Source organism: Malus sylvestris, chromosome 13 (genome assembly GCF_916048215.2).
Source record: "Malus sylvestris chromosome 13, drMalSylv7.2, whole genome shotgun sequence".
NCBI lineage: Eukaryota > Viridiplantae > Streptophyta > Magnoliopsida > Rosales > Rosaceae > Malus > Malus sylvestris.
The window spans coordinates 21,479,374-21,540,321 of record NC_062272.1 but is presented as its reverse complement, the minus strand read 5'-3'; the positions used below and the strand labels follow the sequence as shown (position 1 = coordinate 21,540,321).

The 60,948-nt window shown below is 36.8% G+C and overlaps 4 protein-coding genes across 4 annotated transcripts; 2 read left to right on the top strand and 2 right to left on the bottom strand.

Moving 5' to 3' along the window:
• The first annotated feature begins 16,098 nt into the window (after positions 1–16,098).
• Positions 16,099–21,591, top strand: LOC126596612 (beta-glucuronosyltransferase GlcAT14A-like). Its single transcript, XM_050263257.1, has 5 exons — positions 16,099–16,239; positions 17,773–18,537; positions 18,657–18,732; positions 18,844–18,959; positions 20,832–21,591. Exons 2-5 carry the CDS (start codon positions 17,844–17,846, stop codon positions 21,344–21,346), a joined length of 1,401 nt encoding a protein of 466 aa, XP_050119214.1. The 5' UTR covers positions 16,099–16,239; positions 17,773–17,843; the 3' UTR covers positions 21,347–21,591.
• Positions 21,592–21,816: 225 nt separating this feature from the next.
• Positions 21,817–27,430, bottom strand: LOC126596614 (protein PAM71-homolog, chloroplastic-like). The gene is made up of 10 exons (XM_050263268.1): positions 27,118–27,430; positions 26,256–26,409; positions 25,977–26,160; positions 25,550–25,597; positions 24,403–24,499; positions 23,108–23,271; positions 22,925–22,990; positions 22,556–22,606; positions 22,368–22,472; positions 21,817–22,271 (listed from the first exon to the last, which is right to left on the bottom strand). The coding sequence occupies exons 1-10, from the start codon at positions 27,221–27,223 to the stop codon at positions 22,206–22,208; spliced, it is 1,041 nt and encodes a 346-aa protein (XP_050119225.1). The 5' UTR covers positions 27,224–27,430; the 3' UTR covers positions 21,817–22,205.
• A 12,711-nt stretch (positions 27,431–40,141) lies between these two features.
• LOC126596609 (probable leucine-rich repeat receptor-like protein kinase At2g33170) lies at positions 40,142–45,568 on the top strand. The gene is made up of 3 exons (XM_050263252.1): positions 40,142–40,764; positions 41,279–44,226; positions 44,884–45,568. The coding sequence occupies exons 2-3, from the start codon at positions 41,289–41,291 to the stop codon at positions 45,285–45,287; spliced, it is 3,342 nt and encodes a 1,113-aa protein (XP_050119209.1). The 5' UTR covers positions 40,142–40,764; positions 41,279–41,288; the 3' UTR covers positions 45,288–45,568.
• Positions 45,569–55,443: 9,875 nt separating this feature from the next.
• On the bottom strand, positions 55,444–58,459 carry LOC126596621 (NADH dehydrogenase [ubiquinone] 1 alpha subcomplex subunit 13-B). Its single transcript, XM_050263274.1, has 3 exons — positions 58,161–58,459; positions 55,865–55,936; positions 55,444–55,749 (listed from the first exon to the last, which is right to left on the bottom strand). The coding sequence occupies exons 1-3, from the start codon at positions 58,373–58,375 to the stop codon at positions 55,605–55,607; spliced, it is 432 nt and encodes a 143-aa protein (XP_050119231.1). The 5' UTR covers positions 58,376–58,459; the 3' UTR covers positions 55,444–55,604.
• Between the last annotated feature and the right edge of the window lie 2,489 nt (positions 58,460–60,948).

Below are 60,948 nucleotides of genomic sequence, written 5' to 3'. Positions count from 1 at the left end.
GTGTTGGAATCCTTCTTTTCGGATTTGGACTCCAGTTTCTTGGTTGTTTATTTCTTCCATCCTTGTTTTTCTTTCTTTTGGCTGGCAGATGGCAGACAGTCATCATATCATCAATAATAAAGAAAAAGAAAAAGGAAAAAAAAAACTTGTCTTCTGCCTTCACATATTTCAAGGGATTTTTAATACAAAACAAAATGGGGCAGGTTTGGAAAAGCTGGAGGGTTTAATGTTGAAATCCAGTTCGAATCTCTGGACCCCTCTTCAGCGGCGATAGCGCCTTGGGTAGCCTCAAGCTCCCAGATCTCGGAACCATCAGCGGCTCCGACTGCACCACGTGGTGACCTGCTTTCTCTCAATTTTACAAGTCTGCTCCTTACCCAAAACTCAGCCAATGCCAACCCCTAAGTCCATCAGCTTTCTTGACAACCCCTTGAAGACCTACCAAAATAGACTTGGTTATATTGTTTCCAGTGACAATAACCTTTGTGTGCCTGGGAAAAACTGAAAGTTCCTCATCTCCACTTTCTTCGCGAAAAGGCGATCGAATTTGAGAACCACAGAGCTTTGCCTCCAGCATTCTTCCCACTCCAACTTTGATCCTTTCTTTATGAATGTGAGTAATTCTTAAGCTCTGACACAAAATCTTTAGGGAAATCTCTTGTAGTGATAGAAGAGGAGGTAAAAGTATGGGACTGAGAAGAATAGCACGAGCTTTAGAATTAGGCCTGACTTTGGTGGTGCAATCGGTGGCTCTGCTAATGTGGGTTCTTGGGGTTTTGGCCGTGCGGCGGTCTCATCGGGTCGATAACGTATTTTAAATCCTACATCCCAAGCTCATCCCTACCAATTTTCTCTGGCACCAAAATGCGTTAGTGGCTTCGAAGATCTGACCTCGTCGGGTCAAGTAAGTCTGTTGAAGCCGGAGAAGACGTTGGGAAGAATAGAGCTCTGTAATGCGCTCAACTGTGCACAGAGCACTGGTGTTGACGTATCTGCTGCAGAGTATCGCCCGGCCTCCAGAGATCCTAATAGAGTGAAGTATCAGGTGTAGGGCCCACGAGCTGCAGGTTCGGGGATTAATAGAATGTAGGCTCCGTTAAGGCACGGCGACAGGGAGCCCTGTATGATCTCGCGAGTAGAGATTTGCAATGATGAGTCCACTTTTCTTTTAAGCTCTGAGAGATTTGCTTCCACATCTTCTCTTTTTATGAACCTCACAGAAACAGGTGAGAATTGGAACTTGATGAATTGGGTTGATTTCAACGGTGATGCGGAAGGAGCGTAGATTTTGATCCCAATTTTCTACAGATTCACGGTGGAGGTGAAAAAAATGAAAGAGAGCCGACATAACTTTTCATATCGTTTCCCACAAACGGCGCCAAATGTTGATGCACAAAACCGGAGGTCTTGGAACAACGTAAATCCGACCGTGAATCTGCAAGAAATGTAAATAACAAAAGATGTATCGTGGTTCACCCTAAGGTTTGGGCTACGTCCACACTGATATGTATTTATCTGAGGGAGAGAGAGCTCTGAGAGTGAGCTTTGAGAGGGGTGAGAAGGCCTAGGAATTGGCCTCATCTAATTGTGAGGGTGATGGGTCCTTTTATAGAATAAGGACTCATCACTTATTACATATTTGCCCATTTCTTTATCACATAATTACATTTAAGTCCCCCGAGTATTTGTACGAGATCTAAATACGAGGCCCTAAATATGGTATAAACAGTAGTCCCCCAAGTCTTCAGTCAAGATAGTCTTTTGGCTGGAGACTTGAAATTCAGTCCATGTGTGGGTCGAAGTAACTAGATGTCATCTTGAACTGGTACTTGATGCGAGGTGGTGCTCAAAGTGAAATGATGCTCAACTATAAGTAACACATGTTGCAAGGCTGTTCGGCTTGTGGCTTATGTTCCCTTGGTTGTCTCGGCTTGTGGCGCTTGAAGATGAGAGGGTCCCTTTTATAGAATAAGGGCTCGCTCCTCAATACATAAATGATGGGCTAGAGTTGATGCTCACGGCGAGTCGGTTGCTCAATAGACGGCGATGCTCTCTAATGGTGGTGAGGGAGTCATTTTTATAGAATAAGGGTTCGCTCCTCAATACATAAGTGATGGGTATGAACGAGCCCTTTCCGGAGCCTTCTCACCCTCACAATTAGAAAAGGCCATTTCCGAAGCCTTCTCACCCCTCTCACATTTCCTCTCATGACAGAGGTTCTCTCCCTCACCTCTCAGATAAATACATATTCAGTGTGGACGTAGCCCAAACCTTGGGGTGAACCACAATACATTTTGTGTTATTTACATTTCATGCAGATTCACGGTCGGATTTACGTTGTACCAAGACCTCCGGTTTTGTGCATCAACATTTGGCGCCGTCTGTGGGAATTGACACAAAAAATCATGTCGGTTCTCTTTCATTTTTTTTCCAACAACCGTGGATCTGTAAATGTTGATGCACAAAACCGAAGGTCTTGGTACAATGTAAATCCGACCGTGAATTTGCATGAAATGTAAATAACACAAGATGTATCGTGGTTCACCCCAAGGTTTGGGCTACATCCACACTGAATATGTATTTATCTGAGAGGTGAGGGAGAGAACCTCTGTCATGAAAGGAGATGTGAGAGGGGTGAGAAGGCTCTGGAAATGGCATTCTCTAATTGTGAGGATGAGGGGTCCTTTTATAGAATAAGGACTCCTCACTTATTATATATTTGCCCCTTCCTTTATCACATAATTACATTTAAGTCCCCTGAGTATTTGTACGAGATCTAAATACGAGGCCCTAAATATGGTATAAACAGTAATCCCCCAAGTCTTCAGTCAAGAGAGTCTTTTGGCTGGAGACTTGAAATTCAGTCCATGTATGGGTCGAAGTAACTAGATGTCGTCTTGAACTGATGTTCGATATGAGGCGGTGCTCAATCTGAAATGATGCTCAACTAGAAGTAACACATGTTGTGAGGCTACTCAGCTCGTGGTTTATGTTGCATTGGTTGGCTCGGCTTGTGGCGTTGAAAGTGAAGGGGTTCTTTTTATAGAATAAGGGCTCGCTCCTCAATACATAAATGATGGGCTGGAGTTGATGCTCGCGGCGAGGCGGTTGCTCAATAGGCGGCGATGCTCTCTAATAGTAGTGAGGAAGTCCCTTTTATAGAATAAGGGCTCACTCCTCAATACATAAGTGATGGGTTCGGAGTGATGCTCGCGGCGATGCGATTGCTCAGCTGGCGGCGTTGCTCTCTAATAAAGGTGAGGGAGTCTCTTTTATAAAATAAGGGCTCGCTCCTCAGTACATTAATAATGGGTGCTCTCTAATGAAAGTGAGGGAGTCCCTTTTATAGAATAAGAGCTCGCTCCTTAATACTTAAATAATGGGCTAAGTCCCCCAAGTATTTTTCATGAGGCCTAGTTGAGGCCCAATATATGGTACATAATGTAGTCCCCCAAGTCTTCGGTCAATAGAGTTTGTTGGCTGGAGACTTTAAATTGAGTCCATGTATGGGCCGAAGTGGCAGTTGTTAGGAGGCGGTATTTGTATGCCCTGCACTGAAGCTTTGTAAGTGAAGCTTTGCAAGTGAAGCTTTGAAGCTAAAGCTCTGTAAATGACGCTTTTGAGGCTAGAGCTCTGTAAATGAAGCTTTTGAAGCTGATTGACATGAGTGTTTATGTTGATTGACATGAGTGATGATTATGGATGTTGTCATGAGTGATGCTCATGAATGTTAACATGAGTGATGCTCATGAATGTTGACATGAATGATGGTCATGAATGTTTATGTATGATTGTCATGAGTGATGCTCATGAATGTTTATGTATGAATGACATGAGTAATGCTCATGTATAATTTGGAGTACTGAGTATACTTTTGATCACCTGGTTGGTGGCATGAAGGAGAGTACGGGTTGTACATTTCATCACCTGGTTGGTGGCATGAATGGCTAGTTGCCAAATGATATTAGAGTACGGGTTGTACATTTCACCACCTGGTTGGTGGCAATAGCGGTAGGCAAGGTATTAAATATCGATGATATCGGAAATATCGGTAGTCCAAAAACACGGAAATATCGATGGAAATATCGGGATATTATCGATATCGATAAAAATAATATGGAAACCACGGAAATTGTAAGAAAAACTTGGAAATTTTTATTGAAACTTTGCAAGATGTTTATTTAGTCAATTATCTATTAGTTTATCACAAAAAATTGGAAGGAAATGCATTGCATGATGGATTTAATTGATTTAAGTTGATTATATAGCGAGCTGGCAAACATTGTGAGTGTAGAATATATGTAGTAATTAAAGAAAGAAGTTTAAACACACCATAATCATTCATATATAATGAATTAGTACAATATTTTACACTTTATACATTGCATGGTAAGATACATGAGTGACTTAGTACCACATAGAGTTCCTATGAGGTTCAAATTTTTCATTATCTTCATCATCTCTTTGTGTAGAGTGAGTGTATTATGAAGAGTAGTCATCAAATGATAAATCCCCAAAATAGTTTTGCATGTAATTGTTAACATGTCACCCATATGGATCCGAGATTGGTTGACGTTGTCCATAAGAAAAATCATTTGAAGATTGAGTCTCGGATTGTTTCCATGAGTCGCTCGATTCCATCCCAACAGGAATGGGATATGAATGGTAAGGAAATGATTGGTTATGAGTATAACCATAGTTACTACTTCCCACTCCAACAGAGTCCGAAGTTATAGATAACGAGTCATGTTCTTAACTTGACAAAATCCATTTGCCTCTTTCTCTATGAATATAGTCTTTCCCTATGGCACCAATTCCTGGTCCTACCCGCCTACTGCCATAGTCCTCATCCTATGTTGCATGCGTGAAGTTTGCCTCACCAGTGAAGGGGCTCATAAATCCGGGAGGTGGTCCAACATAGTTTCTATATTCACCACCACTACCTCCAGCTCTACCATATCCTTCATCATTCCCACCTCTGGTGGTAGGTGAGTCTCCTGATCTTGTACTAGAGCTATCATTAGTATCAGCACGATGTTGTGGTTGTGTAGGATTGGAAGAAGGTGGAATTCCAATGTTTCTTGGTCTTGGGCGCAATAGTTCTTCCAAAGAGTCAGCGCTGCTAGATCCCACATTCTCCTCTAATACTCTTTCTACATTTATCCCTTCATTACGTGCTTTTTCAGCAACTCTAGGAGCTGGGTTGCCTTTATCATCATCTAAATGAAGAGGTCTAATCCATTGATAAAGTTGGTTACCCTTTGTATCATCATCTTCAGCAACAATATCAAACACATCTAGTGGGTCACCACAGTCGACATAATCTATTTTTGCTTCCTTATCTCGAATTTGAAGCTTCATGTTGTAGTAGCAATAAACTAGTTTTTTCAACCTACTATGAGCCAACCTATTTCTTTGCTTTGTGTGTATGAGTGCAAATGTGCTCCAATTTCTTTCACAAGCAGATGAGGAAGCTGTTTATGATAATACTTTGATTGCTAACTTTCTCACTGTTGGTGCATCAGTCCAATACATGATCCACCATTCAGCTACAATGAAAAACAATGTTGATAAGCCTAATAACTCCAACAAATTCTATTATAAACTGATAGTGAAATATGTTTACACTCACTAGGAGACATTTTTGTTCGAGCAACAACTGATGTTGGTTCTCTAAATTTTCTTCTTGCATCTTTAAACCATGTTAGCTGAATTCAATAAATCGTGTTAGTTTAATCCAACAAAGTAATTATTATAATTTAAGTAATTGTGTACCTTATTTCCAAATTGGCCAACTGCTGGTGATGCAGGGTCTAATTTAGAGTATACATTATGTACAGTACGTATAAGGGTACCATCATCTCCAACACCGGGTCTGTATTGGTATCGAGGATTCAAATAATATGTTGTTCAAAGAAACACATACTCTAATAAGAGAAATAATACTTATGCAACTAAAGAAATGAATTGCAAATTATGACATAATTTATACCTGCTGCATGCAAATTGTGATATAATGTTTTATACCATCGGTCTTCAATTATCTTTATGACCCACCTTGCACCATGTTTTCTTTCCAATTCATCCTTCACTACACGCATCAACTCATATATTGCCCCCATAGTAGGATACACTTCTGTGTCAACGATCCATAAAACTTTGTAAAGAGGTTCAAACACTTGGCACACATGTTTTGATTGAGTCCAAAAAGCATGATCAAGCACTATACTTTCCACCATACGACCTGCATTTGAGCGGCTCAAATTGTGGTTGGCCCAATCGTCACTAGTGAATAGTTGCTTCAACCCTGCTTTCTTCTTAAGTAGGCTGTCTAATGCAATATAGTTTGTGGCGAATCGAGTGGTAGCTAGACGAATAATTTCTCCTTTGCAAAATTCGCACATCTTTGCCAACAACCAACCGTGATTGTAAATATAATTTGTGATCGTTCTAGCTTTTTTTTACCACAGTAGCAACATTCTCTCTCTTCCCCATTGCCTCAAACATGAGATTAATACAATGTGCTGCACATGATGTCCAAAACACACTATGATGCTTCATTAACTTTTTTCCAACTTTGACAAATGCAGAACCATTGTCGGTCACGACTTGGACAACATTATGCTCTCCCACCTCCATGATTACATCTCTTAATAATTTGTAAATATACTTGTAGTTCTTTATATGGTCTGAAGCATCAACAGACTTCAAAAAAATTGTCTTTCCCTTGGAGTATACCATGAAGTTTATGATAGACAATCTGGTCGGGCCAGTCCATCCGTCACACATGATTGTGCAACCATTAGTTTCCCACTTTGACCTCAACTTGTTAACATACTCGCAAATGTCTTTATACTCCATATCCAAATATTCGTTTCTTACCTCATAGGGAGTGGGAGGTTGTACTCCAACACCGGCCTGTTGACATCCCATTACCATATTTTTGAAATGATGTGATGATGTCTTCTCAGCAGGGACATTTTCATATATAAAGAACTTGCTAATTAGACGCCTCATTCCCTCCTTCACATTACCTCCAGTGAAATAACTCCAAACACTTTTTTGACGTGCTTTGGATGACTTATATAAGCTTGAGGCTATTGGTGGTGTTGGTTGTGATTCTCTAACATTGCCTCCCCGTCTCATTTGTGCACCACCACTTGTCCCAGAACCTTGTGCTCTATTAGGAATTTTATGAAGGTGTTCTCTTTCCCATGCTGACTATTTAGAGGCACGTAATGCTTGTTTCAAACTGCGTCGTTCTTCAGGTCCCATGTCATCATCACATTCGTCCTCATCGTCATCATCATCACTGTCAACCGCTTGGCCAATGACTTCTCCTCGTAGCCCAGCTCAAATATTTTCCATTCCATGTGTTATCTTTTCCTTCTGCTGTTTTTTATTTTTTAATAATGTGGTGATGAATGCCTTCACTTCTGGGGGACATTATCGCATCGTTGGACATTTTTTGCTGGATCTAATCCACTAAGATGGTATTTAAGTTGTGTCACTCCGCCACTCTTCATTACCCGACCACAATATTTGCAAATTGTGCCATGTTTGTTTCCGTCTATTGGGTCTCCATGTTCCCAAGTTGGATCACGTTTAGTAACTCCATTGGACATCTTAAATGTACCTATATTTATTTTTCATGAAAATTAGACAATTTTTTTTTGGCCAAAAAATATAGTAGTGATGATGGTTATATAAGAGAACCTAAGTAATAAAGTTATTATACAAAAGAATTAAATACGAAGTAAAGAAAATGCTTGTAAAAATTTAAGTAATTATAAAAATAATATGGAATAATAAAACCTAATATTAATGAATAATAATCCAATTTGATAAAAAAATAATCCTAATATTAAACATAGTAACGATTCTAATGAATAATAATCCAATTTGATAATAATTCAATTTAATAATAATCCAATTTAATAATAATCCAATTTGATAATAAAAAAACCTAATATTAATGAATAATAATCCAATTTGATAATAAAACCTAATATTAATAAAATAATAAATAACATTAAACATATTAAAATTATCCTAGGGAATAATTATACAACATTACTTAATTACTTAAAAAAACTAACATGTAATTGTTAACATTACTTAATTACTTAAAAAAATTAACATGCAAGTATTAATTACTTTAAAAAATTAACATACGAGTCCACACAAATTTTTTTGTTGTTGTATAAATTACAATAATATAAGTATAAGTTTGTAAACTTACCTTAAATATGGAACCCTTTGTGTTGAAGCTCTGGAATGGATTTGGAATGGCTCTGAAAGGGGTAAGGGAAGAAGAAGAAACGAAAAGGTGTAATAGAGGTTTTAATTTTCGAAGGGTCAAAAAATGTATGATGATCTGATACTCCACCTCTGAGAATGTGAAAGAATATCCCAGTGGCATACGGTTTTGAATGAAACCACCATCCATGGTTTGAAATTGTACAAGTTATAATTGTAAAAGTTGTCTGGGTTTTGAATTATTTAGATTATTTTCAATGAAATCACCACTATTTTTGTCCATGGTCTGAAATTATCAAAAGTAATTGTAAAAGTTGTCAGCAAGTTCCTGACTCCTGATAGGAACCACACATACACACACACATAGAGACACGCCACCATACACGCACACAACACACGCACACAAACATCACCACGCAGACACACAGAGACCTTAGTGTCTCTCTCTCTCTCTCGATCCTTCTCTCTTCTCTCCCTTCTCCATTCTCCCACATACACACACACAGATCTCTCGATCCCTCTTCTCCCTTCTCCCACACATATGCACAGAGACCTCAGTCTCTCGATCCTTCTCCCACATGGCCTTCTGCTCCTCCCTCGCCTTCCTCCTTGTCCGCGTCTTCCGCCTCGTCGGCGCCGTCTCTCTCTCGAAACTCTCATCTCTCTCCTTTCTCTCTGCATTGAGATCCACATACACACATACACACCATCGCATCTGCTTTAGGAAGACACCCACCTCGTCTTTCTCCCTCTCCTTCTCGTCTCTGTAACTCAGCGAACGCAGGAACCTTCCGGCGAGTTTCTTGAATTCCTCCGGTTAAGTAAGCTTCGGGTTTACCTCTTTCTGTTCTAAATCGAAGCTTAGATGTGAAATTGAAGTTCTATCTCATGTTTTTGCAAGGTTTTTGGGATGAAATTGGCTTAGGAATAGGCACACCCATCTTCGGCGAGACCGTGGGTGTCGACGAACTTTTCGAACACCTCCGACCGTTTCACGGAAAACAGAAGTTATAAAAGCATTCCTCTCGGCTTCTTTTTCATTTTGATACCTAGATCAGAGTCTAGGGTGCTCTTTTACAGTCGGCCGGAGCTGTAGAAGCTCTGACGTTCTTCTCTGATTTGTACAGATCCAAAATTTCATGATATTAGCGGTAATATCGCGATATTATCGATAATATCGCGATATTTTGACGAAAACTAATTGGATAACAACTAAAATATCAGTAACACGAAAAATGGATAATATCGGCAAAATATCATCGATATTATCGGCATTTAAGACCTTGGCGGCAGGTTGTCGAATAATTTTGGAGTACTGGGCGTACTTTTGATGACCTGGTTGGTGGTAATAGAGGTGGGTTGCCGAATAATTGTGGAGTACTGGGTGTACTTTTGATGACCTGGTTGGTGCTTTTTTAGGCTTATGGACCTTCGCTCTCCACACAACATTCCAGCCCATTTATTTTGGGCTTTGCAGTTTTTTTTTTTTAACTACCCTCTGATAGGGTTTATACATATTACCCTCTGATGAGGTTTATACAGATGTCTCCGAAAGATAAGAAAAATAAATTACATCATTAAAAAATACTACTACATAAGGTGGGTATGGCAGATGGCTGTAGAAGCTTTTGCTTTTACTTTTTCTTTTCCTTTCTACTTTTCCTTTTCTTCTTTTCTGCATGGTCCACGAGTCCCCCGCAATTATCTCTGGTCCTCCGCCTTTTTCTTTTTCTTACTTTTGCTTTTTTTCTTTTTCCACTGCGCCTCTGATTTCTTGAGTATGGGGGCCTGGCTTGAGCACGTTCTCACCACATTCGAGACGTAGCAGATAATCCCTCAGAATATATGCACAATGTCATATGCGACTGTCCAGAAAAGCACGAATGACGAAAGCCTACCCAGAAAGCATTTGAGTCTAATCTGGCTCCAACTATCAAAGTATGAATAAACTGTAAACCCCGTCTTGGCAATGAGTCCAACTGAAGTGACGGTCATGATAAAAAAAAGTAAAAAATAAATCCGGTGAGGCCAGTGAACCCTGAAATTCCAGCAGTGACACCGCCGATGATAGAAAAGACATTGGGGTGATTATAAGTGAACTTAACGCCTGAGCTACCACCCCCAAGATGGCTGCAGTACTCATGGAAGTTGTTGATAGGTCGCACCAGGCATGCATCCCACCTATCACTCTCGGGCATCGTCTATGCCACTCAGCACCTTCTAGAACATGATCTTCGGGTTCGACGACGGAGTCTCCACAGACATCAACTCTGCCGTGGATTTCACCGGTCCAGGCTCCGACGCCAGAAATCACGACTGTGAAGATAACAAACCCCACCGCCACTGTCAGCTCATTCTTCGTCAACGCTTCCATGGCTCTACTATCTCTGCTATCTCTGCTCTGTCGGGTTCTCATTCCGAGACGGCTGTAGCTGTTGAGTCCAACGTCTTTCGTATGGGATGATTCAGCGAAGGAGAAGAGGCTCGGGGGTAAGCTATTCCTGCAGAGCCTGAACGACCGAGTCAGTGAGCTCGAGTCATGGTTCGATCGATCGACGAAGGGAATTCGAAGAAGGTTGGGGTTCCGTCGATTTTCGGGTCGGATCCTTAGGTGGGATTCAGGTTTCGGCTGTTGTGAGCTAGTTGCTGGGGTAATATTGGTGCTGCCGCAAGAATCGTGCTGCACGACTGGAACGAGGGTAGCAACAGCAGCCTCAACAGGCCGCTAATCATCAACTTAGCTTACCTCTAACTGTAACCACCTTATGCAGAAAGTCATCAACTGAATCGAAACTTGGGAGCTTGTATAAAGATTCGGAACCTGCATCTGGGCCAAAACCCACCACTCTTTTTCGCCTGACCTTTCTCTCTCTCTCTCTTTTGTCACGCATTTAGTGAGGTTTCCCGTGACATAGAGGAAAGAGGGGAGTCATTTGATTTGCTGGGATGAGGTATCTTGTTAAAAGCGTTGAGATGTTTGTGCTCTAGGTTTTGGTTTCTACAGATCCACGGTGGTTGGAAAAAAAATGAAAGAGAACCGACATGATTTTTTGTGTCGATTCCCACAGATGGCGCCAAATGTTGATGCACAAAACCGGAGGTCTTGGTACAACGTAAATCCGACCGTGAATCTGCATGAAATGTAAATAACACAAGATGTATCGTGGTTCACCCCAAGGTTTGGGCTACGTCTACACTGAATATGTATTTATCTGAGAGGTGAGGGAGAGAACCTCTGTCGTGATAGGAGATGTGAGAGGGGTAAGAAGGCTCCGGAAATGGCCTTCTCTAATTGTGAGGGTGAGCGGTCCTTTTATAGAATAAGGATTCCTTACTTATTACATATTTGTCCCTTCCTTTATCACATAATTACATTTAAGTCCCCCGAGTATTTGTACGAGATATAAATACGAGGCCCTAAATATGGTATAAACAGTAGTCCTCCAAGTCTTCAGTCAAGAGAGTCTTTTAGCTGAAGACTTGAAATTCAGTCTATGTGTGGGCCGAAGTAACTAGATGTCATCTTGAACTGTTGTTCGATATGAGGCGGTGCTCAATCTGAAATGATGCTCAACTAGAAGTAACACATGCTACGAGGCTGCTCGGCTCGTGGCTTATGTTGCATTGGTTGGCTCGGCTTGTGTCGTTGAAGGTGAGGGGGTCCCTTTTATAGAATAAGGGCTCCCTCCTCAATACATAAATGATGGGTTGGAGTTGATGCTCGCGGCAAGGCGGTTGCTCAATAGGCGGCGATGCTCTCTAATGGTGGTGAGGGAGTCTCTTTTATAGAAGAAAGGCTCGCTCCTCAATACATAAGTGATGGGTTATGAGTGATGCTCGTGGCAAGGCGGTTGCTCAGCTAGCAGCGTTGCTCTCTAATGAAGGTGGGGGAATCCCTTTTATAGAATAAGGGCTTGCTCCTTAATACATAAGTGATGGACTATGAGTGATGCTCGCGGCGAGGCGGTTGCTAAGCTGGCGGCATTGCTCTCTAATGAAAGTGAGGGAGTCCCTTTTATAAAATAAGGGCTCGCTCCTCAGTACATGAATAATGGGTGCTCTCTAATGAAAGTGAGGGAGTCCCTTTTATAGAATAAGGGCTCGCTCCTTAATACATAAATAATGGGCTAAGTCCCCTATGTATTTTTCATGAGGCCTAGTTGAGGCCCAATATATGGTACATAATGTAAGCACAAAACCGGAAGTCTTGGTACAACGTAAATCCGACAGTGAATCTGCATGAAATGTAAATAATACAAGATGTATCGTGGTTCACCCCAAGGTTTAGGCTACGTCCACACTGAATATGTATTTATCTGAGAGGTGAGGGAGAGAACCTCTGTCATGAGAGGAGATGTGAGAGGGATGAGAAGGCTCCGGAAATGGCATTCTCTAATTGTGAGGGTGATGGGTCCTTTTATAGAATAATGACTCCTCACTTATTACATATTTGCCCATTCCTTTATCACATAATTACATTTAAGTCCCCTGAGTATTTGTACGAGATCTAAATACGAGGCCCTAAATATGGTATAAACAGGTTTAGTAATTACAAGTAACTAGAAAATATAGAAGAGGACGAGAGTGAGATCGAAAATGAGAGTATTCATATGGCTTTTGATAATTTAGTTATTAATTTAGTTGAATTTCTTTTTTTATCATATTGTAGATAAACTTATAGAAGATATTGATAATTTAGATGAAGAACAATACTTAGAAAAATATAAGACATATGATTTAGGACTATATAGAATTTCATATGAAGAGATGAAAAAATTAATTTTAAAAATATGAGTAGAACATATTTTATGATCAAAAGAATATAATAATTTATTAGAATTGAAAGTAGAATCTAAACCAGCAGAAGAAAGTAGTACATCAGGAGTAAAATATCCAGTATACACAAGTAGAATTGATCAACAATTTTTAAAACGAACGAATGAACAATATAATGAACAAGCAGGAGTAGATTACATAGAAGAAAGTATGATGAAACCATATTGAAAAAATAGGATTCCATGTTTAAGAGGATTAAGACAAATTAATTTAGTAGGTAATATATTAAACTTAGATAATGTACATCCACAAGATTGGGAAAGAACAATTGAGAGATGGGAAAAAGGTTGCGTACATGCAGTATTAATGTTAGATTTTAGTCATTTACAAAATATATTAGATTATTTTGAGCATACTTTAGATGGTTTAGTTTTTTATTATTTCCAGTCATGGAAAGTTCAAAATCCAGAACAACATTAGGTTGCTAAAACACATTTTAATATTGATGGTTTTGTTACTTTGATTAAACAAATTTTTTTAGATCATGATAGGTTAGATGGCAAAAGCGAGCAAGAACAAATAAGAGCAATTAGAAATTTAGAACAATTACAAATTTGTGATTTACACTATATAGCTGAGTATACTACATATTTCTTTAAATATTTAGGAAGAACAGGTAGAATTAGTGATAGGAGAAAAGATTTGAAATGAATGGCAAAAGCATCAAAGAAAAATGATATTGTAATAGGACCTAGAATTCAACATGTATATGATATACTTAGACAAGAGTGTAGTCAAATAAAAGCTAATAGACAAATTAGGAAGTAATTTTATATGAGCTGTAAAAATATAGATTTACCACAACAATATGGTTGTCATAAGAAAAATAAGCATAAAAAAATATACAAAAAGAAATATAAGTCATATAAACTATACAGACAACATAAGAATTTTAGCATAAGACCTTCAAAAACATATGGGAAGAGAAAATATATTCCAAAATAATTTAGGAAAAGAAGTGGCAGACCTTGGATTAGAAAATATAAAGCACCAAAAGATAAGAGTAGTTGTAAATGTTATTTGTGTGGAGAAGTTGGACATATTAGACCTAAACGTCCAAAATTAGAAAAACAATCGAGAGATAAAGTACATTTGATAAAGTTGTTTAAGTTAGAAGAAGATGAGGATATATAGTTAATATATAATCTAGATGATTTAAGTGATAATGAGAGTATTTATAGTATAGAAAGTATAAATATGATAGATTCAGATTCAGAAGATTCAAGTAGTTCAAATAGTGATTTAGAAGAATATATGTGTGCATTAATAGAAGAACAACATGAAAAAGAGTATAAATATACAAATTTAGGTTGGCCAGAAAAATGTTATAAGTGTAGCAAGTTAGTTGCAAATAAATATTATAATACATATTCAATATTGTGTGAAAAGTGTTATAGTAATAGGTTATTAGAAATTAATTCAGCAGAATTATAAGAAAGTACTGAAATATTGTTTATAGTATAAAAAAGCAAAAAAATAATTCTTTAATTACCATAAATTGTGAAATAAAAATAGCAAATGAACACAAAATACAAACAACATCTATGATAGATACATGAAGTACAAAGAGTGACATAAAAGAAGAGTTAGTGTCAGAAAAATATAGACAAAAATTAGCAAAACCAATGAGAATAAAACAGTTTGATGAGATACCAGTTTCTTTAACACATTGTATTAATAATGAGTCTATCAAAGTAGAAAAACAACAATTTAATTTACCATTAACATTTGTTTCACCAGTAGGATCATACTTATTCATTTTAGGTTTAATTTTTTTGAAAAGTTTGCAAGGTTTTTTATTGATGAATCCTAAGATAACATTTTTCAAAAGAGGCATTACAATAACTGATCAAAGTAATATTGTAGAAGCATACAAAAGCATAAGTATAGAAGAGTCTAATGGCCAAGATAGTCATTATTTAGAAAACTCAAAAGAAAATGATGAGCATAATAATATAGAAGAGTTTGATGAAGAAATATTTGAATATGAATATCCGATTTTAGAAGAAGGAACCCGTATAGAAATATTACAGTTAGATAGACCAAAGAGTTTAGAAGAATTATTACAATCAGCAGAACAAACTAGAATCATAGGAGAAGACCCATAGTTATAATGGAGTAAAAATAAAAGATTAGCAAAATTAGATATAATTAATCCAGATTTAACCATTAAGACAGTTGATATGCCTTGTAGTTTATTAGATAAACAAGAGTTTAAGCAGTAAATAAAAGAGTTGTTAAATTTAAAAGTAATTAGACCCTCCAAGTCTAGACATAAATCATCAGCATTCGTTGTGAGAAAACATTCAGAGCTAAAGATAGGTAAGGCTAGAATAGTTTACAATTATAAGAGATTAAACGATAATACATATGAAGATAGTTATAAGTTGCCGAATAAGGATGAACTTATAAATAAAATTCAAGAGAGTAAATATTTTAGTAAATTTGATTGTAAATTAGAATTTTGGCAAATACGATTAGCAGAAGAATTAATTGAGTGGACAACTTTTACTTGTCCAGAAGGACATTTTGAGTGGCTTGTTATGCCATTTGAACTTAAAAATGCTCCATCGATCTTTCAAAGAAAGATGGATCAAATTTAAAAAAAAATATGATAATTTTTGTAGTGTTTATATAGATGATAGTTTAGTACATAGGAAAAAGAGAAATGAACATGAAAAGCACTTAGAGATAGCTTTACAAGAATTTATTAATAATGGAATTGTGATTAGCAAAAATAAAAGGGAATGATTATTGGCACTCCAAAATTCTCATTCTGCACTTCAAACTTTTTATATTTATAAAGAAAAATACACTTGTGAGAAGTGTATAATGAGATTTTTGGAGTGCCAATAACACTTCCCAAATAAAATAGCATTAGAAAAACAAGATATAGAATTTTTAGGAATATATAAAACCGTGCGTCATTGATAAATGCATGCGAACTCTGCTGGATGTTAGAAGTTGGAACACCTTTATTCTTTTCTGTTTGAAGGCTTTGAAGAGCAATCTTGCTATTTTTGAAATTATTTATCCTTATGGTTAAATGAAAGTTTTCTAGGATGTTTTGTATCGTTTTCCAAAAAAAAAATAAAGGAGACAAAGAAGGGGACGAGAAGGTAAAATCAGAAGGAAAAAGAAAGGGTAAATTACATAGTAGCCCCTCAGGTTTGAGCTTTATTGCAATCTCATACAACATCTTTAAAACATTTCACTTTCATACCTCAAGTACTATTTTATTTCAATTTCATACAACCGTTAGATTTTCCATCCGTGGATCTGTTAAATGCTGACGTGGCTGCCACATATATGACATGTGACTACCAAATGTCTGCCACGTGGCAAATAAAATAATTTTTTAATTTTTTTTTAAAAAACCTGAAATTGGAAGAAAAAAAAAAGGTCTGAACCCAGAAGAAGAAGAAAGAGAAAGAGAAGAAGAAGAAGAAAGAGGAGGGAGGAGAAAGAAGAAGAAGAAGAAAAAAAAAAGAAAAAAGAAAGGGGTCCGAACCCAGAAGAAGGAGGAAGAAGAAGAAAGAGGAGGAGGAGGAGGAGGAGGAAGAAGAAGAAGAAGAAGAAAAAAAAAAAAAAAAAAGGGACCGAACCCAGAAAAAGGAGGAAGAAGAAGAAAGAGGAGGAGGAGGGAGAAGAAGAAGAAGAAGAAGAAGAAAAAAAAAAAAGGTCTGAACCTAGAAGAAGAAGAAAAAGAAAGAGAAGAAGAAGAAGAAAGAGAAAAAAAAAAGAAAAGGACCGAACCCAGAAGAAGAAGGAGGAAGAAGAAGAAGAGAAGAAGAAAGAGGAGGAGGAGGGAGAAGAAGAAGAAGAAAAAAAAAAAAAAAGGTCCGAACCCAGAAGAAGAAGAAAGAGAAAGAGAAGAAGAAGAAGAAGAAGAAGAAGAAGAAAGAGAAAGAGAAAAAAAAAAAAAAAAAGGGACCGAACCCAGAAGAAGGAGGAAGAAGAAGAAGAGAAGAAGAAAGAGGAGGAGGAGGGAGAAGAAGAAGAAGAAGAAGAAGAAAAAAAAAAAAAGGTCCGAACCCAGAAGAAGAAGAAAAAGAAAGAGAAAAAAAAGAAGAAAGAGAAAAAAAAAAAAAAAAGGACCGAACCCAGAAGAAGAAGGAGGAAGAAGAAGAAGAGAAGAAGAAAGAGGAGGAGGAGGGAGAAGAAGAAGAAGAAGAAGAAAAAAAAAAAAAAAAAGTCTGAACCCAGAAGAAGAAGAAAGAGAAAGAGAAGAAGAAGAAGAAGAAAGAGAAAGAGAAGACGAAGAAAGAGAAAAAAAAAAAAAAAAGAAAGGGACCGAACCCAAAAGAAGGAGGAAGAAGAAGAAGAGAAGAAGAAAGAGGAGGAGGAGGGAGAAGAAGAAGAAGAAGAAGAAGAAAAAAAAAAAAAGGTCCGAACCCAGAAGAAGAAGAAAGAGAGAGAAGAAGAAGAAGAAAGAGAAAAAAAAAAGTGGCAGATATGTTTTTTCTAAAAAAAAAATTAAAAAATTATTTTATTTGCCACGTGGCAGACATTTGGCAGCCACGTGTCATATATGTGGCAGCCACGTCAGCATTTAACAGATCCATGGATGGAAAATCTAACGGTTGTATGAAATTGAAATAAAATAGTACTTGAGGTATGAAAGTGAAATGTTTTAAAGATGTTTTAAAGATGTTGTAATTTACCCAAAAAGAAAAGCAGAGTTGGTGGGCGGTGAGAATCAAATCAAGTGAACTTGAGAACCACGTGACACCAAAGGATCGTCCTCAATGTCATCGGATCGTCCTCCATCCACCACACTCTCAGAGTACCTAGCAATGCAAAACTCTACCCCATCGCCACCACCACAAACACCGTCTCCATTTCTCTCCTCCACACCCACCACCGCCTCCTCCACTGCCATTCCCATCCTCTCAATCAAAGACCCCAAAACCCTCCTCTCAATCATCATCGTCTTTTCCATTTTCGCCCTCCTCCTCTTCCTCTCCTCCTCCTCCTCCTCCTCGTCATTCTCCTCCTCCGCTGCCTCCCGCCATTATCGACCCGACCCATTTCTCTTTCCCAACCAGCAAGCCCACCGCATCATCTACCACGACAACAACTCCTCAGATCCCACGCCTCCCTCCATCGCCTACCTCTTATCCGGGTCAAAAGGGGACTTGGGTCGGATCCTGAGACTTCTCCACGCCGCCTACCACCCCAGAAACCAGTATCTCCTCCACCTCGACCGCTCTGCCTCCGATTCCGAGAGGGAAAAGTTGGCTCTCAGAGTCCAATCACTGCCCATTTTCAGAGCTGCCCAGAATGTCCATGTCATTGGTAATGCCGATTTTGTGTACCCAACTGGCTCATCTGCTATCTCCTTTACGCTCCATGGCGCCTCGATACTGCTGCGTCTTTCGCCCAATTGGGATTGGTTTATCAGCCTCAGTGTTCGTGATTACCCACTAATCACACAAGATGGTTCGGATGCTTTCAATTCGTGGCATTAATTGGATTTCAATTCACAGTTCTGGTGTTTTGTTCGTAAATTTTGATTTTTTTTGTATGGTTTTCTATATTGGTTTTTCTGGCTTCTGCAGATCTTCTTCACATTATGTCATTCCTGCCGAAAGATCTAAACTTTGTGAACCATTCAAGTTATATCGGCTGGAGAGAGTACGAACATTTTCCTTGGTTTATTGATTTCGAGTTTTATGTTATCGTTACTCGAGTTTTGTGGTGGATGCTGTGAATGAGTGTGAGGTTTGTATTTATTTGGTGCTACAGGTCTAGGAGATTGAGACCGATAATTGTTGACCCGGGGCTTTATCTTTCGGAGAAAACTGACATGTTTTATGCTACACAGAAAAGGGTGTTGCCTAATGCTTACCGGTTGTTCACAGGTACATTTCTTTTATTCTTTTTGTTGACTAATTTTTGCCTAATTTCAGTCCTGTATTTCACTTATTAGAGTGGAAAGTGTAATGTGGAAAGAACGATTGCCTGTAAGTTAGTGTGAGCTACAATTGCATACAATGTGTTGTTTAGGAACTGAATGAATATCAATAATCTATCTAGGTTAGCCTTGCAAAAGTTAACTGAGATTTATCCATCTACTGTACTCCCATCAGTTAGTGTTATAATTTTAAAGTGGTGGGAGCTTGTATAATTGTATGATTAGGCTATATCAGCAGTCCCACTACTGGATTCTCAGGTATCCTAATGGTAGTTAAACATGGCCGGTCATGTCAGTTAATGTTGGTTGACTTAAGTAATTAATAGTTTTAGCACAATGTCGTTTTTTGGAGGATGGGGCTCTTCAAGCATTTATTGGATTAAGGCAAACATTCCCTTGAGCCTAAATGGTTTGTCGGTTCCACTTGCATTACTTGAGATAGGAACAAATCCTAAAGGAAACATCCTTCCAGTTTGCTTACCCACTGTCATTTGTGTAAAGAATGTTGAGGGGATATGTTGTAGACCTATGTTTTGGTGGTTTAGGATAAAACTAATGTTGGCAATGAAAGAACCAATTCTTGAACAGCAATCTAGTGGTTTTTCCTTTGGTGGTGGAGAGCCTTGAGATGAACGGAGAGGACCTAGTTTAAGCCCTGCAATTGCCACTCCTACAAAGTGAGTTTGAGTTCCCAACTTAAGTAAACAACTTGGTGCTTTATCTTTGAGTTCAGAACAAAAATTTGATTACTGGTTACCAACAAACATAGAGTTGGTTTCCAATCCATAGCGTCAACTGCCAAAATATATAAGGAAGAACTTGATTTCCCCCTTGTTATCAACAAACATAGAGCTAGCGATTCTCTTTTTCATCCTCATTAAATGCTATACACTATTCCTCTCCAATTAGACACCAGGTCTCTCTCTTTCACATACACATATGAACACAAACATCTCTACATTTATTTTCGCATTAAAAAAAAATCATGAGTAACTGTATCTTTCACACCCCTATTAGCTTAGTTGGTTAGAGCAGCCCTTCCGGGTTTGGACACGTCCTCACTCGTTCTTTTTTCAAGATCTTTGAGCCTCTTCCTCACTAAAGTTTCGCATCTTGTCCTGCCGCTCATAGGCTAACCTTGTACCCTCCTTACCATTATCCTTTTTGTAGTGACGAATCTTGTATGTGTTCCTAAGAAAAGGAAGTCGTCCATTTTTCGGGGTCTCGAAGGGGCGTGGAAACACATAAGAACTCTTGAATGGAAATGGAAAAGAGATGTAACTCTAGTTTCTTTGGAAATGGCAAGATCTTTGGTGCAAGAAAGAGTTGACCCGTATCATTCTAGTATGCAACTTAGGAGCTACTTAAAAAATCTTGATGGTGTAAATATGCAAGATCCTTAAAGTTAACTGTTGAGTTGTCACAAAGAGACGGTGTATAGAAGTTAATATCATGTTTATACCTGGGTTGAACTTGTGGATAGATTCAAGAGTAATTGCCTATACGGCAATGACTACTCTTTTCCATTTATTAACTTGTAACTTCTAAAGGCTTTTGGAGGACCGAGACCATGGAAAAAGTGATACGTGCCAGTTATTGCTCCCGCGATGCCCGTAAGCTATCCTGAAAACACTATTACTTTGGAGATATAAACTGTTATGATAATTCACTCGTAACTGTTTTCTTACCGCTGTTATGTAAAAGCTACCCTTCTCTCTTTCTGTATGCGCTAGGGATCGTTTGGAAACCAAGTAGGAGCACTTTATTCTAGTACAAATGAAAAAATTTGTCAAACTAACTGCTATGATTTTTTCTGCAGGTTCTTCTTTTACGATTCTAAGTCGTAATTTCATTGAATTTTGTGTTGTTGGTATTGAAAACCTGCCAAGGACTTTGTTGATGTACTTCTCAAACACACCTTCTGCTCTTTCGAATTACTTCCCCACCATTCTTTGCAACTCCCAGCAGTTCAATAAGACTATCATAAACCACAACTTGGTATATGCTAATTCCGACACACCCCCTAGAGAGAAGCCCCAGCCAATCAGTTCCACTGGTTATGATGCTATGATTCAGCATGGAGCTGCCTTTGCCACTGGACTTCAGTTAGACGATCCAATCCTTGACCGAGTGGACAGAGAAGTTTTAAAACGCAGACGAGGAAAAGTTGTTCCTGGAGGCTGGTGTTTAGGTGGGTTTGCAAATGACACATGTTCAGTGTGGGGGGATGCTGATATTTTGAGGCCTAGTCCACGAGCAAGAATACTTGAGAGACTTTTAGTCAGATTGCTCTCAAATGGCACATTCCGGTCTCATCAATGCATAGACGAGTGACATGGATCCTCAATCCCACGAGAGACGGAGAAACAGATAATGTAAGCTACCCAGCCCTTCAACATTTGAAAATTTTGGAAGAGTACTGCTACGGGCTGAATATTTTTAGCGACACTATGCTCGTTTAAACTGTGTTGTAAAATGAATTACAAGTCATTGTGCTGAGAGTTGACCAAGTTGTCCTGTTGTACAAGTGATGTATTGCCTCCACCCTCTACAAGGAAAGTAGTTTGTGTTTCTTTTTACCTCTCTTGATTACATTCTTTGTTGGAAGTCAATTGCTTCTGAAAAAGAACTTGGAAGTGCTTCTTGAAGAAGCATATGTTAGTCACTTTCTCGAGAAACCACTAAAAAGTGTTTTTAGTACCCTTAACTTGCTGTCACTAAACATAAGCACACTTAACTCACCGTAAAACACTACTACGAAACAGTAACAGCATCTGTAACATAGCTAGCACTGGGACAACAGCTGCGATTAAAAAGTGATTAAGACCGTTAATTTTGTCGTTCAATTTCTAACAATGGCGTTCACTGGAATTGGAGGACCGTTATGTTATGTAGTACAAAGCATCCAGAGAAGCCACTGAGCAGATGAAAGAACATCTGCCACTGCCCCGTCCCTTGCCAAACTTCTAAACATTTCATTACAAACCTTTCAGATACGAATAAAGTTCCCTACAAGGCTACCAGCAATGCATGTACTCCACTAGCACATCCTCAGCTCTTCTATATCTCTCCGATTACTACTCCTCGGCCGCCACACGTGCAGCGATGTTTTCTCAATGCACTGATATCTCTCTCTCTCTCTCTCTCTCTCTCTCTCTCTCTCTCTCTCTCTCTCCTGAGCTAGCAAGAACTTTCAGAAAACTCCGAAAAATGTGGCTACCGCAAAAACTAGAAACAACCCACCTCCCACATATCCAACCTGATTGAAAATACGGTTAGTTTGCAGTATTGTGACACGGCATCAAACCGCAAGCTTTCAAATTTATTAATATCACGGGAAAGTTGTGGTTCTTACCAGTTTTTCGGAAATGTAATTGGCGAGAAATGCACCTCCTAGAACAGCGATAGATGTCGCAAGTACGTGTCCAGCAGTGGCTCCACTTGCCACACCCCATGGAGACTATTCAAGAGGAAACTATCATCAAGATCCAGTTGAACATGGAAGAAAGATTTATGCTTTTATGAAACTAAACAAGGTTGAACCTGTGCAGCACCAAGAGCGATTGTGGCAAGCATTGAGCGATCTCCCCATTCCTAGAAGCAAAACCAATATAGTCAGTTTTGAAATCTGTTGTTATGAAACAGCTGGAAATAACTACAGTTTCCTTTTAGTATAAAAATTGGGACTGCCACAACTGTTCGTTCAGTAGACATAAGTTTCCTTTTAGTACAAGGGAACTTCTGCCATTTTATTGCATATGAAGGCACTGCCATTCGCATTGATATGCGGTTAAAAGTTAAAGATCACAACAATGTTGGAGAACAAAGATTTCCATGATGTCTGACATGTCTGGGAAACTTGATAGCTAAGCAGACATTTGATGTTGCTGCAGATAAGGGAAATATGCTTACGGCAACAAATACGAGGGTGAATGATTTCCAGACAATTTCAAATGGATTAGTGAGCCGCTTTGACACCTGAGAAAGTACAAAACAATAAGAATGAATAAGAACAGAACAGTCTAAAATGGACTTGGAAAAATATACGACCGCACAAAGCCTGATACATGTAAACTTGTGAATAACTAGACCTACCTTCTCTTTCACAAGCTCCTCGGCTTCGGTGTATTCATCAAGCTCAGGGCTGCTTTTATCACCACTTTTAACATCACTGGATGGCAGGTCCCACGCATCTTTTATTGATTTGAGACCAAAGAATAGCAGAAGAGTTACGGCAGCATATTCTCCAATTGGCAAGGCTGTTGGAATGACCACGAAATAATAAAACGATGAGGAGACTGAATGTAAAATAGAGTTTAGATTTGTATAATATTAAAACATCAAGCACAAGTATAGTTTAACTTGTTGACACACACTGGAAATACCCAACTACGGAAGGAGTTCAGAATGGAAATGTATGACTAATCATCCATCTCTTACCATCCAAGCGCATACAAATTCATAATAATTCATTCATCAAAAGAGGAGAGAGCTTTATCTAAAAATTCAAGTTCTGTACATAAAATCTATAGGCACCTTTGATGATTTAACACTGGCTTTAATGCAGCAGCGGCATCTATGGGTAATTTGGAATTTGGTTTCTCTGACGTGGCGGGTTTCAGGTAGAATTATGGGCGAGAACTAGGATTTATTGATATCAAAGTCGATGAAGATGATGTCCATTTAGTCTATTTACAAAATTACACCCTTTTTTTCCTTGAAATTTTAGCACTCTGACATCATTTTCTGTTCAAACTTCATTTATATTGAGTTTGTGATTTTACCCAAGAGAAAGCCATAAATAAGTATATGTGTAGAGTATTACATTTCCTATGAGCACCTGAACACATGTAATCCTCCTGTTTACTTATACCAAGTACCAACAAATACCAGAAAGAACCCCAATACCACTAGGAGAGTCCCCAAAAGGTCGGCGTGGTTGAACTCGAGATCATTTCTGAGTAGATCAAAATTGAGTCACGAGAATAATGTGTCTTTGTTTAAGATCTTTTTAGGCTATCTGGTAGACATTATCAACTAAGACAAGCAAGTAGAGAACAAGATACATTGCACGCAATGCAACATAGACAACAAACCAGCTAGCATTGTATTTGAAAACAATGATAAAGTTGGTAAATGCCATTAACGATGTTGATTAGGGACCTTAGGATGGGGGAGGGAAGTCATTTAGACTATACCTTTATCTTTATAAAAATGTTGATTGGGAAGCTGATTAGCAGTGAATATCTAACTGATCTGCTGATAGCAGTACATTAACATCCTTTCACTGGATACGTATCAAAGATAAATGTCCTACATAACTAACATTAGGAAACTTACTTGTCAAGAAAATATGTTCTGGATGAAAAATGCCAAGAATTACAACTTACTTGTCTGGAATTGAGCAGGGACCGAGTTAAATATTCGCCCAATAATGACAGACAGGACTGTCATAAGTGTAAGAGCACCGGTTGAACCCAACAGAACCTGTTCAATTTAAGCAAGAAACCGAGTATTCTTCAATTAAAACTGAAGAGCAAACTAGCATTTGCAATCTAACCAACACCATTTAACTAAGTTGTTCCCACAATGATACTTCGATTGTTTTGTATTAAGGGCAGTGAAGATCATAAACAGAGATCCAATTCAACAATGGAACTCGAAACTCATGTTCAAGATATCAACAGGTGATAACAGATCACAAAATGAACAAAAGGATATTGTGATAAGTTTTCAAGAATTTTTCATCTCCTAACAAAGTAACAATCTAGAGTGAATAGGGAGGGTAACATAATGCTTGAACCAATTTAGATATCAACTTAAGAGGTTGTTGGAATTAAGTGCGCCTTTCCCATAATACAAGAAGAAAGCACCGACCAGTAGCACTCCACAATTTCTTGATGTAGACGTCAAAGCATTTTTTCAGAATTCATTATTAAAGGCCCGGAAGACGAAGAGCAAAGCTCTATGCTACAAACAAGCCAACTCCTCCTCCATTTGCTCCGCTTTTCAACTCATTTCAAAAACTCTTCTTTCTTCTATGTACTTGTCTATGTATCGGAGTTAATATACTTGAATTACTTCAGAATATTCCAAGATTTATTTTATCCTAACTGTGTTTAAGCTCGATAGATGGTGCAAAATACCATTAGCTCGACTAGAGCAAACTAATGAGCGAAACATTGTTTCTGGTTTCATTCCAAAATAAAGGCAGCAACAGGTTGAAAACAACTTAGATGTACATAGATGACTTCGAAGCACAATGTCCTTCTCCGTAACATATTAGGGGAAGAAAAGCAGAAAATAAAAAATCTTCTGTTGCGAGGAGAACCACCGCATTTTGTTTCCATAGTAGAAATCAAGGGTTTGTTCATATATTAGAATATATTCATATGTCACTAGGCATACAAACTCATTCAACAAATACTACATGTACGTATGCGCATCTGTAAAGATTGGCAGAATAACCGAAGAAAGAGTGCAATCAATCTCAATGGATACGTAGTGAAACTTCAGATGAGTTAGAAAGAATCATACCAGTGCCTTGTCATATTGCATGGCCAGGAGTGCAGCAATAAAGAATGTCTGGTCAATGGACAGAAAGTATAACTTTAGGTCCACTTTCAATTCTTGTCGCACACACAATGAGAAAAAATTACAGAGAGTTCGTGTATTGGAAACTAGAATTATGACATAGGTTTTAGGTTCAATAGTTTGACTTGTTTGACCTGTCATGATGGTATATCCAATCTCAGCCAACACAATAATCAAAATAGACTTCCTTAAAATAACAAAATAGAAACTATTGAACCTAAAGAGGATAAGGGATTTAATATAACAAAATGGAAACTATTGAACCTAAAGAGGATAAGGGATTTGATATATCAAAATAGGTTCTAGTTAAATTTAAAGAGACTTCCTCAAAATAACTAAAATAGAGAAGCCGAGGCGAAAAATTAGTTACCTTGTCACCAATTTCAGAAACAAATATTAGAGAAAATGCAGCTGTAAAGCCTGATTTTGCGATTGCCGCTAAAAGTGTTGAAGGTCCTCCTTTCACAAATGCAATGAGAGCAAAAACTAAGGCACACCCAAGCAGCACAAGACCCACGGAGAGAGGATAAGGGATTTGAACTGGAGGCTTCTCACTGCCAAATCATGAAATATAAAGTATGGCTCAGGTGACGTTAGCAGTTTAACATCCAATGATTCGAAGGAATCTACTCCATGGACTATAACTCACATTTCAGATGAACCGTTATTGGGTGCATCACTGGGAAAGATTTTCTTGTTCTTGTTTTCCTCACTGTCTTCATAGCCTCCAGATCCGATACTAACATTAGATGCTTGGACTTGTACTTTTCTGCTGGCGGACCTCGATATCTGTCTACACCTTACTATAAATAAGTCAGCCAGTGTATTACTCAGAACAAGCTATAAGCACACAAAAGATTGAACTTCATGGATCGCATAAGAAAGGTAAACAGTGTAGCCTCCAGAGTTGTTGCAAAAATCACCACCTCAGAAACCAGACAGAGTGAAGCAAAAGAACAATGTAGTACTTCAACCATTTCGAACCAGTCACATAATTTGTTACTAGGTATGCTGTATGCACCCCGATCCACTTTAGTAATGAAAAAGCAGCAACTTGCAAATAACCTATGGGAGAGTTACATATTTCATTTCATCTTAACAGAAGCAATTCATGTCCTACCACCACTAACTGAAGAAACTGGCACCCTGAACCGACTTCCACGCACGCTCTAATTCTACACAAAACTGTGAGAATTACTATGATTTTCTCAACCCGGATTGCAAACCTTTCACAAGGGTCAATCTACAAGTACAAGGTCAACCCAGATAGGCAATGAATCTTGTAATTGACTTTAAATTATCAGAAGCATGATAACCCAACATCCAACCAACAAAACTAGCAATTAACCAAATTGTATACAAAAACAAATATAATCCCAAAGCCAATTAAGCAATATGCAACAAGTTCATCTTTGAATTACAGTTAGAGAGTAAAGGTTAAAACTTGAAAATTGAAGTAGTGATTTCAAGGGAGCAAAAAATAAAAAATAAAAAAAACGATAAGAACTTACATGAGGGTTTTGTGGAAAGGGCGGAACAGCTTGGAAGAGTTGTCAGCTTCTTGCTTGGATGGAATGCCAATGGCGTATGAAGAATCCCCAATCCCAATCCCTGCATTCTTTCTTTCTTTCTTTCTTTCCTTCTGGGAGTGTTTTTTCTACAGTTTTTCCATCTTCTTTTTTCTGTGCAAGGCTGCAAGTGCTCAGATCAAACCAAAAGAACGAGCAATATTTTCTGAGTTGGGTTTTGGGATTTGGCAAAGTACAAGGTAGGATTGATTGAGCTGAGAAAGCAAGTTCTCGACCAATTTCAGTTATGAGAGTGGGGCTTTTATAGCCCGCCACGTGTGTCTTATAGAGGGATAAAATGGAAGCTTTCTAACGTGAACTCCACACGACCATAGATTGGCTATAGTTGGTACTCGTAGCCCCCAGCCGCAGTCAGGAGAGATTTTTCAATGTAACCGTCACATATATGTCATTATATAAATGGTATGATATGTGTATTAAAATGTTAATAACTTAAAAAATAAAATATCTCATCACTTACATACAAACACTTGATGTATCACTTGTGTTTCCGTCACAACTAAAAATTTCTCCAACCCTAGGTCATAGTAGACCGAGCAAAATTTACTTGGAGTTAAAATTATGAGTAATGTTATACTTATAATTTATTTGTACAATTATATATATTAAATTTTTAATAGAAATAAGGTCCATCAAATTATTTGGATCTCATCTTTTTAGAGAGAATAATTGTCACATCCCGGCCCGAGCCCCCACGACATCCCAGACTCGACTCCGCCGTAGCACGATATTATTCGCTTTGAGCCCCAACCACGGCCTCATGGTTTTGTTTCTGGGAACTCACACGAGAATTTCTCAGCGGGTCACCATTATTGGGAATGCTCTCTCCCGAACTCGCTTAACTTCGGAATTCCTACGGAACCCGAAGCCAGTGAGCTCTCAAAATGCCTCGTGCTAGGTAGAGATGGGAATATACATATAAGGCTTACAAGATCCACTCCCCTGGGCGATGTGGGATGTCATAATAATGTTACAAATAGGTGGTACGAGTAGCATTTTTGTAAAATTATTTACTCTTAGGTTCTAGGGTTTTTGAGTCCAAAACCTACTTCTAACTCTCTCGATAGGTGAGTATAGGTCTGACAAATAGGTCGTGTTTGTCATGTTCATGTCGTTTTCGTATTATACACGTTATTTTAACAGGTCTTGTTGTGTCAAACCCGTTAAGACAACAGATTCTAAATAACGACTCGATTCGTTAATGGGTCGTGTCGAGTTCAGGGTCATACAAGAAATTGTCATGCCTAAAGTTTATATCTGACAACTATGTCTTATTGGATTTTTAACGGATAATCCGATAACCACTAACACGTTAACAGGTACTTAACGGGTTACTCGATAACAATTCGACTCATTAACAGGTTGAACAAACTCATTATTTTTATGTCATTTCGTGTCAGGTTAACGAGTCGTATAAGAAATTGTCACGCCTCGGTGGTTAGAAAATTACAATTTTTTTATTATCAAGTTTAATTAGCGAAACAAACCTTACATTTATTTCCATTTTTCACTCATCAAGTCATGCTTGACGGGGCTTCCTAAATGTTTGGAAATCAAATCAAATTTTTCTGCTCGTAACTGGATTTTGGCTCCTCATGTGCAGTTTGAGGTCAGTGAACAATATCAATTAACGAAACATTCATATTGACAATCTTATCCCCACCCTGCCCCCCCCCTCATCTTTTTTTTTTTTTTTTTTTTTTGCTAAAAGCACTTGTAGCATTATAATTTACCAAACAATTGCCTGCTTTTTTCACAGTTATTTATTCTCATAGCATAATAAAAGTAATTTTGAAAAGAAAAAAAAACATTGAAATCCCAAACTAGCCCTTAAGCAATTTTGAAAATAAAAATGTAGGAATCAAATAAAAAAGCATTTTGGTTTATGTAAATAAAATTCGTATATCTTTTAAGGTAAAGGCAATATCAAATTAAAAAAAACCAAGAGATTACGATGGCGATGAAGTACCAAAAAAAATTAAATAAAAAATGACTCTCTCACTTGGCTTAATAAGAAAACTTGTTTTAATTATTTTGTTTTAAATGGCTTGGTTCAAAACGACGTTTTGGCCAAGTCTTTCACAAAAATAGAATAGGATTTTTCTCCTTCGTTAATTATTTGCAGAATTTGCACTAGCCAGTCCACCGATGCACTCTTCTCCTCCACCATATACCCAAACTTGAGTGGTCCTCAAAGGTTTTCACAGCTCACTTATTCGGGTTTCTGGGTGGATGCATCCACCACTAGTTAGGAGAGCTAGTAGGATCCATGTAATGGGACTCACTTAGGAAGATGGTTAGGGTTAGCTGTGTTTCTTTTGATAAATTGACCAAAGCTAGGAGAATTTTGGGATTAGTGTGTGTGGTTATGCTATAGACTAGGAAAAAAAACACGATAGTGTTAGATTTTTGTCAAATTTTGATTCATTAAATGAGTGTTTGGTGAATTTCTTTTTTCTTTACTATTGTTTTTCGTAGTTTTGATATTTTGAGAGAAGCTTGTAATAATGCATTTTGTTTTTTCTTAGATAAAGTTTAGCTCTATGGATAGTGGTGGATAGTTAGAAGGTGATTTTCAGGTCTCATATTGTTATGGAAAATCTCTTTTGGTTTGCGATTCATGAAATTGGTTTCTGCTGTCAATTTTTGGAAGGTTTGTCGAATACCGGTGAAGTGTGATTTTCCCTTCACAATTTTATGTAATTTCATGTGTCTACTTATATGCTTTGTGTTGTTAAGAGGGAAGTGATTCTTACTACTCTTTTCTTGTCATGCACTCCTCCGTTTCGTTAGCCTTGGAATTAAGTAAATCAAAGCAAAGTCAATGGATAGAAACAAGCCGTGGTGCAAGGGCATTTGTTTGTTGGTGTGTGATTCATCTATTTTAAAAGAGGTTGAACCTCAATAGTGAGAAATTTTTCAAAATATTCAGTATTCAAGTAGGTACTTTATGTGTCAAAAAATAATTAGAGGTACATAAAAAAATATATATATTGTTTCATCTACTTGTATTAGGACATGTGAAGTACCGCTTCATGCTGGCATCTCTGATCACCAAACCTGTTTGCATTTATGTTTGTTGGGTTTCTTTTTTGTTGTAATTTTGGGCCATGTCTTGGGTCATTTGGTTTGTTTTTGTTGGGCTGGTTTAGACGTGTTAGTTTGGGCTTTACCAAAAAAAAGACTTGTTAGTTTGGGATATAGACTTTAGATGTAACGCCAATTCTCTTGTACGTTCCAACCTTCACGGACCAACGTTGCGGATCATGACACAAATTTGGTATAAAGTATTATTTATTAAACTTTAAACTCAAATGCTAACCATACATTAGTGGGTATGTATAGTTTTAAAAATCCAAACGACGAAGCATCTATCTTCAAAACGCATAGAATACGATGAGTAGTGTTTGCATTGTTTTTCACACTTTTAAATTAATCATTAATAATTTTTAATATGCTTTTGGTATTTTGTAGGAAAATAAAATTATATGTGGACGTATCCTGGATTTCCAGGTGCCCAAATCTGATGTAGAAAGGGAGGGCGTGAAGGAAAATTTTGCAAAGGAAATTTTCCTCCAGAATTTTGGCTGTGGTTGAGCAGGAAGACACAGCTTTTCATAAACCCACATAAATCCTATAGACATCTAATGCGACCAAATTTTAGTAATAGAAACCTTAACAACCACTGTTAGTCTTAAACTACATCCTAATCCATGAAGCAGTCAACTCTTAAAGTGGAAGAATTAAAAGATGAAAATAGAAGCCTTTAATAACTTACGAAGTTAGTAAGGATTACAAGCGTAAATCCTTGGAGAATAAAATTCTGGAGTTCACCAGTTTGATACAAATTTCAAAGGATAATTTGATTGATTGATTGAAAGATGAAAGATGCTTACAAATGAGAAGCCAAATGGCTTAAATAAACATTATAACCCCTTGAGACATCTCAAAAGACTTAATTAATACAAAAACTAAGACAAATAATAAAGCACTTGAAACCCCTAAAGACAAACAATAAACAGCTCAATTTATTAGTAGATTGCTATTTTGACGGATTTCTACAAAAGATTGCTTAAGCCACTTTTGTGTGAGATTGAACATCTTTTCTACAAACGCATCAGAAATGAAAGTAGCATTTATCCAAAAAACCTGAAAAGTTCAAAACATCTACTTTCGAGATATAGTCATAGCAAATAATCTATTAACATGTAAATTATCAATTTTCTAGTTACTTTTTTTTATTACTTGCTGTTTCGTTCTTTTAATCTTATTGCACGTGAAATAATCGAATTTTTGTATTATATCAGCCCTTCAAGTAGCCCAACTTTCTCGTAAAGTTCGTTCGAACAGGTACCTGAAGCTGTCAGATATACGGAGGAAAAAACAAGAGAGAAAGATCGGCGCTGAAGCCTGTGGATAAATGGTAGGCTAATGGTGAGTAAAGCTTGGCAAATTTCGGAACTAGAGTGTTTGGTCATGCTTAATTAATAATTATAGACTAGAAAACATGTTAGTTTTCGGTCTGCTTGATTATGTGTATATGTGACTGAATTTAGGAGCAGAGGAATTGGAAACATGAACCAAATCAAACGGCAAAATGGTCACCCAAGACTAGGTCTGGCACTTTGGACATAACCTGTTAACTCGATCCGACCCGACCCAACCAGTTAATATTTGTATTTGGGTAGATGTTTAACGGGTCGGGTTGTTAACGGGTGAACCCGTTAACAACCTGTTAAATAACGGATCACTTTGGGTCAATCCATTAGACCTGTTACGACCCGTTAGCACCCATTAGTTGAAGATATTTTAGTAATTTTAGTAAAGTCTTAATAACAAAAAATAAAATTTATGCAAAAAAATAATAATAATAATTGTTAACGGGTGTTAACGGGTGAAACGGATGACCCGTTAACTTAATAGATCGGGTTCGGGTGATCTGTTAGCTTAACGGGTTGGATTCGGATGATCCGTTAACTTAACGGATCGGGTTGAACCCGACCCAAATCTAATAAACCTAACCCGTTTACAGTCTACCCAAGACTTAATCACATTTCACAAACTACTGCTCATGCTGAAGATTTATGGATCATTTTGCTAAATGGTATTGTTCTTGTGTCGACGAGGCTGACTTTCGTAGAATGTTCAGAAAAACCTGCAAATTTTCTGAATTAACAATTTACTGCCTAGACTTTGCTTAATGTGCGACTAATACTTGAATCTAAAATTTTAAATGCATCTACGAAGTTGATGCAATTGAATAAACAGCCTAGCTAGGTGCATATGTATGCAATTTGTGCTGCTGCTGCTGAGTACTGATTACTATACAAAAGCTAGTTCCCACCATGAAAAGTCATTTTAGTGTCTCAAATTTGAGACTTGTAGCCATGTTCTCTGGTTAACATTGTATTAGAGGGAATCTTATTGGACTTTTAGAAGGAAATTGTAAATTGTGATTGTTGCAAGGCATATTCAATTGTAGGCTTTGCAATAGGTGGTTATATTTATTTTCAACTTTGTGAGGTGACTAGTGTTTCTCTCCATATTAACCTAGATGAATGAAAAGTTGGGCCCCCCTCCTCCTTCGGAGCTACAAGAACTTACCTACGGCTACACTTGGAATGTCAAGGTGCCAGTATTCCTAACTAACTACGTACTATTACGTGAAAAAATTAAAATACATGACAATGTGTGATTGATTTAAAATAATATTACCGTAACATTCCTTCTTCAGTGTTAGATAGTCAGAAACATAAGAAGCAACCTGTGGGGAAATTGTCATGTCAAATTTGCGTTGTATTGTGTTTCCCTAGCTTCCTTGTGGTTCTAGCAATCCTATGGACACCACAAAAAATGTTTTGACGACTACTTTGGCATGCTAACTTGCACAAATTTAATTTTTTTAATCAATACGAAGCAAAGACATTGGCTAAAACATAGTAGTGCGCTCTCTCTCTCTCTCTCTCTCTCTCTCTCTCTCTCTCTCTCAATAATCCCCTCCACATAATTTTATATAAAAAAAATTTAAAAAAATAAAAGAACAATGTTTGGCTACTTTTGAATGAATATAGATTTCTACTCAAAATACTTGATGGTTGATTCATAGAATTTTGTGCTTATTAAATAATTGAAATCGGTCATATTTTAGATAACTTTGTAAGATTACTTCTGCAAAAAAATATCAATTAAAACAAAGAAAGTATAGTCAATCAGTTATAACAAATATATAAACGGTTTGTAATAATACTTTGCTGACTTCACCATGATTGGATATATTATCGATTTAGTTTTCTACGCATAAAATCGTGCATTCTATCTGATCAGAGATTCGGAGGGTCCAGCCCCACCGCCCAATTAATCTCAAATTACAGTCCCTGACAATGACTGTTTAATTTGTTCATATGCAAATTTGTCTAAGCATACATTACACGCAACACGCAGGGACAAGTTGCTTGAACATTTCTAAAGTATTACTCCCTCCAATATTTATTAAAGCCAATATTTGTTCCCTTTTTAACTAAAAAAGACCAGTAGTATTCACTAGTTAATGATAACGGAAGTGCATAACTTGGCTGGCTTTAGAACAGTTTCTTATTAGGAAGAAATCTAAAACGACCTCTGTACGTATCAGTATGATCTTGAAGGTAAAAATGCAATGCAAAGACAATAACACAAGTACACATACTTTCAAATAACACTTAAAAAAATGTGTTCGTTTGAAAGTTCTCTCAAATATATTGCATCTAGTCATTTTTATTTTCTTTTGTCTAGTTTTTGCAGTACATTTCTAACTAATTTAACCTAAGTTCCATGAAAAACTTTTTGTAGTCCCTCATCCAACTATAAATGAATCAGACCGCTGAATCCAAACCAACAACCCCAACGAAAAAGAAATGATACCCCATCAGTAGCTGCTTTGCTCAAAATCTCATTTAGGAACTGAAGACAATCTGTATTAGGAATATCTGTATGAGTAGGTAGCCCATTTTGTTATGGCGATTAGGACTTAACCTAGGTCAATCTTGATACGCGTCTCGAAACTAATGCTCGCATGTAAAGCTTTAACCTAGGTCAAGAATTTACGCCAACCCTTACGGTATGTTTTCGAAGGTTAATTTCAAACTGCAATAATGCATTTGACTACTCTTTTTTTCTGAAGTGACGATGAAACAAACTACTTCTCCACAACTTGCATCGGACTCCTCACGTTTTTCTAATCAGCAAACCCCAATTGATAGAGATGCTTCCACATTTTTTCCAGATTTATCACAGTTTTCACGGAGAAAAAAAGATTTGAAAATGATGGCATCCTCTCTAAAGATATCTAGAGCTACCAGATCTTGATGATGACATGCGAAGAGATTCTTTCTGTGACATAAATTATACGTAGGATTTGTACGAAAACACCACTCTCCATAAATTTTAGGTACGATTACAATCTCACATTTTAATTAACTAAGGTAGAGTTTTTAATTTTTTCTTAAATTTATTATTATTAAAGAAGGAAAGGAGAATTCGAAACTATTACACTCAATAATAAAATAAAAAAGATTATCACAAAGAATTTTTAATTAACAAATGCTCCGTTAATGAGATTTGAACTCAAGATGGAATACCATTAAACCAAATCTTAATCATAAACAAATATATTAGAACTTAGAACTGTGAGCCCTTAAACTAGCTACTAGCTAGCATTCCAAAAGCGCCCTTAAGCTAGCAAGTTAAAATAAGCAAGCACTACATGATTTAACTAGTGACTGTTGCCAGAAACATCATACATGACATAATCTTAGCTGCTGTAAATTATTTTCTTAATCATGCCCTATATAATACAACTTTTCGCCCATCAATTCTTTTCCCCAACCTTGATAAAAAAGATAAAAAGATAAAATAAAAATCTCCACGAGGGTGACGAAAGGCAATGCAGTACAGTAAATGCACGCATCAGGCAATGCCATTTGGCCGACACAAATTCAAAGAAATTACAAAAATGATTAAAGGGTTTTAGACGGTGGAGTCAAGCCTCCTAACTTTAGGGTCAATGCTAATTAAACAACTAATTAAAATATAAAAAAAAAGAAGGTTTTCTTTTCTTGCTAATCAAATTTAGAGATGGCACTGACACCAACGAAAGCACTGCTTCCAATCAAATAAAAACCCCGATCCAGTTACCTTATGTTCAAATTAAATGGTTCTTTTTTCGTAATCATGTTGATCGCAGCATGTTCAGTGGTGGGCAAGTTTTTTAATTGGGGAATTGAAAAATATTTGCAATATAAAAGGTACAAAAGGAAGATATCATTGATATATATAGGAGTCATCACTGACATATTAAATTGCAATGTAGCTAAAGGCATGTGGCCATTTGAAAAGAAAAACTCATAAAAAAGGAGCAAGACTAAATAAAAAAAGTTTCTGGGACCTGAACGTTTGGGCAAATTATTAATTTCTTACATCTATATTTCATTTTAAAATTATTTCTTGCATGGATCATAAAATACGTGCAGTACCATGAAAAATCGAGGTTCATGTGTTCATTTCAACATGCTAGGGTTCTCCTCAATAGATCGTACTCATATTTAAAGTGACTTGGTTTATACGAATTTATTTGTGTTTTATTTCTAGAAACTGAATGTTTACAAAAGAAATAATCATTAGAATTGAAGCTATAATGTTAGTTAGCCCCACGTTGAAAATTTGTGTACGTAGGTATTTGAAGTGAGGACTAACATGTGGATATATTTTGAACATATGTATTACGTTGATTGTCATTGAACGAAAAAGAACATTAATACGAGCATCCTAGAGTATACAAATCCTTATTAACTAATGTTGGCGTCATAAATTTTCCGCGTTTGCAGTTAATTTTGAGTCAGTTTTAGGGGGCCTTTGAGGGGCCTTGAATAGGCCTTCATGCTATCTTAAACGAGTTTGTGATTTTTAGACGTGCCATTGTTAGCCGTACCAACAAACTGATTAATTGATTGGTTTGTTTCAGATTGCTTGCTTGTGCCACAAGTGATTCAACTTCATTATCAAATGGATTGTGCCATACAAGAGTTAAATCTATGTTAGGTTCATTTTTATGTCTTGGTGAACTTTATATTTCTTTGTTTTGCTACCCAGGGAGAACCAAAAACTGATCGAACTGTGCTCGAATTGGTTCACAATTCTCGTAAAGACAGTAAACAAGACAAATTGACTTGAAAGATAAAGTATTTAAAGCGATGAAACATAAAGGCAGGTTAAATGTATTAAACAACAGAGCAATAACTTGCAGGAAAAGTAAATAACTTGAGGACAAGCAATAAATACAAGCAATCGGGCAATTTAAACATATTCAGACAAGATTGCTCACATCCCAGTGCTGGCTCCGCCGTAGCACGATATTGTCCGCTTTGGGCCCCGGCCATGCCCTCACGATTTTGTTTGTGGGAACTCAAATGAGAACTTCCCAGTGGTTCACCCATCCTAGGATTACTCTCGCCCGAACTCGCTTAATTTCGGAGTTCCAATGGAATCTGAAGCCAGTGAGTTCCCAAATGGTCTCATGCTATTGGAGGTGAGCATGTACATATAAGGCACATCACTCTCTCTCCGTTGATCGATGTGGGATATTACAAGTATGGTTTAAACAAGTGCATGTAAATAAAACAATACTTGAGAAAAAGAATGAAGTAATACAAAATCCAGAATGTTACTTGGTGAAGTGACATTTTGAACATAGACCTTTGAAAATATTTGGAAAAAAAAAAAACCTAAAATAACAAGGGAACTTTTATAGACTCAGTCATTGGGATGAAATATGGAAGAAAAAAAACCACATATTTACCCTAGAGAGTATTATTCAAATAAGCAAATTATAGCCCAATGCTTTTCCATGGAAATTACGAGAATTGCCATTATTAGCGTCATAGTTATAAATTATGTTTTTTTTTTTAACCAAATGATATTATCTACATTAAGAAGAGGGGGTAAACTTAGCCTTAAGTTAGCAATAATGTCGTTCAAATTCGTCTTTGGCAATAATCTAACCTAATACATCTCACTTATAAGTAAAAAGAAATACCACTAGATCGTAGTACTAAGTGACTACACTTGTTTGTTTTTGAATTGAAACAAGCAAGGCACAACATAAATCACTTGAATTCCTTTAACTCTATGTGAGGTAAACTTTTTTTTTAAAAACACTTTTGTTGGTTTTGAAAGCATTTCCAAACAAACTTGAAATCAAGTAATGAATTCTAAAAATGGCAACTAAAGAGGAAATTTGTCAAACTCTTCAAAATAAATGGTAAGTGAAATAATCAACTTAAATAGCATTAATTACATGAAATGATTAATGAGTTGCAACGTGGGAGGGTAGAATGGGCATGACAAAAAATTGAAAACGGTGCCCTAGCTCAAATTTGGAAATTTGCTGACGTGAATAGATTGTCAAAGGTTTAATTTGAAAATATTTTTTTTAACAAAAGATATTAACTGCACTAAGGAGTGGAAGAGTGAGATAAGCTTCACAATAGGCTAACAGTAATGTGATTCAAATTTGTCTTTGATGAGAATCGAACCTAAGACCTAATAGTTGTATTCCTCTTCACTTGTAAGCGATATGTGTTAGATTCGATTCTTGACAAAGACGAATTTGAATCCCATTATTACTAACCGAGTGTGAGGCTTATCCCACTCTCTCATCCTCTTAATGTAGATAATATGGTTTGTTAAAAAAAAAATTAAACTTGTTAGGATTACAAATTTACGAAGATAATATTTTTAATACAAATACACATATGTGTGTGTGTGTATATATATATATACACTGAGAAAATTAGAGATATGAGCGAGGACATCAATGAACCAATTATAAACGATGATTTAATCTAAAGACCTCACACGTATAATTGAAAAATAACATCATTAAACTGTAATGCTATTGTAATAAAATGTTTTTAAATAAGTCAATTTTGTCCTAATGAAATAGATGGGGTTTCGTAGTTGAGTGGAGATGAGCCAACCCACAACAATTGTCTAAGTCAGAGAGATAATATGGGCAGCGCATAGCAAGAACCTTACCCCTTTGCCTTGTGCGGGACCTCGAATTCACCTTTCAACATGTCTATGATTAGTCGTCAGACTCATATATAACCCGCAACTATGGACTCTGGCAGCTCATGATATGGACGTAAAGCTATTGCCTACCTCCTACCCTAGTGGTTGGGCAACCTATTTCTAGTTTCATTTTCTATGGTCCATATCTCCTCTACCGTTTTGTCGAGATAACAGTCCGTATCCCTGAGATTTGTGGACTATCACTATGACGTACTCGTAATTTGCTATTGCATATTTTGGATTATGGTGCTGATTAAGCATAAAAAAGAAGAGAAAATGATTTTCGAATATTCATGTTCTGCTTATGTATACATCGCTTGATTTGTTTTATTGTTTGATTATATTTGTTTTAGGAGTAATTAGGTTTTCATCCTTATTTTTACTACTCTATTGATTAAAACCTTATTACTTTTCAATTTTTTATCAAGGTCCTTTGTATTAATAATATCATTAATTATTTCAATAATAAAATATTTTTTATTTCTAAATATATTCATTTAATATTAAAAATGTTACAATTAGTATATTTATATTTATGGCTAAATTTTTTATCATATATTTTTATTTTTAGTTTGTACCCATTTTTAATTTGCAACCCTTTTTTAATTTGTACCAATTTTCCTTTCAATTTTAATTTGTACCCATATATTAATTTCTTTTTGTGCCCATATTTTTTAAAGTTTTATTTGTATTGTACCCATATTTTTTTATTTATTTGTACCAATTTTTATTTTTGCTAAATGTACCCATTTTGAAGAATGTACCCATTTTGAAGAATGTACCCATGTTTTGATACAATAATTTTTTGGTTATTTTTTTATGAATGTACCCATGTTTACACACACACACACACAATAGTATATTTATATTTTAATATTTTTAATCCCACAAATTATGGTTTTTTATTTAAAATCTCACACTATAAACAACTATAAATTTTAATTTTTAATTTAAAAAATATAGTAACGTACATAGAAATAAATTATCAATTAATTTTAGGGACTTGGATCAAAAATTGAAAAACAACAAGGTTTCAGTCAAAGATTGTTCATAACTAGGGACCGCATCTAAAGTCTCCCTTTGTTTTATTCAAATTGTATGTCTGAAATAAACGGTAACATGCATATGGTGAAAATGAGTATGCGAACACCAATTTCTTAAGTGAAAGTAACACGACTCAACTCGTTTATCCCTTTGTCGTATCTTCTATGTACATAAGGAACAAGATTCATAGTTTCCTATCACGAATTATGATGCTAAGTTTTCATTTCATACCCGTAGAATGTCACACTGTATTCAATGTAAAATGAACGACTCAAATTTAAAGACTCCTAATCTTTATCTTCCCGATTAATCTCACGATACACTTACAACCACATAATATTGTAACTAAACTCTTCTTTTGAAGTAACTGTGACCAATATTTGTAGAGAATTGTTATTATCACTTCAAAAATCTCTTTTGATACACTAAACTTTCTATAATTAGAAAGAAAAATACAGAGAAGTATATAATAAGATTTTTGAAGTATTAATAACAATTCCCTATTTTTATCTTTATATACTCTTTAGTGTCTTCGAATGCATCTTCTATGTTCCATAAGTTTCAAGTGAGAATCATAAACTTAAAAGAGTTAATTAACAAAGATTCTTCGATAAATCGTATCTTAATACAGAATTACAGATAAATACGAATCATACGATACAAAAAGAATATTATTTGTTATAGAGTTTTATTACTTACCTACCAACTCAATCGATAAAATTCCAAAGCTTTTTCATAAAAAAAAAAAATAATAATAATAATAATTCAAACTTTTTGGGTTGCCCAAAAAGTTCACAGTTCCCCTCCACCCTTTCCAAGCACTAAAAAAGAGGAAAACCGAGTCCCCACAGTCATCCATCTTCTTCTTCGTCTCTATCTAGAGAGAGAGAGAGAGAGAGAGTTAAGAGAGACTCAGCAGCTCAGCACAGATAGCACACACAGCGAAAGAGATAGAACATATGTGAAAAATGATGAAAGCATGCTTTGTCGGCCATTAAAGCTTCAACCCAAGAGCTCTGGTCCCTTCTCCTCTCACACCCATCATTCCATTCACGACAGTCAGTACCCCCATAAGCTCCAACTTAACTCCAGCACTTGCCTTTCCCCCCCTTTCTCTCTTCTGGAATAAAATATTCCAAGAAAGATCTTTCTTTGAATCTACTGAGTTTCTTGCTGCAAAAAGGCGCAATAAAGGTGTGGGCTTTGAGATATTTCTGCGCAAATCTTGGCCTCTAGACCGGAGATCCCCACCATTTGTCGGAAAAGGCGAACTGGGTTTGTCTCACCTTTTTCTTCTGGTTCATAATTCCCATGGTTTTCAGTTTGTCACTTGAGGAAGTTACTGCCCCCCCACTGCTGCTGGACTTGCTGCTTACATTGCCACTTCTTTTTTCTATGAGCGTTCTTAGACATTGAGAGGTATGTTCTCAGCTTTAATATGGTTAATTTTGGTTAATTTACTTTTCAGTTTTGGTGCCTTTTTTATGACTGATTTGTTAATCTTTACTCTTGTCTGGTTAATTTTGATCATTCAGTTTGAGTTAGTAATTTGCTAAATTAATTTTTTTATGTTATTGGGTTGCTTCAAATGACTCTGTTATTCCTGCCCCTTTAGCATTTAGGTGTCTGCTTCACTTTTAGTCTCTTTCTGTCATGTATTTTTATTATTGAGTTATCGAAATATCGAAGTTTGTTTTTTCAAATGGATGGTTTGATTCCCTAATGACTTGGTATGCTTAGATTTTGTGCTGTGAAACACTCAAACTGGTCTGTTTAAACCAGGTTCCGAATTATCAAATTCTTTTATTATTAGAAATCTGGTTGTATTTTACTTGGTTTTGAGGATTAGTTTATTTGTATTACTTTACATCTGATGAGCTTGGATGAGCAGGTGTTTAATTATCTGATTATGTTGTGATTGTGCTCATTTCAGTGTTACTAAAATGTCGAAAGCATTTGAGGTGAGGAGGGCTTTGGAACTGCAGTTTGCGAGAATTTTACTTGCCTTAGCTCTGCTTGCTTCTATTTCAGAGGGGTTGAATAATGAAGGGCTCTGCCTTTTAGAGCTGAAGAAAAGTATGCAGGATGGATTTGATTTTTTGGGAAATTGGAAGTCCTCTGATCAAACACCTTGCGGATGGATGGGTGTAAATTGCTCTTCCGGTTATGATCCAGTGGTCAAGGGTCTTGATTTGAGTTCTCTGAATCTTTCAGGAGTCCTCAGTCCTAGCATTGGTGGTTTGGTCCACCTAACTTCTCTTGATCTTTCAGACAATGGTTTCGTGGGAGGTATTCCTAAGGAGATAGGAAACTGTTGGAGTTTGGAAAGAATTTATCTGAACAATAACAAGTTCACTGGCCAAATACCTTTGGAAGTGGGTAAGCTGTTAAATTTAACAGTTTTGAATCTCTGTAATAACAGAATCAGTGGTCCGATTCCAGATGAGATTGGGAACTTGTCTTCACTGGCCGAGTTCGTGGTATACACCAACAATATTACTGGTTCAATACCTCATTCCTTTGGGAATCTCAAGAATCTGGTAACGTTTAGAGCTGGGCAGAATGATATTTCTGGTAGCCTACCGGCCGAAATAGGTAGATGTGAGAGCTTGCAATTGCTTGGTCTGGCCCAAAATTCTATAGGAGGGGAATTGCCTAAGGAGTTTGGGATGCTTCAGAGCTTGACAGATGTGGTTCTGTGGGGTAACCAGGTATCAGGATTTATACCCAAGGAGCTTGGAAATTGCTCTAGCCTTGAGACTATTGCTCTGTATCAGAACAATCTTGTGGGGCCTTTACCGCCAGAAATTGGGAACCTCAAGTCATTGAGGAAATTGTACATTTACAGGAATGGCTTGAATGGAACCATTCCAAGGGAATTTGGAAATCTTTCTTTGGCATCTGAGATTGATTTCTCGGAGAACTATTTGACAGGTGAGATCCCATCGGAGATAAGCAAGATAAAAGGTCTAACCTTACTGTACCTGTTCCAGAACCAGCTTACGGGTGTGATTCCAAATGAACTGAGTGGCTTGGGGAACCTGACAAAGCTTGACCTTTCCATTAATAATCTCAAAGGTCCTATCCCCGATGGGTTTCAATATTTGACTCAAATGTACCAGTTACAACTGTTCGACAATTCTCTAAGCGGTAGCATACCACGGGGGCTTGGACTTCACAGCCGACTGTGGGTAGTTGATTTATCCGATAACTTACTGACAGGAAGAATACCTCCATATATTTGTCGATATTCCAATCTAATTTTGTTGAACCTGGAGTCTAATGATCTGATCGGAAATATTCCGGCTGGTGTCTTGAACTGCAAGTCATTGGTGCAACTTCGTCTTGTTGGAAACATGCTTACTGGGAGCTTTCCTTCGCAACTATGCAGTTTGCCAAACCTTTCTGCAATTGAGTTGGATCAGAACAAATTCACTGGTCCAATTCCTCCAGAGATTAGGAACTGCCAAAAGTTGCAAAGGCTTCATATTTCAGACAACTACTTTACGTCTGAGTTGCCAAAGGAAATAGGATATCTGTCTCAACTGGTGACTTTCAACACATCATCCAATTTGCTCACCGGGCGGATTCCACCAGAAATCGTTAACTGCAAGATGCTTCAACGACTTGATCTCAGTCGAAATAGGTTCATGGGTACTTTGCCAAATGAGCTGGGAACACTTCTGCAACTAGAGCTTCTCAGGCTCTCAGAAAATAATTTCACGGGAAACATACCAGCAGAATTAGGAAACCTCTCCCATTTGACTGAGTTGCAGATGGGTGCCAACTTGTTTTCTGGTGAAATACCACCAGAATTGGGTTCTATTTCAAGCTTGCAGATTGCAATGAATCTGAGCTTTAATAATTTTAGTGGGAGAATACCGCCAGCTCTTGGACATCTTAATATGCTTGAATTCCTCTTGCTCAATAACAACCATTTAACTGGTGAAATTCCCAGCACATTTGAGAGTCTGTCAAGCTTACTAGGGTGCAACTTCTCAAACAATGACCTTACTGGACCTTTACCTTCCATCCCATTGTTTCAGAACATGGAGATTAGCAGCTTCATCGGTAACAAAGGACTCTGTGGCAGACCGCTTGGTGGTTGCAATGTTAATTCATCTCCTCAATCTGTTCCATCTCTGGCAAGTGGGGGTACTCAACGCAGTAAAATTATTACAGTAATTGCTGCTGCTGTGGGTGGCGTTTCTCTTATTCTAATTGCTGTTATCTTATATTTCATGAGACATCCAGGCCAGAGAGTTCCTTCCTTGCAAGATAAGGATGCTCTATCTCCTGATACAGATATGTACTTACCTCCAAAGGAGGGATTTACGTTCCAAGATCTAGTTGAGGCGACAAATAACTTTCATGAAAGCTATGTTATTGGAAGGGGAGCTTGTGGAATTGTGTATAAGGCAGTAATGCGAACTGGACAGACTATTGCTGTTAAGAAATTGTCATCTAACCGAGAGAGCAATAACATTGAAAACAGTTTTCAGGCCGAGATTAAGACCTTAGGAAATATAAGGCATCGGAATATTGTGAAGCTATATGGATTCTGCTATCACCAGGGTTCCAATCTACTTCTTTACGAGTACATGGCAAAGGGTAGCTTGGGTGAATTGCTTCATGGTGACTCTTGTAGCTTGGACTGGCCAATGCGTTTTATGATTGCTTTGGGAGCTGCTGAAGGTCTTGCTTATTTACATCATGACTGCAAACCAAAGATTGTCCACCGTGATATAAAGTCCAACAATATTTTGCTAGATGAGAACTTTGAAGCCCATGTTGGTGATTTTGGTTTGGCCAAAGTGATTGATATGCCTTATTCAAAATCAATGTCAGCAGTTGCAGGGTCGTATGGATATATTGCTCCTGGTAAGCTTTCCTTTTGGTAATCTTTATTTACTTGAATGGTTATGGAATCGCCTTGTTCTCTGAGAGTACTGCCGAAGAAAAAATATTCTTTAAGGATGAAAAAACTAATTTCTAGTATTTCTAATTTTCCTTTTAAATGATTCTATACATGTTCTACAGTAAAAATTAAATCTTTTAACCGAAAAATGTAAAAAGGAAATCTTTTCCTCCATATTGATAAATAATGTAACAATCACAACTTGGTTTTGAAGAGATATGTAACAAGAGGGAAAAGAAAAATTCAAGCATTAAATCTTAAATTCTTCACGTTTTGGAAACCACCTTCTTAACCCCTCATTTTGCCATCGGAAACCTTGAATCAGAATGTCGCTGATGTAGTTAATTTTGGGAAAGATGACTGAATAATGTATATTTTGAAAGGGAACCAACACCCGAGCACAAAATTTGTGTATTCGTAAATAAATGCATGTATGTTAACCTATCTAGGAAGTGCTTGCCCTGATGGCTGGCTGATTTTTTGTTTAATGTGAACGTGTTGAATTTTTGTTTGTTTACTTACCTCTTTCTCGCTCTGAAGCTGCTCAGTCCGTTCTCGCTTCTCATTTCTGTACTCGATTGTTTATTGAATGGTTGATAATGTACTCTTCTTCATGGCAGAGTACGCATACACCATGAAGGTTACAGAAAAATGCGACATCTATAGCTATGGGGTTGTTCTGTTGGAGTTGCTAACTGGAAGAACTCCTGTCCAATCACTAGATCAAGGAGGCGACTTGGTCACCTGGGTGAGACACTATGTTCAAGACCATTCATTGACATCTGGGATACTCGATAGTCGGCTAAATCTTCAAGATGGACTTCTTGTTGATCACATGCTTAATGTCTTAAAAATTGCTTTGATATGCACAAGTATGTCCCCTTTTGACCGTCCATCGATCCGAGAAGTTGTCTTGATGCTTATTGAGTCGAATGAGCAAGATGGGGACTTTCCTCCGTCTCCAACTTTCAATCTTCATTTGAAAGATGCAACGGATCCTCCTTTGAAAGATGATAGTCGGTGAAAGTATACGACACAGCCGTAGATTGTAGTAACTCCGATGATTTTTTCGGGCTCTGATTCATCCTCGTATTATTTGCAACAAGGAAATGGTAATATCTTGTACATCTTCTTTTTCACTAGAAAGATGATTACCGGAATTTACTTGTTTTTGAAACTCTTATGAGGGTAGGCTGAAGTTCCAACTTCCGCAGTCTATACATTATAGTGAAAATCAGTGTACAGTTAGCAGTATGATCATATGTGCTTCTGAATCATAATCCATTGGATTGAATAATTGTGTCACTCATGGATTATTTTGTTTTCTACTTTCCAGTAGTTTTGGTGAATAATTAAATGTGAAATAAGAATGCCAAGTTTGTTTCTTGGTCTCAATCCAATGAAAAGGATTTTTTGATAACCCCCAAAATAAACAAAAAAAGTTTTTTTTTTAATTTTATTTTTAATATTGAAGGTATTTTAACATCATCTATAGGTGATGCTTCAATAAAAAAAAAAGTAAAATTTGAACCTGTGAAATTACATTATTGCCCATCATTTTTTTTTTTGTGATAGAAGATTAATTTGTCTTTTCACTCTCTTTTGATTGATAAAGAGGGTTTCATTAATTAGTAGATATTATTATTATTATTCAGTGTACACCAACTTTGAAGTCGCTCGAAGGTGCTTTGTATGGAAGAAAAATTAATGGCCAATATACAAAGAAAGAAAATAAGTTTTTTTTTTTTCTTTCTTTCGATTTTAACAAGTTACGTATAGGGAAATGATGGTTCTTAGACTTACGGCGGACTGTAAGTCCAGCGTTGTCTTCCAAATTGTTGGTGATTCGAACCCTTAATTTTTGGGCGGGATAGACGCATTAACTATAATTATTACATGTGAACAATTAACCTCAGCGGAAGAAGATAGATTCTAGCACCATTGTTGTATGTAACCACTGAAAGTACTTCATTTTTCTTGCAAAATAATAACAACTATGATTTATTGATTCAACATTATTTATGGTGAACAATTGGCTTATGAGCCATGCCACAGAAAGCAGTAATAACAAGGCCTAATTTTAATAACCGTCCAAAAACATTTGCTACAATTGATTATTTTTTAAACTAAATATTGATTATTTCTTAAACTGAACATTGATTATTTTTTCAATCCTCATTATAAACAAACTAATAAAAAAATGGTCCAAAACTTCGAATTTTAATCAAAAGCTATTTAATGATAAGGACAAAAATAAAAAAGAAGGGAAAAAACTCTAATCTAACGTGTGTGCAAGGCCACACCAACCTGTGTTGAGTTTCATAAATACTCCGTTTAAGAAATAGTATAGTACTCATGTTCAGTTTTAAAAATAGTCAGTGTTCATTAAGAAATAGTGTTAGTACCAGTATTCAATTTAAGAAATAATGTTAGTACCAGTATTCAATTTAAGAAATAGTGTTAGTACCAATGTTTACTTTAAGAAATAGTGTTAGTACCCGTGTTCAGTTTAAGAAATAATCAATGTTCAGGTTAAGGAATAGTTTTAAGGGTTCTTTAGAAAAAGGCCCTTAAAACTCTTATTTTCCAAACAAAAACCCACATAATATTAAATATCTAAATAAAACCCAAATTTCAAATAGAGTACCATGTAGACAAATATGTAACCAATTATTATCACATATTTACAACGTATGCCACAAAACCCTAATTATGTCAATAAATATTATTACTCACCCTAATTATGATTAGTAATTAACCCCATATGGAAAATTTCACCTTTCTTGTATGGTAAATATTAGGAATATATATATATTAATTTAGCCATGTTCATAAACAATTATGGGCACATTTTTCATATGAAAAAAAAAATCCTTTGTACAATCAGTTATTTTGCATCAAATAATAATATTGTTCAATAAAAAACAATAAAGAACCAATTAATATTCTTTTATGTTGTAGGTAAATTATTTTACCTAGATTATTACATACATTAGGCATTTTTTGTTTGTTATCATATATTCTTGTTAAAAATAATTATCTATATTTATATGTAAAATATAAGTAAGTTAATTTTGAATCAAATAGCATTTATTTTGAAGGTAAATTAAAATAGTAGTTCCATTACTTTGGTAAAGTTAAATAGTGCCTAAATTATTTCGTAAAAATTAAACCAAGACAAATTATCTCTACTAAAATAAAACAGTAGATATTCGACAAAAAATAAAAAAAAAATAAAACAGCAGATACATTATTTTCTTATAAGATTAAACAATAGGTAAATTATATTGTAGGTACATTATGTTTGTAATATAAAAAAAAGAAATTGAAATTTATAAACAAAAAGTAGTAGATATATTATTTTTTAATCAAATTTCCTTTATTTGTAGGTGAATTATTTTCATGCATTATTATATATATTGGGCACATTTTACTACTAATTTATATGTGTGCAATAATTTACCTATATTATTATATAAAATATACATAAATTTATTTTGAAATCAAATAACATTTTTTATTTTATAAGTAAATTATTTTGCATGTATCATTACATATACATGGCAAATTGATTACTAATACACATGTCCAAATAATTTACCTATATTTTTTAAATATAGCTAAATTATTTTATAGTGCTCTTTCATATTTTCATTTGGTAAGAAAATGACAAGATTAAATTAAAATTGTCTAATTTTATGCAAATTTGAAAAACAATTACGAAATCTTAAGGAAAGTATAACATTATTAGTTCTTTTTTGCCTTAACATACAATTTGTTATGACATATTATTATTTTAAACATTAATGCATTTTTTCCATTAATCTCTCCTTTCAAATTTGCATAGAATTAAATGTTTACATTAAAACTGTAATTAGGGGTATTTTAGGCATCTGTAAAATGTAAAATGTGTAAAGGCAAACAAAATTAATGAATTTGCTTATGTGGAGCCTAATTATTGGGTTTTATTCAGATAAAAAGACTATGTCGGGTTTTATGTAAAGAAACTTGAGTTTCAGGGGCTAAAGTCATATTTTCAGTAGTTTTAATACTAGCGTTCAATTTAAGAAATAGTGATAATACCCGTGTTCAGTTTCAAAAATAGTCAAAGTTCAGTTTAAGAAATAATATTAGTACCATTGTTCAGTTTATGAAATATAAGAGGTCGCACTTGGTGCGATGGCAAGTGCCTTCGCCTATGAGCGGTAGGTCTTGGGTTCGAGACTTGGGAGCAGCCTCTCCATAAATGGGGGTAAGGCTAGCCGACATTCACCTCTCCCAGACCCTGCGTAAAGCGGGAGCCTTGTGCACTGGGTACGACCCGTTCAGTTTATGAAATATTGTTGGTACCAGAGTTCAGTTTAAGAAATAGTTATAGTGCTCGTGTTCAGTTTTTATAAATAATCAGTGTTCAATTTAAGAAATAGTGTAGCATCTGTGTTCAGTTTCAGAAATAATTAGTTTACGAAATAGTCAATTTAAGTAATAGCCAGTGAAACTACAAATCTTCAACTACTTATCCCCTATTCGGCTATCAATCCCAACACTTGATCTTATTTCCTGCACTTAATTTTATAAATACTTATCCTAATCGATTCTTATACTAGTGTAGTGAGTTTCCTAAGCAGAAAACCCAAGAGTTTCTTATAAACAATCAAAATGCCAATTTTTGAATCTCATAATCGCATTCTTGGGCTAAGGAATCCATCTATCAGAAAAACACGAGTCGTCCTCTGTCAAAAAGACAACAATCTGGTGATTATGCAATACATTGCCCAAGTGACACTACTCCTAACTTGGAAGATCTAACGCCTACTGAGGTAGTGGATGCTCCATATGATGAGCTGCCTAGTCGAATTTCATCTCATCCAACTGAAGAACTAGCTGAATCATAGCCTCCTCAAGTTGCTCAACCTCAGCTTCTTTAAGAGCTATGAACTTAATCCCCACTTCAAGCACTGTCATCTTGTCCAAATACTTTCATGACAAACTTGATTTTGATTTTACCACTGTTGATCCTAAAAACTACCAAGCCTACGTGACGCGTAAGCCGAGTAACTAATGAGCTAACTACGTCATTCGGTTGTATGCGGGCGTGCCAGCTCGTCGGCTGAGGAGTAAAATATGTTGATGTTGCGTCAGATGCTTTGCTGACTTCTCGATCTTGTGATTGCGGCCGAGGAAGGAACACGTCTCGGCCTTCGGGTTCTAGAGCTTGAAGACAAGGTTGCTAGTTCTACGAAGTTCACAAATCGTTGGTGTCCGATTCGGTCACGGTGATTATATTCGTAAGAGTATAAGCATGCCGAATCGACACCAGACTATATGGACACAAATATTCAAAGCAAATGTATGTCTTACTCGTAAATGTGGTTCGACCGTCAGAATGTCAAACTCTAAACCTAACTTGTGAGTATCCAATCATAAAACCACTCGGCGTTCAATGCGCTAAGTCTAGTGATTCGTAACACCTCACTTTGTCGAGAAGGCTCGTGAGATGACCTCTGCCAATAAGGATTCGAAAACCCTTCTTGACCGAGACTTGGATAGATAACCATTTGGCCTTGATACAGTGCTGTTTATCCAAACTAAATGTGCTTTGTGGTCGGCTGATTCTACATCGGCAGTGCTGTTTATCTAAACTGAAGATGTTCGCCGGTTGCCTTCACAGTGTTGTTTATCCAAATTGAAGATGTGTTGGTGAAAAAGAAACTAAAAATCTCAAGGTTGTTGAAAGGTTTTTCGTAGAGCGAGGGTTTGCGCATGGCGGTTTGTGTGTTGAATGGAGGGGGTTGAATGTGTGTTCATCCTCTGTATTTATAGTAGCGAACTTACTTCCGGCCGAGTTAGAACCTTACCCGGACTAGGACTCCTCATCCTGATCTAACTAAAACTCGGCCAATCCTACTTTAATTAGGACTTTGAACACATCTCCACAACGAACCAAGTTCTTTCCGTGCTCCTTAGTGCCTTTAGCTTTAACACTCTTGGGGGTTTAAGGATTCATCCTTCATCTTTATCCAAATCAATCCTTCTCACAAAGGGACTCGATCGACAAACAACTTAGACAACCCCCAGTACCCAGCCGGCCCATGATCCCCCTTACTACCACTGGATCAAGTGTCTCGGCCCATTTTTTACCTTCGGCCCAAAGCATTGCTTTGGACCCAAACAACCACACTTAAAACAGTAGAATTAAATAAATTAAAGGCTAAATAGCCAAAATGGTCCCTGAGATTTGCATAACTCATCACTTTGGTCCCTAACATTTCAAATCGATAAAAGTGGTCCCTGAGATTGTCTACCATTCATCATTTTGGTCATTCCGTTAAAAACTCCGTTAAGTGTCCCGGAGATTTTGGCCGGAAGTTTGGGCAATTTTCAAAGCTTCGTAACTCAATCGTTTTTGAACCAAATTTGACCCATGATATATCAAACTGAAGATAGGAAAGTGTAGAATAAGATTATATCTATTTGGAAGCCCAATGGCTGCCGGAGATGGCCGGAAAATAGCCTCAAAGTTGAATGGTCCGAGGGAAAACTGGAAAACTCGCCAGAAATTAGGTAAACTTTAAACGTTCATAACTTCTTCAATACTCAATGAAATCAAGTGATTCTAAAACTAAAATCATACTCTCAACGAGACAAAGAGAATGGTACATTTTTTTATGGCTAAATCGCTGTTATTTGGTAGGAAAACGACTCGAAAGTGGCTCTTTTGATCTCAAGTTAGCCACTTTCGAGCCCTTTTTCGGCCAAACCACGGCTATTTAGTCATCTAAAAAGGTACCATTCTCTTCGTCTCGTTGAGAAGTATGATTTTAGATAGGTACCATTCTCTTCGTCTCGTTGAGAAGTATGATTTTAGTTTTTGAATCACTTGATTTCGCTGAGTATTGAAGAAGTTATGAACGTTTAAATTTTACCCAGTTTCCGACAAGTTTTCCAGTTTTCCCTCGGACCAGTCAACTTTGAGACTATTTTCCGGCTATCTCCGGCAGCCATTGGGCTTCCAAATAGGTATAATATTATTCTACACTTTACTATCTTCATTTTGATATATTATGAGTCGAATTCTGTTAAAAAACGATTGAGTTACGAAACTTTAAAAATTGCCTAAACTTCCGACCAAGAGTTCCGGGACACTTTAACGGAGTTTTTAACAGAATGACCAAAATGATGGATGGTGGACAATCTCAGAGATCACTTTAATCGATTTGAAATGTTAGGCACCAAAGTGATGTGTTATGCAAATCTCAAGGATTTTGGCTATTTAGCCTAAATTAAACAATAAAAATCCAGAAACTTGAACATCATCAAAGCTACAGAGGATGAACAGCTTCATGTCATAGTGAGGCTACGTTGGTTCAACCACATCAGGAGCAGCTACAGTAAGAACAGCCATAATTTTGTATAAACAAAATTGAAAAGCCACATAAGTTAGAGCATTACAGGGCTAAGTTCTGCAAGAACTAACACAAATATATTAATAATTCCGAATAGCTTCCACTAAGAGTCAAGATTAAAAAAAATTAAATTGAAGGATTGAGACCTAACACCAGATATTCCTACAAATCAAGTGATAAAGTTGAGAAAAAAATGTTAAATAAAATAACAAAAAATGAAAGAAAAAGGAGAATAGGATACAAATTCTTAAATTTCTTAATTCGATTCACATACGCAACTAAAAATTCGATCTTAAATCTTAATAAAAACAAAGAATTAAATCACCAAAATTAAGACTTGCACATAAAAGCAATATATTATTGTGAATCTCAATAGCTAGTGAATGAAGCAAACAAAGCAAAGAATCCAAAGTCCATCGAGAAAATAAGTTTTGATTATTCATATCAGGTACTAGCGCATTGACAAAGTACCCATACCAGGAGCAGGGCCAGCTCTGAGAATTTGGGGCCCTAGGCGAGCCTTCGAAGTGGAGCCTTAGAGTTCTCTAACTCCCAACCCTTTATACATTGACGTGTAAAAAAAAAATCACTAAATACATGAAAAGTCTATTTCTACATCAAATATAATTAAAAATTAATATAAAAAAAAAAAGATATACAAACATTACTCAAATATTATTTGTCTCGAGTTTTAGATGCAAATGCACTTATTAAGTTTACATAATTTAATTTTTCAACCAATTCAAACTGAAAGAGAAGTCCTTACCCAGTACGTCAAATTCCAATCATTTTTCTATTGTTACAATATTACTTATTACATTCAATAAATGAATGAATGGTTGGATTACAGAGACAACATCTTACAACTAGGAAAAATACTAGAGTGAAGAGGATAGTAATTTTCGTATACGAATCGTGGACGAGGCGGATTTGAATAAGTTATTATATATATATGTATATTATATAAACTAATTAATTTAAAGATTAAATATGTCATTTTCAAAAAGGTGAGAGTTTTAATCTTTTAGGTACATAATAAAGATATAACTGATGTGATATTAAAATAGGGTAATAAAACCTCATAAAAATAAACATAAGGGTGATATTTAAGAGAGAAGCAAAAAAGTAAAAATAAGATGGTGTGGACTATTTAAAAGGGAGAAGACGTGCAACTATATATATAAAAAAAAGATAGTTGGACCATCTTAAGTAAAATCGTGCAATTAAAATGATGTTAGGAATAGGGTTGTCTTCTTCCTCGCGCAAGGCCGACCCTGCAACAAAAGATTTCCAGATTCCGGCATTTACATATAAGTCCGCATAGCTCCCGTCTATCTTTGTCCAGACCTTCCCAGTTCCGCCTAAAAATTGGGGGCCCTTCCAAAGTGGGGGCCTCAGCGGGTGCCTACTCCGGCTACGCTCAGGGCCAGCTCTGACCAGGAGCTCCGTTGATGGTCAAAACCAGCTGGAACTCCTGGTTATCAATAGAAGACTAGTCGGGATCGTCCTGAACTTCTCAAACTCTTCCTCGTCCTTGACTTCCTTGTGGATCACGAATGTGGCGTCCTCATCGTTGACGAGAAAATAGCAGAGAGAAAAGGAAAAATAAATGGACTAAACAAACAGGGGGAGGTGTTGCCGTCAAGGTAAATTCGGAAACTCATTGCTTGGGCTAGTTTTATTGGGCTGGTTTGATGTTGAGTTTGTCCTAACCTTTTAATAAAATTATTAAATGATTTTTTGTTAAGTTTCATGGTTTTAAATCCTTTTTCCTTAGCTTTCATTTTTTATTAGAAACCAGCCTCTTTGACTGACCAAAAACACCTCGCAGTTCCATAGCAGCTTATGTGTTTTTTCATCGAACCCCCATAGAGAACGTCAGAATGTTGCTGCTATGAATCCCATGCAAAGTCGCAGGAGCAGCGAGTGCTCTTCCAATGCCGATTCCGAAATCCCAATTGTACTCTTGATCCTTCCAAAGGTATGCACGCCAAGATAGCCATCTTTGGACAGACAATGTATGATCAATGGCTTATCGCTGTCGATGAAGCCATTGATGATGTGAATCTCGTAATGGCGGTTAGTGACTTTTTCTGCTAGAGTAGGGGATGATGTAGCAGCAAATGTACTTATTGTCAAGCTTGCCAGAACAAAGGTGACAAAAGAGAGACTGGTCTAGGACATGGTGTAAATTATAAGCCTTACCGCCATAAGTTTATTATCTTCTATATGTGTACGGAAGGCTTAGTGAATTTTTTCTTTTTGGTGAATAAAGCAATGGAAGTTTTCCTTTTCTTTTCTTTATCTTGGGTAAATAGTAGTGAAAAATAATGATAGTTGATAGCGCATAAATGCAGAGTTTCTTCGTATCCAGTGGAACTATTGCTTTCGCCTTTTCGGCATTGAGTCCAGATGTTTGAGTTTTAATGATAAATACAAAATAAAGAATAAAGTGAATAGTATCATGATTGATTTTTTAGTGTAAAAATATGATTTTTTAGTGTAAAAATATGATTTTTCGTTAAAGTGAACAGTACCGGAAGCTTTTCGTTAAAGTGAACAGCCCGGCGATCTAAAAAATCCAACATGGTATCAGAGCCCACGATTTCGAGCTCGTGCAAGCCAACGAGCTTATCACCTATGAGGAAACAAGTCTAAACTCTTAATATAGAGACGACTGCTGAGTTCCATTGAAAACAAGTGGGCCCAACATGAGCCGACATTTGAGTTTCAATTACCAATGTGTGGATCTCCACGTGAATCACTAAATGGGGTTACACGTGAGGGAGAGTGTTAAATGTCCCACATCGGTGGGTTTAAATAGGATTACCCTACTCTAATTAATACCAAGATCTTTTTTGGTAAAACCCTAAACCTGACGGATTTAGTAGGTGGTAAAGTTGGGACAGCATCGGTGTCGTTAAAGTGGGAAGGGTCCGGCGATCTAAAAATCCAACAAGGGTGTGGTTTCACAAGGGCTGGAAAGAATTCGCGAAGTTGTTCTCCCTGAACTGCGGATCATTCTTACCCTTCATCTCTGAAGGCGGATATTGGCATTTCCAAGTACTCATTTTCAAGAATGGGAATACCTCGGAGATTAATTAGTGTCCGTTTAGTTCAATCAGCGACGAAGAACAAAATGTGTGTGAAAGGTTTGCACGGGAATTTTTGTTATGTCAGTATTACTGTGCTAATATGCATTTAGAACCTCTGTGATTGTTTTACCTGTTGGAATTTATCATCACGAAAGGCTCTCTTCGGAGATTTTAACCAACAACTCAAAGATTTAAGGGCTAGAGCCTTTTCTAGAGCTAAAATGTTCACATCTGACAAGCGGTTTCTCGTGATCAAAATGTGTTTAACCTAAACGACTCGCTTGGTAAACTTTTTCCGACAACCCTAGTTTTTTCTTTATGTAAGTTATTTTCTTGTGTCTGCAGAAAATACGTGAATCCTTTGCCAAGAAACACATCTGCCGTGGAGGCTCTTGTCTGACTGAATTTTTCTTCCTCACGGGCTCCGTTTCTCCTTTGCATTACTCACTCATGGGATCCAATCCGCCATCGGAGTTTTCCCGGCTCCACTCATTCTTAGGTAACAAGCAACTCTAACCCTTTTTGAAGTAAAATTAATCCTCATAAAATTTGTTCAATAGTCAGATAAATTATCACTTGTTTTAGGCATCGTCGAATAGCACAGTGAACAAAAAGTCCTCCTTGTTCTAACTCTTAATCTTAGGTAATGAACAAGAGAACGATAATAAAGGGGACAAAATAAGACAATTACTGTTATTGTATTTGCAAACATGAAGAAGAAGTTTTCTGCCGCATTTTTATTTCACAAGAACAGGGCAATGGCATCGCACCAAAGCAAACATGCAATATGAGAGAACAAAACAACTAGAGCCGATCACGCAAGCAACTGTAGTAAAAGTATCACCAAACTTCAGGGCGGAGCTCGCCCGTTGCTGGGGGCATCCATTTTCCAGAATTGTAGACACTCTCGCCAACTTTCCAATTAGGCACATCCTTCATTACTTCAGCCTCGTACTCAAGATACTTTTTCCACTCTTTGACATATCTGAAGAAACAGAACAGACAAATTAGTGGATTCGTTGACTTGGAATTCTGGGAGATGAAGATTACGAACATGAGACGTGACCGTAAGGAGACAACCAACAAAATAATCAGTTTACCTTTCATCTTCTTCAGCTTGAAGCACTGGCAGTATTGCTCTGCGAGCAGCATACTTTTCTTCCTTGAGCGCCCTATATAAAGATAATTTTTAAGCTTGTAATATACAATATATTCAGGAACTGATCAATGAGAACAAATAGTTGGCTCCGCTTACCCAAATAATTAATTACTTGTTTACTATGACAGGAAAAGAAAATCAAGTATTCTCCTAATGTTGTAAAATTCAAATTGAAGCAAATCACACTAATATTTCCATCTTCCACCCCAATCTCATTCCCAATGAAAAATAAAAGTCAAGGGCATGTAAGAAAATACATGCAAAAAACAGATAAAGCAGTAGCTACCGCTGTCCAAATAGCCACCCCAATCTCGTATTTCAAAATTATCCATTAAAAATCGACATATACAAATCTTCTGCTTTTCTATCACCATAAAGTCAATGAAATGTTTCTATTAACCATGAAGACTTAAAAGCTCATTCTAACATTTTTGTCCCATGGAACCAAGATCACCATCTCACAAACATCATAATAAATCATAAGAGGCCACCCATCATCTGCTTATTTTCTTACTATTACCTCATGGCAGCATCCAATTTGACAAGTGAATGAAGACGTAATTTAATTTATACTAGCCTTGCACATCAGTTGGGGATATAGCTTTAGGCGTCACATAAAAATGGATCACACATGATAACCTAGAGGACTAACCAAGCCGAAGGTTTGACTTCAAGAAAGGCTTCCAATAAGCAAAGGTATAAATGCTGAGGGAGCTATATGGAAAGGAAAAGTGGATGGATGAGCTAACCAAGAACACCTGCCAATTGGCTCCAAAGCTCAAAACTGACACCTCAAATTAAAAGGTACCATGGAACAAGCAAGAAACTGCATGAAATGAAGGCACAAGAATATCCACTTTCTGGATTAGTTAAGCATCGGCACTCCGCATTTCAGGGACATGCAATTGATGCATTCAAGGTCAAACTCTGCCCAAGTTTGGTTCATTTTTGGAACATAAAACCAAAACATCCTTATTTAGGTATAGAAAACATAGACTGAACTGCATAGTCTATATAGCCCAAACAAGATGACCTTGAAACCAAAGTAAAAAATAAAGGGTTTAAACTCTCCATTGCATTCCTTGTCATTCTTTAGCACTAAGCAAGAGGAGGGAAAGCCATCACCTTTCAATCTTTTATTCTTTGTTTTATATGAGCAAACACATGCATAAAGAAACTAAGGAAAAACCTCAACTCCGATTCTTCGTCTTTATTCGAACACTTGTCTAGCGAACATTTACAACATGCCTCCAAAGTTGATTCCTTTTGGGCTGTTATGACACACTAGATCAATCTGTATTCTGATTGTGCAAGCTGAATTAGGATGGTTACAAGAGGTGCGATGGTTGGTTATGGCGCCAATCTGGTGAGTGGTGTGTGGAAGGAGATATGTGGGAGGCGGAGGAGGGGGAGCAGAGGTCACAAACATCTGTGAAAGACAATCGTGAGGCTTAAGTGGCTGATGGAGAGAGATGATAATCCGGAAATAGGGAGCAGAGGGTCTGAGGAGGCTGTTCGTATAAGTTAATACTCTCCAGCCATTACTCATGCACCCCCACTTCTATTTGTTAACCGAGTACATGCTATACTCGGTGGGATCTGGATAAAACAGGTAATGCTAAGAAAAACCAGTCCAAATATGGAATTCGAACTAATTGATACAATTCAGAGTTGTTATCAATGTACTGCAGGCTGCAAAATGAGCCCCTTAGCACATTATGAATGTATTCGTGTCTATTTTCGCAAGTATCAAATGGACTACCCTAATAGTTGAGCACAGGACTATTACTCTCGGAGCATGTGCTTACCACACGGCTACACCTGAATTCTTCCCCTTTACCCGTTCATCCAAAATGCTCTTTTTACTTAATCCTCAGCTCAGCACCAAATTAACCATAATCAATATGACCGTCCTGCATATCATCAAACTACTCACACGCCCCTAAAAATAAAGAATTTAACAGTTTGCAAATTATGTCTCCAAAATTTGATAAATACGAATTAAAACCCCTGAAATTGTAAGCTAGACATCGGGAATTACAGTAATTTATCAAAGAAAAACACTACTGCTACAACAATTGCAAAAGAATTCAGTGAAACGAAGAAAAGCCAGAAAGATCATCCGCATTTCTGTGGCTCAATTCCACAAAATAAAAGGGAATTCAAAAAAAAAAAAAAAACGAAACCCATATAACAAAATTTAAAAAGCAATACGAAAAAGATGAAAATTTTCAGACCTTCGGATCTTGTTGCCCTTTCCGACTTGGTACATGCCCCAAGAGAAGGTACCAAAGGCAGCAAGGAATATGGCAACTGAGCTGGGACCTTTGTTGGGGATCCGGCGAGCGTATCGAACCGGAGCAAAACCCCCCGGCGGCGGACCGTCCTGGAGAACCGGCATGTCCTTCACGCTCGCCATCCCCGGCTTTTTTCTTATCACTGCCTCTGTCATTTTCGGAGCTTTCTTTGCGTTTCCCTTCACTGATTCAGAATCACAGCTGAGTATTTGTTGCTTGTGCTATTTGGGGAGTATTCAAGGGGGTGGAAACAAAGTGAGGCTAAAGTGGTGGGGGTAAATGTGGAAATATGGACTTTTTGTGATCGCACGTGGTGCTTGTGGATGTGAACTATTTTATGATTCAAATTGCAATAGGCGAGATTAAGGATGGGTAAATATTCATTGGTTATGGGTAACTGGGGTTATTCGTTCCTTTAAATTTCACGATTACGATTATATGTAAATGTTTAGATAAATAAACGGTCACGGATATAACCGTCTACCCATGAAATTTAAATAGATAGTTATGGGTATTAACCGGGGTTATAAACGGATAACCGTTTACCTCGTTTATTTTATATATGTAAAATTAACACAAACTATGTTCTCTATCAGACAAAAATTAAATCAATGCTATTGACTATAATGCATGGTTTATGTAGTTAATATAATATAGACTCATCACAGTCTGAGAGACTAGTAGCCGTTGGATCAAATTTCAAGAGTTCGGATCTTCGGATCCTTAGGGCTTGGTGGGGGAGATCCGGCTGGGATCTCTGTCACAGTTTGAGAATATATCATCTCACTGCATGTGTTCGGATATATGCTAGTGCAATGCAATTGAAAATTTTTAATTTGGAGAAAAGATGAACATGCTCTTGCTTTTCATCTTCTCTCTCATCAACTCATTCGGATTATCATGTAAGCAACAAGCAACAAGCAACAAGCTATCTCTCCCTCTCTCTCTCTCTCTCTCTCTCTCTCTAAGATTTTTGTTTAATTTAGTTGCTCAAATTTTTGTGACAATTAATATATGATGTAGATGGGTATGATCCATTAGATCCATATGCCAACATAACAATCAGATGAATTTTTTTGCAGCAAAGTGGAACAAATATAAACATATTATATTTATGTTGAAAAAATATGTACACTCCTCGATTGTCAAATGACAAATTTTTCTTTTTTAATTTTCAAGTTGTTAAAAAAACATATAGACAGATGAAAAATAGGTAAATGGTAAAGAAGAAAGGATAAACAGGTTAAAAAAGAGTAAATGGGTAAACGGGTATTCAACGGTTACGGTTAAATGGGTACGCGGTTATGGGTATGGTTAACCGTTTATAAATGGTTATGAGTATGTGTATAACCATTTAGGCAAATACCCAACGGGTAAACGGTTATGCGGGTATGAGCATAAACGGTTATGGATAAATAACTGCGGTTACCCGCCCGCCATAACCGTTGCCCATCCTTAGGCGAGATCGTAAGTCCAGGAACTCAAGCAGGGGAGGGGAATTAATGACAGCAATCACAAATACGGAATAATCAGGACCAATACCTTTGAGAATAGAACTCACCAAATCAGTATTAGAAACAGGTTGATTAATAGCAGCAAGAGAGTCAATGACAAATTTAGCCTGTTCAAGATAGTCTGAGATGAAATGAGAACCCTTCTGAAGATTTCACAAGTTGAAACCAAAGGTTGGTAGCATTAGCAAGAGAAGCTTGAGAAAAGTGCACATGAAGATGCTCTTAAATCGCATGAGGAGGTTTTGCCAATAGTGAGGGACAAAATAGGTTCATAAAGGGTGGAAGTCAAATAGCTAATAACTAGCTGATCAAATTGAAACTACGTAGTGAATTTTGGCGGTTTAGTAGGCGCCTTGTTAGTAGCAGGAAGAGTAACGGGAAGAGCTTGAATTGTGCCATGCACGTAACCAAATAAATTGTGACCCAGATGAAGCACCTTCATTTGACTAAGCCAAAAGAGATAATTGGAGTTGGTGAGTTTCAGAAAGTAAGCAACGTTATGACCTGATAGAGAAGGTCCAATGGGTGTAGAGGAGGAAGAGGCTTGAGTAGTCATGATGGACAAGACAGAGGGGTCACTACACAAGGAAAAAGTGTATGGGAAAAATAGCCTGGGGGGACAACAAGAATTGGGAAAAGAGGGAGAAAGTTAAGGTTTTACCATGAAACGGGAAACCTAAACGAGTGATACCATGTCGAATTATAATTGTATTAATTTCATTGATCTTACAAGGATACATATACATATATATGTCAAGTGACTTGGTGTACAAGTGAACCTAAGTCCACATAGATTTATAAGACCTAGCCCATACTAGATTCTCCTACACTAACATTTTGGTTGCTTTAGGTTTCGTGGAAATATTTTTGTTAATCACCCTAAAGTGGTACTAATGCTTATCATCTTATTTATCACTATTGGATGAGTTTAAGTTTTGAAATTTGTGTTTATCCAGTACCAAATCTCAAAATTTAAATTTATCTAACAATACTAAATAGGGTGGTGAGCATCACCATCACTTGGGGTGGGGAGCAGAAATGTTCCCACTCATAGGTGATCTAAATCAATGAAAATCAACTTAGAAGCACCACGTGTCGCATCCTCATGGATTGCAAAAAGTCTATATTTTCACATTTAACCAGCCCTTCCCCTAATCTGAGCAGTTTTAACTATTTTGTATAGGAGTGGGCATCAATCTGATTGAACTGGCCAA

Coding starts and splice junctions, on each gene's coding strand:
- LOC126596612 (XM_050263257.1), top strand. CDS start 17,844: ATGTCATCGGATCGTCCTCCATCCACCACACTCTCAGAGTACCTAGCA. Junction 18,538..18,656: donor CCCACTAATCACACAAGATG/GTTCGGATGCTT, acceptor TGGCTTCTGCAG/ATCTTCTTCACATTATGTCA. Junction 18,960..20,831: donor TGCTTACCGGTTGTTCACAG/GTACATTTCTTT, acceptor TTTTTTCTGCAG/GTTCTTCTTTTACGATTCTA.
- LOC126596614 (XM_050263268.1), bottom strand. CDS start 27,223: ATGCAGGGATTGGGATTGGGGATTCTTCATACGCCATTGGCATTCCAT. Junction 24,500..25,549: donor TGCAATATGACAAGGCACTG/GTATGATTCTTT, acceptor TAAATTGAACAG/GTTCTGTTGGGTTCAACCGG. Junction 22,991..23,107: donor AGGAGCTTGTGAAAGAGAAG/GTAGGTCTAGTT, acceptor GTACTTTCTCAG/GTGTCAAAGCGGCTCACTAA.
- LOC126596609 (XM_050263252.1), top strand. CDS start 41,289: ATGTCGAAAGCATTTGAGGTGAGGAGGGCTTTGGAACTGCAGTTTGCG. Junction 44,227..44,883: donor GTATGGATATATTGCTCCTG/GTAAGCTTTCCT, acceptor TCTTCATGGCAG/AGTACGCATACACCATGAAG.
- LOC126596621 (XM_050263274.1), bottom strand. CDS start 58,375: ATGACAGAGGCAGTGATAAGAAAAAAGCCGGGGATGGCGAGCGTGAAG. Junction 55,937..58,160: donor AAGGGCAACAAGATCCGAAG/GTCTGAAAATTT, acceptor ATCTTTATATAG/GGCGCTCAAGGAAGAAAAGT. Junction 55,750..55,864: donor CAAGCTGAAGAAGATGAAAG/GTAAACTGATTA, acceptor CTGTTTCTTCAG/ATATGTCAAAGAGTGGAAAA.